The following is a 70,317-nucleotide window of genomic DNA, read 5'->3' on the forward strand; positions in this document are numbered from 1 at the left end:
ACGTATGCTCCTCAATAAATTCGGTCACTGCATAGTACGGTCTTGCAATGAGGTATTTTTTTAGCTTTCTGTGGAATGTTGTCCGTGAGTCCCTCAAAGTCTTTAGGCTGTCCGGTAGATAGTTGAAGAAATGTGAGCCTGCATAGGTAGGTATGTTCTTGAATTTGCTCAGCCTGTGTTGCGGAAGGTCAATGTTCAGCTTGCTTCTTGTGTTATGAGTGTGTTGGATATTTCTGAGATTCGGGCTTGAGTCTATGGCAAGAGTTATGGTTTCAAATATGTAGATAGAGACCACAGTAAGTAGTTTGTTTTCGACAAATAATGGTCTACAGTGCTCCAGTGCATCTCTTCTTAGGATGGTTCGTAAGGCTTTTTTTTGACTTCGTAGAACTCTGTCCATGTGCACCTGCGCTGATGCTCCCCAGGCAACAATGCCATATCGCAGCTGTGAGGCAAATAGGGCATGATACGCGATAAATGTGGTACTGACATCAGTGGTACATCTTATTCTACGAAGTACATATGTGGCTGAAGCTAATTTATTACACAGAAGATCAATATGTTCATTCCAGTTCAGGTGCTTGTCCATCATGATACCAAGAAATCTTGTACAATCCTTTGTATTTAGATTAATGTAATATAATATATAAATATAATTCAAGAACCAATCAGAGATGGCCTTTTTGATAAGACGGCTTCTCTGATTGGTTCTCGTGGAATTAATCACAATAAAACTTAGGCCTATATATAAGATTCAGAATGCATGGCCTATTAAGGCTAAAAATAAACTTTCTACTGGTGATACTTTTCAAAGTTTTTCGATTTGTATATCATCAAGCTATCAAAATGAAAAAGTTTTCTCAGGAAAATATTTTTTTCCGATCATTACTTTTTGAGATATAAGTGCCCGAAGTTTAAATTTTTGGGAAAGAACATTTCAAATTCGGTAAGAGATAAATCCATGAGATTCAGAGGCTAAATTCTTCATGATATTTTTGATGTAGTAAAATGAAAATTTTCTAAAAATATGGATTTTTGAGAAAGTTATTTTTGGTCATTTTTAGTAAATTGAATAAATTTATCAAAAATTGATATTTTCATGAAATTTTTGTTTTACTAGATTAACAATACCATGAAGAATCCATCCTCTAGATCTCATGGCTATCTCTTACCGAATTTGAACTTTAGGCGCTCATATTTAGTTATCAAATTTACCAAAAATAACTCAACTAAAAGTACCGTATTTGAAATGTTCTTTCACAAGAAATTAAACTTTAGACGCTCATATCTCAAAAAGTAATGATCGGAAAAAAATGTTTTCCTGAGAAAAACTTTTTCATTTTGATAGCATACATATCGAAAAACTTTGATAAATATAACCAGTAGAAAGTTTATTTTTAGCCTTTACACAGCCTTAATTTAAGGGGAGTGTCTATTTTTCTTTTTTTGAGATACTGCATGCGGATGACAAACAAATCTGGCAAGAGGAATAGGAACACACACTGAAGCTGTGTAAGTTACTTGCTGCTTTCCAGTGTGAGCAGCTACATGCAAGTCACAACGTGTTTCAATGGTACTACTTTCTAGATTCTATTTTTCGGCTCATATGCATGATCTGAACTTGCACATATACGCTTCCAAAGTGATCGCACCCTAAAATAGGTAACAATATACAGGATTTATTCAATATCAATCACAGTAGCGGCTTACGAAATTTATCACCACATCCCTAATTTCCAAGAAATTAATTATGCTGTAAAGGAGTTATTGTATGTATTGTTTGCTTGATGGTTTCTCAGGATTATTTTTGATTACAATACTCAACTAGTGAGGTCCATTTGCAGTGAAGAGATATATAGAAGAACAGGATTGCCTATTTTCTGCCTTGTCACTGCCTTCTATAGAAGATACCGGTATATCTGATATAACATCAACTGTTCATTATTGTATAAAATAATCAATTATAATTTACAAGTCAATAATTTTTATTCAATTATCAAGTTGAATAATAAATTTTCATAATTGAGATAAAATAATTTTGTTGGCTAATTTTATTTGTAGATTCTTAAAAAACAATCTGGCAACTTGTGGAGAATCAGAAGGATAGCGCTATTTGCTATGTCAAATAATAGACAAGGATAACAACATCAATGTGGACTTCACTATAATTTCCATCACAAGCAAAAATGATTATTTCAAAATGAGAAAACATCATATTTTTCGGCTCGTATGCATTACCAGAGAGTGAAAAACTCTTAGATTACACTAATAAGTTGATAGTTCAAGAATATAATAAGGATACTAGTTATTTTATATTTAAACATTCAAGTAGCCCTATTCAAATAGTTTTATTAGTTAATAATAATTACACAATTCATCATTTTATTATTGAAATAAGTTGTTTTAACAATGAAAAGTTTATTAATTTGTAGTACTATTTTGTACATTGTCATACATTGATGGTTAAATTATTACAATAGTTTGGGCTGCTGTTTTAATTCGGTTATGTCGAGAATTCTGGAGATGGGATAGTGGTGTTGCAGCTGCTGCTGTTGCTGCTGATGATGATTATTATGGTGCTGTTGCAAGCGACGAGGTTGTGGTTTAGGAATGTCTGTCACAATTGGTCCATTGGCTTCAGCATCGAACCGATTTTCTGAGAAAATATTTATTAAAAAATTGAGTTGTAAATTGTTATTAAAATATTGTAACTTATACGAATTACAGCGGACACAGATTTTCTCCATATTAAGGTGAAATGAATCACGTGGAACCGACAATGTGCCAATATCTTATTCATATCAGATTTATAAAACATTATTCAACTACAAGTCAAAAGAATGATCAAGAGTGATAACAAACTGAAAGTTTGTTACTTGATGTCTGATTGCAAAAACAAAAAACCTTCTACAATGAGATGCACTTCAAACTGTCAGCATTCCTTGTAAATAAGATCAATGCTAACAGTTTGAAATAAATCGTACTTTGGCACTGTTGGAACACAGACGGGCAGATGTTTTTGCATTCGATTATTAATAAGTCAATACGAATAGTACTAAAAAATGTCACAAAAAACTTGAGAAAATTAAAATGTTTTTTTTTCCTAAATCATTCTGACTACTTCTACTTTAATGAAGAACGTGCAAATCAATAGGTATAAACCTGATTTACATTCTCCATTTGTTCTTACCTCCTGCATCGAATTGCATGAATCATAATGATCAAATCAATGCTCATAACAGTGTTTAGTGGACACATCTGACTAACTATTCAACATTCCTATTCAGAGCAGGTAGGTAGCCTAGCAGATATCGTGTACCGTTATCAGACTCAAAGGTGCTACAGCTTTCTACGTTGGGATTGAAGGAGGCACTCTTAAAGCGGCCTCACAAAAGCATTAAATTTATACGCTAAATTTATTGGGAAACTCCAAGGAGCGCAAAGTGCACGATACCCGCGCGCCTTTACGAGTGTATCGTTTGTGCGCTTTTTTCAGCTAGCGACTTTTTCAGTAGCAGTGCTACAGATACAATGGATACGAATCGGAGTGTAGATTGTCAACACTCTGCCACCACTTCTTGAAAATTGCACACAGACAAATATCAATCAGCACGGAACTGAATGACTCGTCCTAATATCGCGCGGTCAATAGTGTATTCTTAGTTCAACACATCTCCTGGCTTCACGTTATCTTGCAATGTGTCATGCCGCTTTTTAATCGTGTGTGCAGCTAGATATGAACGTTTTTGCACTGAAATAACTGTTTTTGATAAAATGGAATTGTACTACTATCACTATGGTTAAGCTATAAGTTAGTTATTTGAACTCAGTGGAAGCAATTCCTGAAAAAATACCTAGATTGTACTACTATCACTATAGTTGAGCTATAAGTTAGTTATTTAAAGTCAGTGGGAGCAGCCGTTATTGCTGATTTACTTATTGCTTGGAAGCTGATATACTTATTGCTTTGGAATTTCAATTTCTAGATGCGTAGAAGAGAGTGGAGACAGATGGCAGATAACTTACAAGCTATCTACATACATACCTCTGTTGGCTGATCCAGGCTTGATTTTATATTTCTCCAGATAGCACAACGTCGCATGAGATAAATTGGTATTTCCTGGCCTCAAGTTGTCTGCCAATTCCTTTCTACTTGTACCTAGAATATAATAACACAATAAATAGGGAATTTAATACTAAAATGAGAGTTTCAACGATAATGAGATGATTGATTTTGTATTAATGATTGGCATAATATAAAGCTTAAAGTAGCACTTACTATTTTGAACCAGTTTTTAATGATACAAATTATTTTCAAGAATTAAAGAACAGAAATGGGATTCAATCAGTTGAGACAAAATCAAAAATATGATTATTATTATATAATTACCTAATCATAATTTGTTTTGTTTATAATATTATCATATTTTTGATTTTGTCTCAACTGATTGAATCCCATTTCTGTTCTTTAATCTGAAATAACATAATGTTATTTGAAAAAAATGTTCAATAATCAGATTACAAAAATCTAAAATTTCCAAATTACAAGATTATCAGAAAAATATTGCTATGAATCTATTTTGATGAATTTCGAAAAATAGCGTTATTTGGCATTACATTTATTTAATTCATTTTTGGAATCATCACAGAGAAGTACCCTAGATCGTTAAATTATCACTACATTGACATTACTTAATCTTTTGGAAATGTGAGAATTTATAAAATTTTGGTGTAGAGTATTTTTGGTTTAGGCCTGGTGCTCTCTCACAGTCATATGTATATTATGTTTTGTAATCTTATTATATTAAGCGAGCAATTTCTGTATTTTTATATTTGGTTATTTATATTTATTTATGTCCAACGGTCCTCGAAAACGGCTCCAACGATTTCCATGAAATTTGGAACATAGTAGGTTTATGATATAAAAATTCGATTGCACTAGGTCTCATCCCTGGGAAAACTCGCTGAAGGACATGAAAAGGATAATTCATCCTGGGAAAAACAGATTTTGTCGTCTGTCGATAACAGAAGAAGCGTGTGCCTGTGTGGGAGATCAGCTGTGTAATCAATCAGCTTACCGTATCTCGCGAGAAATCTAGAAATTTTAATAGACTCGAAAATAATCCGATTTGTTGACATGGAATGGTATATCATAATATTCAAAGTTAATCATTATTTTACAGTTTTAGAATAGAATAGAATGACTTTTTATTTATGTTGACGTGGAGAAGTTTGGACAATAATGTCCACTCTACCACTTAACCACGTCGTTAGCAAACAATACAATACAAAATATGCAGAGATAACAAAAAAAAGCAAGAAATGACAATAAAATATAATAAATATGAGAGATCAATATTGAATAATAAAAGTCTTTTAAAAAATAAGTGTTTTTCAATAAACTCAATCACTTCACTGCTGAAAGGTAAAGCAAAAAATAAATTAAAACGAAATAATAGACAAGCTACTGAAGAGAATTGATACTGTAAGAATTGGAATCAAAGATGAATTTGTTGATTTTATGTATAGTGGATATGGATATGAGGAAAAATAACCTGTGTAGGCCTAACAGTATTCAATACGTGGGAAAGAGAATAAAGAAAAGTGGGGAAAATCAGATAGCAAATAAGATTTTAAATAGGAAAAAATTTGGAAAGAAAGAGGATAAGATGTAGTTACCTAATCAATACATATTTTTGAGAATTGAAATAGATACAGAATTGCAATGCAATACGTTTTGCAGAATAAAATGTTTTATAGACAAATAAAAAACTGCAAAGCGAAAATAATATAAATTTAAAGGACAAGCACACACCATACATTCAACATTCACACTCGTAAGCATCCTATGAGGATACTGATAACTTTAATGACCCCGTCTACCGACTCAAACAAGCCCACCGCCACCCAATAGCCAACCAACAACTGCAGGCGCGAACCGAGCCCCACCACCCAACAACTTAATATTGTCTGGCAATGCATTGCACAATCTAACTGCCGTCACCAAAAATGATCTATTGTAAATCACTGTCCTGTGCTGTGTTGTAACCAGAGAAGTGGCATGATTCCGAGTTCTCATCGTGCTAATTTGTGCTAGGTGAACAAATTTACAAAAATATAATATGGCAGCTTGTTTTTAAGAACCTTATTTGTCAAAATTATAACATGGAAATCTCTTGAAACACTCAACCTCAAGACTGAAGCTTGATCATAAAAAGAAGAAACATGGTTTTAAGTGATTAGTGAGTGTTATTTTGTTCTTCAATTTGGTTTGTAAATAATCTAAATTAGAACTTTTATGTTTTCAAATATTTGGACTGAAAATTTGTCCTGAATTCAAGTGTATGAGACATAACCTATTTTTGGAATATTTATAGTGTATAAATCAAAATTCGGGGAAGAAACAGTTTTGGACTGTGCCTGTTTTGTGCTTCCCCAATCATTTTAAAGAATTGAGTTCTGTTTATCAATAAATAAATAACGAGCGAAGCTCGGTGCCCCGATATTTGTATTGATGAATAAAACACCATTCTTGTATCCTTTCATTGCCAAATTTCCTTCATCTATCATATTTACTCAACAATAATTACTCAGTCCAACAAATGATAATCATTCATGAATGAAAATATTTAGCAGCCAATAATACTACTGTAACTACAATGAACTACTGTAAGCAGAAGGGAAAAATTAAAATTGAATTTTACTCTTACTCTTACCTTTATGAAATTCCTTTTGCTGGAGATACATTTTAGCAAGCGCATTCAAGTGCATCACGGGATCACTGTCTTCTTTTGCAATTTCTTCCCTCGGATAAAGCTGTTGGTTGAATGTAACTCTGCAACATTAATAGAATTAAATTGATATTATAAAAAAAACTAAATGAATTTATGAAAAAATAGAATATTTGTACCAAAATTTTGTTTTAAATGATATGAAACGAGGCAAGATGCCTAGAATTGTAAACGTTCAAGAGACTATAAGATTCAGACGTCATTTCAATATATGATATCAGTCCAAAAGCTTTTCATTGTCCTATAAATCACTGATACAATTTATTATTAAATCAAGATAATAAATAATAATTGAAAATAGTACCGTAATACGACAAGTTCTGTTTTGTTATCTCATCATCCTGTATGATTGTTTGATTTGTGTCAAAATGAAACCCTGCATGTCGGTCTCATGCATTATACATGTAGAAGGTTTTCTTTCAACAACAAGTTTTGTGATGTGTTTCAAAGATTTAAGAATATTAGACACATGATACACTAAAATTTTGGATATGATTTATACACCGTTACCAACTAACTATACAATAGTTTTTATCGAATTTTAATCAGACAATTAATTGACTTTACTCCCTAAAATTCATGAAAATACTCAGAAATATGAACAATAGTAATTTATTATGAAACAATTGAGATCGAGACGGCCTATTTTTCTGTTCAATTTGAGCAGTTCAAGTTGACTTACTTTTTTGAAATCGTGTTATCCACTTCACCCAAGTTCACACCCAACAATCTCAGTTGCTCTAGAGTTGCCCTCCTGACATCCTCTGGGCTTGGAACAGCCAGCTGCTGGGGATTCTCATTAGAAGGTGGAGGATTTTGTAAGATGTTATTCACTTGCCCCTGCAATTTATTATTAAATACTTCACATTTAATACATTGAGAAAATTGAATCATTTTTCAATTATGATATACAAGAACAATAACATGAATCAAGGAAAATCTTCAGTGTCACAAAACAAATTTTTCCGGAAATTTAGGAAAAGAAAAGGAGTAAATACAAAACATACTTTTGAAACATTGATCAGACTTGAAAAACAAGGAGAATAAACATGATTATAGTTTTGAAAAATTCAGACAAAATTCGAAACAAGAGAGAACTAGAACGTTTTAATAGATTTCTTTACATAAACAGACAACATTACTTTTCAAGTGTTAATTTCGTTTAAAAGTGATCAAATACTGTGCCTTAAGTTCAAAGTAAGAATACTACTGCTAAAATTGTTTTAAAATTATATTAACTCTAATATAATAAAGGGAAGCATTGGCTTACACACGTACAGGAAATTCACGAATGACCCTTGCGGAGCACGAGTTACCTGCTAGTTATAGATAAGATTTGTTGAAAAAATATTTTTCTAATTCTAATCATTAAATAGCCCTGACCTCAGATTATACTTACCACAATGTTATTATAAAGGGTCCATCCCATCTTGACATCATCAGAGTCAGTATTAGTATCCCACGAATTGCCGTTTGCATTTCCTTCACTGAAATAAACAAGATAAGTATCAGGAAAACTAATTGATAAAAGAAATGAATTGAGGAGTAGGCCCAATTATTACAATGTAGATACAGTTATTCAGATTATACGATGACTAAAGTAGTAAGTAGATCTTATATATAATCTAATGTGACCGATTTGATGATGTTCTATATTATAACGTTCTAATTTCATTTGAAGACAAGTCAAACAAAAAAAAAATGCTTTTTGAATAAAGAACCAACATTTTTTTTAAACCAAAGCCTAATAATTAAACTTTTTGGGAACTTCTTACATTCCAAGGAGTACAGTTTTTGAAATGCCACTTTTTATTCATTAGAATAACGAGAAACTAGTATTGGTTCTTACCTTTCTTCATCTGATGAGGCTCCTGACGAAGATGAGGAGCTACTGAAATCCTCAATATCGATGTGGATGGAAGGCTCAGGAGATGGAGTTGGCTCCCGAAATACTTGCAACTCTCCCTCGTTCAAATTGAATGAATCTGACATTGCCGAGACCTCTTTTTGTTGTTTCCTTATAGAATAAATCAAAATTGTTAACCAACTACTTACTAAAAATCTAACTACAATTTTTCAATAAACAGAACATAAATTATTAGTAAATAAATTATGTATAAGTGAGTATTATTTAGTATGTCAAGACTCCACGTCGGCGTACAAGTTCTCTTTTGCCGACGTGTAGCACAATTATGTTATTTAGAAAGATTATTTGTTCCATGTATTTTTTGTGCGATCACCTATTTGATTTGATTAGTAAATGACACTGCTGAGACCTCTATTTGGTTTAAGGTGGTGTACAAGGAATAGAAAAAGTAATATAGATCAATTATTTACAAAGGATATGACATTCAGATTTCAAAAAAAAATTAAATTACTAAATAATGTATGGTCACTGGAAAAATAGTATAAATATATCAGTATTCTTACCAGTTCAACTTCAAAGTCGATTAAATATTTCATCATCCACTAAAAGAATATTATGAACAAGTGTTGAATTTATTTGCTATTAAATACAATACTATTAAGTACAATAATTGAATGAATATATTCAACTTATGTTGATATGGAATATGACAATAAATGAATAAATTGAAAATAGTTGAATAATTACTGTATTCAAATCATGAGAAAATACTTTTATTCAATCCATTTCAAGAGTCATGAGTCATCTTTCATTAAATTTATTCTGTTAACCAAGAAACAAATAATGCGTAAATTAATTTTTTCGGCTGAAAACTATATCTGAATCCTAGACTTGTGTAATTGTTCACCACTATGATATGCCCTAATCCCTAATGAGTTACGACTTACGGTTCTTTCTGCCACAGAACCGTTAAATCTATAATGAGAGATGAAAGAGCATTGAGAGGCATTACTTTGAGATGCTTTTGAAATGATACAATTGAATGTTAGACCGGTAGTTAGAAGCTTTACTTATGGACATGTGAATAAGTCATTTAAAAAAAGGCTTAGCAAACGTGTTTTTATAATCTTATCTACCTACAAATAATGAAAGATTGGTTATATCATAGGTACCTGTTCACTGTAGTGGGGCTTCTTGTTGATTCCTTCAAGTGTTTCTTATTTTTCTTCTTATCATTTTTCTTAGAACGATGTTTCGGCTGCTCGTTATCAGAATTATCATCATGATTCTCTCTACGAGTTTTCTTCTTTTGGCACACATTTTTCTGTTCAATCTGAGCTTTTTGCATAATTTCAACGCAGCTTGTCATGACTCCAATGGAGACCCCATTATGGTTCTCTACTGCTTGCAGACACTCTAATTGCGAATTTTCTTTGACCACAGACAGCTTGAAACTCTGAGCTTTATTCTTCTCCTTTTCGCAGTTACAGCCACATTTCTCCATGTTATCAACGGATTTTCTTCTATCACCGCTTCTATTGGACACTGGTAACTTATTTTGAAGCTCTAATTTGACTACTTTTTGGGCGATCACGTCAACTTTCTGTCCGATGTTTTCGACTTGCTTCTGAATCAACATGATCTGTTCGTTTTGCAGCTTCACAAATCGACATAAATCTTCAAAAGACACTGAATTTCTTTTACGCGAGTTTATACAAGAACGCTTAGGGAAACAATCCAATGATGAATCACTTTCATCGACTCCCTTTCTAAAACGTTGACTAGCATTTTTACCTTTCTTATATTTTACTAAATCACAGTGACTCTCTTCAATATCACAGTCATTCAGCTCATCACATTCAGGACAGGAACAAGGATTTCTGTTTTCTCCTTTACTTTTTAGCACAGGCGACTTCTTAGATTTCTTTACAGATCCTGAATTTTTAGAGCAACCATCTTTTTTCGATCTATGGAAATCGTCATGTGGTCGATTACGAATGCATTGCCTCAATTCCTCTTCCTCTTCAAGATGTCTTCTGCGCCTAGACAATGGATCTTCATGAACACGCGATTCATAGTCTTCATCTAGCCGATACCTCTGTTGCTTACATCTAGGAGAATCACAACATGAACCGTCATAGCCATGTCCCAATCTTTCACCATGATGGTAACCCTTCTCAAGAATAAAGTCCTCACTCTCATATCGATTCCTGTACGGAACCGGTTTGCTCTTATGATAGTCATGATATTTTGTATACTCCAGTTCCTCTGAAATACGAAATTTGGGGTCATTAGAAAAGCAAGATTCTCTGCTTGAGATGACTTGATGACGAACTGGGTTATGTGAGACACTTTTTTCACCATATTCAGCAACATCTTTACCCTCACTACAAACCCCAGTGTCATAATGCTTAGAATGAGAGGGTTGGTCTCTTTTGAAGTATTCGTAATACTTATCAAGTGTAGATTTCTTAGGGCTTTCAAAGTGATCGGTCACTGATTTGAAATCTTTCCTAACGTCATGGTTATTGATAATCATTTTATGAATAATTTTCTGTTCGGGAACATTATGCAGTGCACTTTCGGGAGTAGCGAAAAGCTCGGTATTCTTGGCGCGCCATTTTTGATACGAGTCTATGCATTCTCTATCGAAATCTGAATCATTCTGAACCGGCGATTTCTGTCTCAAGTCCCTGCTTTCAATATTACGATTATCATATACGTGTACACTAGGGGGGCTAGAATCGCCATATGTCTCAGATTGACGTGCTATCAGATCATCAAATCGTTTTTTCGACTGGAATAGTTCGTTGTCAAATATTAGATCACCTGCGTTAGATTGTTGTTGTAGTCCTTGACCAACACATCTCTTCGCGCCCTCCAATCGAGTTTCTGATCTGTGATTGGAATCTGAATGGTTTTCGCCGTTTGTATCCACCCTGACATTGCCAAGACAGTCACTGAGCATTGATATGTCAGGAACAGCACCATTTATCTGGAAATAAAATTAACTAAATTAACCGATTTGGAATAATTGATTTCAAATGTATTAAAGACATTCGATAATAATGGTGTAAAAAGTAATAATTATAATATTGAGAGACCTGGCTGACTCAGGTCTGGTGTCAGAGTTTTCAGGTCGCAACTGATCAATTTCAGGGCCTCTAACATGATCTGAAGACTGGTTTTTAGGCAGCCGGGATCGATAATTAACATGCCCGTCCGAAACACGGAAGTGGCCCAAGAAAAATATCTTGCCCAGGCTGGGATTCGAGCCCAGGCCTCTGGATTATATAGCCAGCCAATAATATTTGTAAGGGATTGGTGCCTGGGGATCGGCATCCCAGACACACCTTGACAGAGTCCTGAGAATACAAAAGTGGGCCTTGAGAACGATATTGGAGAAAAACATGATGGAGCACTGTAAACCATTATTTGTGGAGAGTAAAATACTCACAGTAGTCTCATTGTACCTGCTCGAAACAATAAATCTGGTTAAGAAGAAATGCCTTACCACAAGACAGGAAAAACACTGCTATAACCTTCGAAACAACAAGAATCTTGACTTGCCGCAACATAGACTGAAGAAATACAGCTGCTCACCAACATATGCAGGATCATACTTTTTCAATTTACTGCCGCGTGACCTGAAGGACATGGATGACGAGGCAGCATTTGCCAGAGGCCTAAAGTCATACCTTTTGGCCCGACCCTACTATGCAGTATCAGAGTATGTTGAAGAGCATACATTTCAACATATCAACATATACGACATGCTCATGGAGGAAATCATCTACCGTGAAAAAAAATAATGACGACTCCCCAGCCTTCAGACTGTCAGGAGGACAAATACAAGTAACAAGGGACTTGTTTATAGATTGCTCTACCTCGCCGTTTGTATCATGGTGTATACACCAAAGTGGTTTTACTGTTTCATGTGGGGAAGAAAAACCTTTTGGTATGTGGTAATGTATTCAATATTGCTGAAAGAAAGGAGGTGAAAGGTTATATAGTGCAGTCCACGTTATAATGACAGTATTTGATCAACTTTGGTTTTGCTATCCTTGTCTATCATTCGACAAAGCCGGTGGTACTATCCTTTTCTAGGTCCACAACAATGCCAATATTATGTTTTTGACAGTGTAGAAATATAATTAATCAATGCGGAGAATTGGCATCGCTATTCTTCTATCTTCATCCACTGCCATTACAATGTGGACCTCACTATAGGATAGTGATTAGATAAACGTTCTCTGCATTGTCTGCAAAATTTACTGTACAGATCGAAACAAAATGCATAATATAAACGTGATCGTTCATGATGGTTTATAATAATAAAATACCTACTTTATACCAAATATCTACATGCTCTCTGAAGGAATTAAAATAAGCTCCTCTTGTTTTGTGGGTAAGTTATCATAAGTTTTATGAATCAGGTTTAATTTCATGTGAGATAGTCCACTATAAACATTATTTCTCTATAGAATTCCAATTGCCTGTTAAAGATAAAGTGACAAGTCCATACATGTTTTATTATTATTCAAATGAAATATTATAAATAATACAATCCTAACATACAATGTGTAGTATTATAGCCTATCACGAAGACAATAATTCTATGACCTGATCTTGGACCTACTGCTATGAAATGTTGCTGGTAGTTTATTTTACCTATAGCTTTTATTATACACTGCTTTAATATGGTATTTCATCATTACTATGATTATAATTCATTAAAAGTCACATGTGGATCAATAAATGAATACGAAGAACATTAAAACAGGATAACCTGTTTTAGGTTGAGATGTCTGGAACAATGTATGGTAATAAATGATAGAAAATCGTTTCAAAAATATAAAATCTTGTTATTCCATGAAAAATTCCATGAAAAGTGGCATACATCATGGATTTTCTGAGATTTACATCATGGATTTTCGAGAAAATAAAAAATTTCAATTTTTCATGATTTTTTTTTTTTTTTTTTTTTTTTTTTTTTTAAGATTACATCCTAAAGACTCCAGTCATGGAGTATAAGACAAGTCATGTTATTACATAATAATTCTAATACTAAGTAGTTCAACCTAGTTTAGGTTTGAAAGGAATTCTTGTACACTATAAAAAGCTCTATCAACTAAATATTTTTTAATTTGTTTTTTGAAAATCTTCAAATCATCATTACTTTTCAAGATTTGAGGTAGCTTGTTATAAAATTTCCTACCAATATAATCTGGTTTTTGTTCAAATAACCTACTATTGTGACCCATTATATGATAATCTGCTCTGTTTCGCGTATTATACTCATGAACATCTGAATTCTGGATCACACCACTCGTTTTCACATGCATTACAACTTCATATACATACAAAGATGGCACAGTTAATAGACCAAGCTTTTTAAATAAAGACCTACAAGAGTCTAACCTATTCACTTTCTCTATACATCTGAGTGCCTTCTTTTGAATCTTAAACACCCTGTCCATATTTTGTTGAGATGAATTACCCCATACTAAAATAGCATACCTAATATGAGATAGTATAAGTCCATGGTAAGCAGTTAACAGTAGTTTTTTATCATTCAGCCTAGCAAGCTGCCGCAGGACAAATACCCCAGATGATATCTTATTACATATCCTCTCAATGTAAGGATGCCATGTTAATTTCCTGTCCAATAAAATTCCCAAGAATGCTACTTTCTCTTCTTGGTCTAATTCATTTTCCTCTACAAACACATTTATTTCTCTATCCTCTACTGAATTATATTTACTTTTGAATTGTAGGAATTGACATTTCTTACTATTTATTGTTAATTGCCTTTGCTTCAAGAATTGGACAATTGACTGTACTCCAGTAAAAGCATTTATTTCTAGACTATCTAATAAATAATTGTTAAAGAAAAGGGATTTTCCTTCTCTTGTCTATTGAAATTTTGGGTGTAATCATTTTGAATGTGTACTGTATATGAAAGGGCCAAAAATAAAATTTTGAAAGAGCATGTGGCTAAATTATACCCCTTCCTTTGTCTTGAATGAAAAAGACTAAGAAATTGTCAAAAACCCACTAATTTATTAGTCCCACTTAGTGATTTATTAACCACAGACAATTCTTAGTCTTTTCATTTAATATGAATAATTACCACAATATCAACTTCTCAACTACACAAAAAGTGAAAATAAACCTTCCTTTGTCCTTTTAAGAGTAAGTGACAATGAATCAGTCCACGTTATAATAGCAGTAGAGAAAGATAGGAGAATAAGGTTGCTGATCCTCTGTTTGTCAATGTCTTCTATAGATGGTAGCTGATACAGGTTTATATTGATGTGATATAACTGTCATTTTACGTTTAAAATAATCAATTATATTTGACCGAGCGAAGTGAGGTTAAGATTCAAGACGACGGTTTGACATTTTCTTAATGTTTAAATGTATGAATGTTATATGTTGCACATTTACGGCGAAACACGGTAATAGATTTCAATGAATTTGACAGGTATTTCCTTTTTAAATTGCATGTCGACTTATATACAGAGTTTTGGAAATTTTGCATTTCAGGATAATATAAAGGAAAAAGGAGCCTCCTTCATATGCCAATATTGAAGTAAAAATCAAACTATAGAATTATTCATAATAAATCAGCTGTTTATTGGACTATAATACTACCTGTTCAAAACATCAAAACTCCGAAAATGTATCTCTCCATGAACGTTAATAGACAGTTGACTATAATACTACCTGTTGTCAACAGTTGCAGCCAGACCTGATAACAGTGCTCACACTCACATTCCGGGATGACACATCACGGTACAATAGGACAGAAGCTCTTTGTTTATTTTGGGTTTTTCTAGACATTTTAAATTGATAAATTATTTATTAATTTTTGAGAAAACAAACACAGGTCAATGTAAACTAACTGAGCGCGAGGTCTACTATTCACAGAACTACTAGTTTATTAAGCAAGAAATGATATTTTCCAATGATTTATAATGAATTTTCATAATCGAGATGAAATATTCTGCTAATTAATTCACATTGTAAAAAGATGATTCGGCAACACGAGCAAAGGGAGGAAAGAGATAGCACTATCAGCTTTGTTGAATGATAGACAGGATAGCAATACCATTGTAATCAAACACTGCCATATAATGTGGACCTCACTATAGTGAGAATTCAAATGTTGATAAAGGCTCAGGCCCAGTTGCACAAAAGCCGGTTAAATTGATTAATTTGGGGTTGCAGAAAACTACCAGCCCTGAAAACCTGCGCAACCAAAAACAAATGGAAACAATTAGCTATAGAACTGGAACGACGACAAACTAGGTATTTTTTTCGATCAAGCTGGTCGCTTCACGCACACAAGCTTGGTTTACTCGCGGAAATCCCCACCACCGGTTAAAAAATTCTATTGAACAAACGTCGTCAAATTTCCAACACTCTTCGAAAGTGGCATCTTTCTACAGAGCTGTAAAATATGAATAAGAGTTCTATTTCAATATAATATAACATTGTATAAGTGATGAATAGTATTCCTTTATTCATCATATTCAACTTATCAATTCCGAGTAACTGGTCAAGCAGTCAATGGTTTGGCCAATAGAGTTTTTCAGTTGAGTAGAGCCAGGATGATGATCATTAATAATATTAGAACTAGGCTATAAAATGGATAGTGTAAATTGACCACCTTCTCTGATCTGATCACATAGCCTATAAATATCTTAGTTTGTTTTCAATAGAGTTAGATACTAGAAGGAGATTTGACAAAAAATTATTTTTAACATTATGGGCCAGTTTCCAAGCTCGGGATCTATAAGTTCTGGACTTACAGAGTCCAGGACTAAAATAAGCTCTCGGGTCTAAATTGACTTTCTGAGTCACAATTTTATCTTCTAAACTCCAGGGTCTATTGAGTTATTGACTTGTTTGAGTCCAGGACTTTAACACAGTAAACATGAGGGGAATTTACAATATTTCGCTGTTGTATTGTTGGCATTATAGCAGAATGGAAACAGCTGATTGCAGCAGGATAATTCGAAGAGCATGCTCTCCAAACTACTTACCTATTACCATAGGTAAGGAAAGTATTGCTTTCCGAAAAAAATTAAGGTACCACATTTGTAAATTTCTATACGTTTCAAGGTCCCTGAGTCCAAAAAATGGTTTTTGAGTATTGGTGTGTGGTGTGTGTGTGTGTGTGTGTGTGTGTGTGTGTGTGTGTTGTGTGTGTGTGTGTGTGTGTGTATGTGTATGAGTGTATGTGAGTCTGGTACACAATATCTCATCTCCAATTAAAGAATGACTTGAAATTGGAACTGAAGGTCCTTTACAATATAAGGATCCGACACGAACAATTTCGATCAAATTCAATAAGAGATGGCAGCTGAAAATGGCGAAAATATTGTCAAAAACAGGGTTTTTCATGATTTTCTTGAAAACGGCTCCAACGATTTGATCAAATTCATACATATAAAGGTGCTACAGATATACGCACCACGAACATGAGCAATTCATTTTAAACAGCTGAATATATCTGTATTTTTACAGAAAAAGGTAAGATACAGATCTTAAAAGCTTGGCATCAGCTGATTTAAAGTGAATTGCTCATGTTCACGGCAGTATATCTGTACACAACTTGATAGTCATTGATAAGCTCTATCAACTGCCTCAAGTCCCATATCTGTAAAAATATCAGGAGCTCGCCCCATCTTGCAAAGTTTGATTTTTGAGTTTATTTCGCCAATTATACATGATTACAATATTTAAAAAGGGCACAAAATGCAAGCAGCACAACGTAACAATTGTAAAATAAAACTTCATGACCTAAGGAGTAATACAATAATTATTTAAATTATAATAGTGATACATTTTATAAGAAATATAAAGGTTGATATCTATTAATAGTGTTATAAATAGAGAGCTTTAGACTATTATAGTTCATCCTTAGATCTGAGAAAATTGCACTGCAAAGCAAATCTAAACCCTAATAGTGAAATAATAATTGCCCACATAGGCCTGATGGGCCTGTTCGTGGGTCAATGAGTTCAGAACTGTATATTATTTATTATTCTACTGATAGTATTATATGTTATTTAATAATAAAGACACACACACACACACACACACACACACACACACACCACACACACACACACACACACACACACACACACCACACACACCCAGACACGTTGAATACGGAGCACATCGCAATGGCATGGGATATATCCATGAGAAAAGGTTCTACACTTGACAGTCTGTTGACAAAGAGAGAAAGGGGGAAAGAAAGTGGAAATTAGGTAGGCCAATTTAGTGTTTGTAGGCAGATTGTAGCAGCCGCTCACATTGATCTACATCCATAGTCTTCAGCCAGTTTGAGACGATTTTTTGTATTTGGATATTTTATATATGCCAGGCTGACTAATTTCATGAGGAATATTATTCATAATGGTGTGACACAGAAATGATATATTCCTGTCGCAAACTGAGCGTAAGTTACGCGGGAGACCCGAGTGATGAAATCGCGCATGCCTAGTAAAATGAGGGTGATTGGACTCTGAATTGAAGTGTATTTTATTCTTAAACATGTACAAAAGAGCTGCCTTGATGAAGAGTTGCCTAATTCTGAAAACATCAAAAGTCAGGAACAACTGATCAGATGGAAATCTTCTGCAAAGGCCAAGGCCAGCTTTTATAATTGTTTTCTGGGTGACTGATAATTCATCTAGTAAGGTTTGGGCGCACCTCCCCATAAAACATACCATAGGACAAGACAGACTGGACATATGCAAAATAAACGGTTCTCAGGTGATTTATACTTAAGATTCCCCTCAGCTGGCTGAACACATAAATCATCTTCCTCAACCTACTATTGAGATATCTAACATGAGTGCTCCATGTCAGTCGACTATCTATGCATATACCTAGGTATTTGTAATCATACACGGTTTTCTATCACATCACAGCTGCAATCGTCACACCAATCAGCACCGCATGTATGAACCCTCAGTTTAATGTTGGTAGGAGGAGCACGGCTGTCACGTAGAAAAATAGGCAAACATTTGTCTTTTTAGTGTTCATACTGAGTATATTTGTATTGAACCAACTTTTCAATTGCCTCAGCTCACTTGAAGCGATTCTGTAGACATGCTCCCAGCTGTCCCCCTCAAAATAGATTGCGGTGTCGTCAGCAAAAAGCATCATTTTCCCAGACATATTTTCCTGAATGATATTATTGATGTAAACCAGAATAGAATCGGACCAAGGGTGCTACCTTGGACCACACCATATCTAATGTCTTGTACGTTGCTTTCTACTTCTCCAATGGATACCAATTGGCGGCGGTTCGACAGAAAACTTTTGACCCAATCATGTGCTACACCAGTAATTCCTATGGCCGTTAGTTTATTTATCAGCAAATCATGATCAATAGAGTCAAATGCCTTTGCCAGGTCAATAAATAGTAATAGGATATATTTGTTATTATTTATGCCCTGTCTCAAATAATCACTGAGCTGGAAGAAACAGTTGGAAGAGTTCCGGTTAGCTAATTACCATTTAGAAATTTTTGAATTGGAATGAGTTATTTTGAGGATTAATACCCGATATCTCATTATAGTTCTCCAAATGATATGGGTTTAGTAGCGGAAGTAATTTTGCCTGTAGTATATTTTTTGTATTTTAATGATCTGTTCAAGTTTTTCTATATTATTATAGTATAATTTTAATTGCAAATTAAATGGTTGTCTGATAACAAGCTTACTCAATTTATTTCTTTTTTTAATGGAGTTAACACGAATCGGTGATCCAGGTTTTATTTTTTAGATTAACGGTTTTTGATTTGTGAGTAGTACAACTATCTTGTACTTCTTTGATTTTCTAATACAGGATTCAGTACATTGATTGACGCTTTCTATTGTGGTTATATCATCCAGTTTTGTCGTGAAAAAGACTAAGAAATTGTCAAAAACCCACTAATTTATTAGTCCCACTTAGTGATTTATAACCACAGACAATTCTTAGTCTTTTCATTTAATATGAATAATTACCACAATATCAACTTCTCAACTACACAAAAAGTGAAAATAAACCTTCCTTTGTCCTTTTAAGAGTAAGTGACAATGAATCAGTCCACGTTATAATAGCAGTAGAGAAAGATAGGAGAATAAGGTTGCTGATCCTCTGTCTTGTCAATGTCTTCTATAGATGGTAGCTGATACAGGTTTATATTGATGTGATATTAACTGTTCATTTACGTTTAAAATAATCAATTATATTTGACCGAGCGAAGTGAGGTCTAAGATTCAAGACGACGGTTTGACATTTCTCTTAATGTTTAAATGTATGAATGTTTATATGTTGCACATTTACGGCGAAACACGGTAATAGATTTCAATGAAATTTGACAGGTATGTTCCTTTTTAAATTGCATGTCGACTTATATACAGAGTTTTTGGAAATTTTGCATTTCAGGGATAATATAAAAGGAAAAAGGAGCCTCCTTCATATGCCAATATTGAAGTAAAAATCAAACTATAGAATTATTCATAATAAATCAGCTGTTTAGTGGACTATAATACTACCTGTTCAAAAACATCAAACATCTCGAAAATGTATCTCTCCATGAACGTTAAAGACAGTTGACTATAATACTACCTGTTGTCAACAGTTGCAGCCAGACCTGATAACAGTGCTCACACTACAATTCCGGGATGACACATCACGGTACAATAGGACAGAAAGCTCTTTGTTTATTTGGGTTTTTCTAGACATTTAAATTGATAAATTATTTATTAATTTTGAGAGAAAAAAACACAAGGTCAATGTAATCTAACTGAGCGCGAGGTCTACTATTCACAGAACTACTAGTTTATTAAGCAAGAAATGATATTTTCCAATGATTGTATAATGATTTTCATAATCGAGATGAAATATCTGCTAAATTTCTTTCACATTGTAAAAAGATGATTCGGCAACAGAGCAAAGGGGAAAGAGATAGCACTATCAGCTTTGTTGAATGATAGACAGGGATAGCAATACCATTGCTAATCAAACCCTGCCTATAATGTGGACCTCACTATAGTGAGAATTCAAATGTTGATAAAGGCTCAGGCCCCGTTGCACAAAAGCCGGTTAATTGATTAATTTGGGGTTGCAGAAAACTACCAGCCCTGAAAACCTGCGCAACCAAACAAAATGGGGACAAATTAAGCTATAGAACTGGAACGACGACAAACTAGGTATTTTTTTCGATCCAGAGTGTCGCTTCACGCACACAAGCTTGGTTACTCGCGGAAATCCCCCCCACCGGTTAAAAATTCTATTGAACAAACGTCGTCAATATATTCCAACACTCTTCGAAAGTGGCATCTTTCTACAGAGCTGTAAAATATGAATAAGAGTTCTATTTCAATATAATATAACATTGTATAAGTGATGAATAGTATTCCATTTATTCATCATATTCAACTATCAATTCCGAGTAACTGGTCAAGCAGTCAATGGTTTGGCCAATAGAGTTTCAGTTGAGTAGAGCCAGGATGATGATCATTAATATATTAGAATAGGCTATAAAATGGATAGTGTAAATGACCACCTTCTCTGATCGGATCACATAGCCTATAAAATCTTAGTTTTGTTTTCAATAAAGTTGGATACTAGAAGGAGATTTGACAAAAAATTATTTTTAACATTATGGGCCATCCGCTTTAACGAGGACTTTAAGCGCAGTAAACATGAGGGAATTCACAATATTTCGCTGTGTATTGTTGGCATTATAGCAAAATGGAAACAGCTGATTGCAGCGGGATAATTCAATGAGCATGCTCTCCAAACTACTTTACCTATTACCATAGGTAAGGAAATATTGCTTTCCGAAAAAAATTAAGGTACCCAAATTTGTAAATCTCCATACGTTTCAAGGTCCCCTGAGTCCAAAAAAAGTGGTTTTTGGGTATGGTGTGTGTGTGTGTGTGTGTGTGGGGGTGTGTGTGTGTGTTGTTGTGTGTGTGTGTGTGTGTGTGTGTGTGTGTGTGTGTGTGTGGTATGATTGTATGTGCATCTGTGTACACAATATCTCTTCTCCCAATTAACAGAATGACTTGAATTTGGACTGAAGGTCCTTACTATATAAGGATCCGACACGAACAATTTCAATCAAATTCAATAAGAGATGGCAGCTGAAATGGCGAAAATATTGTCAAAAAAAGGGTTTTTCGTGATTTTCTCGAAAACGGCTCCAACAATTTTGATCAAATTTATACATATAAAGGTGCGTACATATATGCACCATGAACATGAGCAATTCACTTTTAAACAGCTGAATATATCGTATTTTTACAGAAACGGTAAGATACAGATATTAAAAGCTTGGCATCAGCTGATTAAAAGTGAATTGCTCATGTTTGCGGTGCATATATCTGTACACAACTTAATAGTCATTGATAAGCTCTATCAACTGCCTCAAGTCCCATATCTGTAAAAATATCAGGAGCTCCGCCCCATCTATGCAAAGTTTGATTTTAGATTCCCAATTATCAGGCTTCAGATACCTTAATACCTTAATACCTTCAGCTTCATCCATTACCCACAATTGGGATCGATGGCATCAAAAAATCAAAACACAACAAACCATGAAAAAAAACTGTAACAGTTCAGATGGCAGTGATCCAGTGCTCATGCTCTCATAAAAATTCAAATTATCACTCATAAATTCGTTCACACTGTAGTATGCCTTTGCACACAGTAGCTTCCGGACGGTTCTCCTGAAGGCGGCCTCATCCAATTGCTTCACACTATTAGGCAGCTTGTTGTAGAATTTCAGGGCTGAAATCCTGTAACTAGCCTGTGATCGGTGGAGGCGTCTCCTGGGGATATCCAACAGCTCACTGCGCCTGGTGTTGTGGCGGTGGATGTCACTACGGGCAGCTAGAGTATGCTGTATCTTCTTGACATACACCAAGCACAGGAGGATGTAATGGCTGAAGACAGTCAGTACACCAAGGCGAGCAAAGATGGGCTTGCAGTGGGCAAGATGATCGCTGCCTGTTATAATTCTTATAGCCCTCTTTTGCAGTCTCAGCACACATCAGCAGCCCCCGCTGAATGACCCCACAGAAGCAAGCTAGGTAATGTGGCAATGGAAGAGCGCATGATACATCATTATCAGTACTTCTCAGTCACCAGGCCCCTCATCTTGAGCAGCAGAAAGCAAATGCGGGAGAGTCGACTGGTTACTTGCTGTATATGACTGTTCCAGCTGAGTTTGCTGTCCAAGACAAAACCCAGCAGCTTCACTGGATTCTGAGGGTCACGCGGCTCACGTGACAAGCTGCAGATTATCCTTTGGGTCTTGTCCTCATTCAGCTGGAATCGATTAGCCAGGAACCATGAAGTGGCAGACTGAAGATGCTCCGCAGATGCCTCCAAAACCCGCTCAAGCTCAGCACCCGATGACAGAAGAGATGCATCATCCGCGAACATCAGAGAGGAACCGTGGTCGTCGAGGTCATTTATCATGACAAGGAACAGTGTAGGCCCCAGCACCGATCCCTGAGGAACACCAAAAGTTACCGGAAGTGTCCGGGAGTCAGCACCACTGAGGGAGACAAGCTGAGTCCTTCCAGAAAGGTAAGAGCCCAAGATGGAAAGGGCAGAGTCTCTAAGACCATAAAAGCTCAGCTTTCTAAGAAGAATGCCATGGTCCACGCAGTCAAAGGCTCGGCTCAGATCACAAAGAGCAAGAGCAAGAGACTCACCATCCTCGAAGGCAGCATCAATCCGCTCAGCCACATGGTCGACTGCACCCACTGTTGATCTCCCAACTCGGAAACCAAACTGCATGTTTGAGAACAGGCCATTCTCCTCGAAAAAGGCCTCCAGCTGAGGCTTTATCACTGCTTTATACAATTTGAACAACAAATTCTAAGTGGAAAAGATTGAGCATGAAAATCTCTACAATTAATACTCAGTAACATTTTCACCTAAAATTGAAAATAAGCTGGAAATTCAAGAAAATGTGATTATTTCAATTGCAAACTGTTAGCAACTGTAGATTACAATAAGAGGGATACAGGTTCAGTGCTGCCAAACAATGATAGATGTAAAATATAGGAATAGACCCAGTTTGTCTTTCACTATTCCACTTTGGAACGTCTGTAAAACTGACCATTTCTTGGTAAATGGTGGTTTTCAGGGCTGGCTGAGCTCCGGTCCCCATTAATTCAGAAGAACTAATCAGAAAAGACCTTCACAATTTTAAAACCAATTCTAACGAGAACCAATCAGAGAAGCAATCTTAACAAAAAGCCTTCTCTGATTGGTTCTCCTAAAATTAAAATTTAACCGGCTCTTGTGCAACCGGGCCGAAGCCCTTATCAATTTTTGAATTCTCGCTAATCAATTAATCGGTATGAAATAATCGATGCTTCTATTAATCGAAGCTATCCGACATCGATTATTAATTAACCGATTATTTCTCAAAAACATAGATTATTCTGACTAATCGATACCCATCCCTATTAGTGAGGTCCACGTTATAATGACATTTTTATGGCAGTGTTTGATTAGAATATTGTATTGCTATATTCTTGTCTATCATTCAACAAAGTGGATAGTGCTATCTCTTTCTCGCTTTGATCTGTTGCCAGATCGTCTTTTAACAATGTAGAATTGATAATTAATTGACAAAATATTTCATCCTCATTATGAAACTATTGAAAACTATTGAACTATTGAACATCTAATAGCAATTATAGAATGTGTATGTGTAAAATGAAAATGGTTTTTGAAAAGTAGGCCGCTGACAAAGTGGGTCATTTTATCGACCGCATCTGTCGCCTCATGACTCATGACACGACAAGCTGGGTCTACTCAGGAATGTGATCCAGTCTGTCGCCAAACCCAAGCTTTCTTCAGCCAAGTTTGTCGTTAGTGTAAATGGGATTCGACCCAGTTTGTCGTAGACCCACTCCATTAGATTCCACATCTTTCAACGACACTAGCGCTTAATGAGAAAAATTTGAAAACTGTAAAATCGGCATTCTTGAGGTTAGGTTTCTGAGATTAAATGTGATTTCTGAATTCTGAATTATAAAAATGAGAATATTTTTGGGATCAAAAATACATATTTATCTTTAGTACTTTTACTTTAATTTAGCATATTTTAATGCTTATTCTCTAGAACTTATTACAGTTTTATAAAGTCTCACAGAAATGTTTGCAACTAGCAGAAATATTGTGAGGAGTAAAGCCTTTCTAAAATTGGATACTCTCAAGGTAAATATTTGTAATTTTCAAGACGTATTTAACATTACCTTGTTTCAAAATCACCATTGAATTCTTCAATTCAATTTATTAGTTTAAATTCATAAAATTTAATTTTTTTGTGTGTGTATTTTTAGCTTCCAAATTTTCTGAAATAACTTAATTTATTCAAAGTGCGGTGATATAAAGTGCAATATCTGACTATAATTTGGTGTTTTTATTATTCTAAATTCAAAATTTCAAGCTCATATATATTTTTGGACAGAAATTTAACTTTAACTTTCCACAGTAAGAACATAACCTATTTTTCGGACATGTTATTATTTTATCAAAATTGGGAACAGAATAGTTTTGGACTATGCCTGTTGTTCTTTCCCGATCATATTCATATGATTTGTAATTGTATCAGCAAATAAATAAATAATTTCACACACATATAAGTTTGTTACATATTTAAAAAGAATACATACCGTACTTAATACATTTTTATACTAACATCTTTGATTTTTTTATTGTTTTATTGTGATTAAATCTGCGGAGCACTTTTGAAAAATACCCGGTGTTATCTTTTGCTCCAATTCCTAAGCGACGAATGCAGCTGCACTGTTATAGGACTACAGAATTTTAAGCCCCAAATAAAGATGCGTTATACTTAGGCCCTTCCAGGCTACTATACTCGAATACAAGTAATTAAGTATACAAGTAAGCCTTTAGCATGCATGGTATTTTATGGAAAGCGTCTATAACGGTACGCTTTTGTAATTTTATAACATTGCAATATAATTTAGACAATGCGTCCGGGCAAAAAAATCATTTCGTCTAACGTTTAACTAATCTGTGCTCAATAAGGTCATCGCGCGGCTAAAATCGTAGACTCAACACTTTAGAACTGGATCTTTAAGTTATACTATAGAAAAGAACTTCACCAGAAAATCCACCAGACTGAATATAAACCATGGAATGGCTAACAAAACTTGTAAAAGAGCAAGGCTGGCTGAACATTTTAAATTAATTATAATTTGTTGTGGGTTATCCATCTTGTTTTCACTAATATTATTAGGCTACTATGTAACAAAGTGAAAACAACACTCACATTTTTTTTAGTTTCTGTTTGGCTTGAGAATGTGCAACACCAGCACAAAACTGTCGTCGCCACACTAAAGAATGTGAGTGTTTTTTTCACTTTAAAGTTAGGCTACATAAAAATACAATAGTAACAATTATAATTAATTAGAATCAATAAAAACCAAATCAATTGGGTCTATTTTCATTTTTATCTGCTTATGTTGTAATCTAAGACACGGTAGGTCTGTAGTTCAAATTTTTAACAATGAAAAACAAAATCTGGAAAGATCCATAGTAGAAACACGTTGTGACTTGTCTGTCGCTGTTTACACGGAACGCCAACAGCAAGTGCATGCGACAATCTACCACTTAGGGCCGGTTTCCGAGCTCGGTATTTAGCTAAATTCTAGACTTTAAACAGCTGGAATCAGAAAATTGGCTTTCCGAAACGGGGCATAGTCATAGTTTTTATGATAATCATTATTTTCTCGTTTCTATAATTTGAAACGTTTTTCCTTGTTGAAATGAAACATTTCTAAATAATTCAAAATTGTACACTATTTTCTCTTTATTTTATTTTGTGTTCAATTTCCTAGTTTTTCGAAATTAAATTTATATGTGAACTACGACTACACTCCGTTTCGAAAAACTAATTTTCATACTCCAGTTGTTTTAAGTCTAAAACTTAGCTAAATCCCGAGCTTGGAAACCGGCCCTAAAATATAAATAATGTTTCTATATGGCCAGTATTTGTATGGCTAGTCCGTGAACAAATAAAATGATTATTTATTTATTTATATGGCCAGATTTGTTTCTCATCTGCACGCGTAGTCAGGCATGGTCTCGCGTGTACTTGTACATTCGTGCATTCAATGTGTTTATACCCTTATCCATATCTATGTTCCCAAACCAAATTCCATAGTCAAATTCTACAATTACATTTTTATATTGACAATTCAGTCATTAATAAACTTTTAAATCATATGTTTTTTGTAGGTGGAAAGAGTAGCTTTTATTCATGTGTGCGCTTCTCGTCATTGGAGCATACTATCCAAGAAGCTTTCACCCAGCTACAGTCTATCGAACAACTTACAAAGGCTATCACATGTGAGGAACTTGAGTTCAAACGCCGTTGTAACAATCAACAGGACACTATCACTGTTTATTCACCTGGAAAGACGGGCTCCACGACAACAGCGCCTGTTGTTGATAAAGTGACCGTATCAGATGTGACTGCAATACTTCTGCAAGCACCGTAACAGAAAATGTTGCCACCTCACTACCACCTATACCTGCGGCTCCAAAGCCTCCTCTTGCTTCTCAACTGGCAAGTTTAATATTTTCACATTCAATCTTGAAACATGTAATACTTTCAAAGATATATTTAAAACATCGAATGGCTGCTTTAGACGAAACAGCGTTCAAAAAATAAGGCATTCATCAACTTTCCATACTATCTCTCAGAATAAGAGTATTCTGGATGAATATAATTTGTAAAATCAAGTAACTTGCTATGATTTGTGCAATAACTTCGTTTTAACAATTATTGTTGATTTTTCAAGAATTGTTATTTTTTTATTTACAACTAGCAGGCAACCCGTGCTCCGCAAGTGTCTAATTAAGGTCTTGACAAACTGAAAATTTGACGTACTGAAATCTTGAAGAATTTTAGACTTATATATAACCATCCTCGGTAAATTAAGAATCTATATGCAAAATTTCTAGTTAATCAGTCCAGTAGTTCACATGTAGACATGATGATGCATCATTCGTGAATTTCCTATCCCGTACGTGTATAATCCAGTTCTTCCCTTTATTATTATAGTACTAGCAGGTAACCCTTGGGTAAAATGGGTAAAATATTTGGAAATTATTATAAAAAATTATTTTCAATTAAAAAAAATATTTTCCATCGCATTCGATGTATTTTGATGAGACGAATAAGAAAAGTCCTTTGACATTTTTCGATAACTCTAATAATAACGGTATTAATGGGTAAAATATTTGGAAATTATAAAAAAATATTTTTAATTTAAAAAAAAGATATTTTCTATTGCAATCGATGTATTTTGATGAGAAGAATAAGAAATTCCTTTGAAATGTTTCGATATCTATCAGTACAGTAGTTAATTTGTTCAATAACTCTAATAATAACAGTGTTAAAGGGTAAAATATTTGAAAATTATAAAAAATTATTTTTAATTGAAAATGAAATATTTTTCTATCACAATCTATGTATTTTGATGAGACGAATAAGTAATGTCTTCTGACATTTTTCAATAACTCTAATAATAATAGTGTTAAAGGGTAAAATATTTTAAAATTATAAAAAATTATTTTTAATGAAAAAACTATTTTGTATCGCAATCGATGTAGACTTGTGGACCAGTTTGAGATTGTTTCATGGATAATGAGTATAGATTTGATGAGGTGATCGATTTGGAGTGTTTTGATACAATTGAGAGTGATGATATTTTTAGTTTTGAGCCCTATTTTCATATAGATACAACAACAGATTCTATTGAAGCTTTTAATGTAATACATATGAATATACGGAGTTTGGGAAAAATTTTTGATGAGTTTGTCTCATGTCTTTATGTCTTAGACAACTGTAAAATAAATTACGATGTAATAATTCTAACGGAAACGTGGATGACTGATGATAAGATTTTTGATTACAGTTTAGGTGGCTATAGAGTTATAAAAAAGCCGGGGCAACTAAACACTAGTAACGGATTATGCATTTTTGTGAAAAATAACATTGACGTAGATTATCTCAACTACGAAAATTCGGAGGCAGATATAATTCCGATTAGATTAAAAGCTTTCAACCACTTCATAACATTATTTGCAATTTACAGGTCTCCATCCTCTAATATCGAACTTTTTCTGAATGAACTAGATACAAGTCTGTCTGACATTCATGAAACAGAAAATATTCTTTTGATTGGAGATTTAAACATAGATATTTTGCGTAATAGTAATCTAGCAAATGAATATAGTAGCCTTATGCAGATGTATGGTCTAAGATCTCTTGTGAATAAGTCAACTAGAATTTAATGTTAAACAACAACATGTATTGATCACATATTTTGGAGAAATGTAAATTTTAAAGAAGATAATGTAATAAGCTCTATACAGAAAACCTATATTACTGATCATTTCACGTGAGAAATCCAAACACATTTTTTAAAGAAGTAAGAGAGGTCTTCACAGAAAAATTAATTATAAAAAATTGATAGAAGGGCTACAAAAAGAAAGTTGGGGAAATGAAATTTCCTTCAATGATCAAAATATAGACTTAGATGATAAGATTGATAAATTTTGTAGTAAGTTAATAAGCAATATTAAATCAGCTAGTAAACAGATAAAAATAAAAAATAAAAATAGACCACTGAAAAAATGGATAACTCCGGGGCTGATAAGATCCATTAGAGAGCGTGATAAATTGCATAAAATACTAAACAGTCAGCCATTCAATATTGAATTACAATCTAGGTACAAAACATATAGAAATTTTTTAAATAAACTTATAAGAAAAACTAAATTAGAGTATCACATAACCAGAATCTCTAATTCTAAAGGAAATAGTAAAAAAACTTGGAATTGCATAGAAGAAATTCTAGACATCTAACGTGCAAATAAACCGCCCAATATTGATCCACATATTTTAAATAGTTATTTTGCTGGAGTAGGGAGAACTTATGCTGAAAGAATCGATATTGTATAACACTCAGTGGATGCACAACGTTTACGTTGTTTGGCGGCGGACAATCCACATTCATTCTTCATGCGTCCAACGAGCTCCGATGAGATATTGGTTATCATCAGAAACTTGAAATCTGGCTCGTCCCCGGGGGTGGATGGACTGGATAATGTTTGTTTGAAGAATATTACTGATATTATAGCGAAACAATTGTCAGTGTTTTTCAACAAATGTTTTGAATTGGGTCATTTTCCTTCTCATTTCAAGATAGCAAAAATAGTTACTCTATTCAAATCAGGTGACAGAAAGGCTCCCGAAAACTATCGCCCAATCAGTTTGATAAGCAATCTATCTAAAATATTTAAAAAACTTATAAAACGACGATTGATAGAATACCTTAATTAATATTAATTTTTACCCTATTTCCAAGAGAGCAAATCAACTGAGGATGCTATGACAAATTAGTTCGGATAGTTACAGATAACTTTAAGAGCAACAAAAAAAACTTGAGCAGTATTCCTGGATTTAGCAAAAGCCTATGATACCATCCCTCACAGGCCCCTTCTGAATAAGTTGGAAAGTATAGGTTTTAAAGGAACAGTTCTAAAATTATTTGAAAGCTACTTGCAAAATAGATCTCAGGTACTCACTCTAAATGAAAAAAACAAGTTTAATGACATTGACTGGGTTTGGCCTTCCACAGGGTACAGTCCTCTCACCGATATCATTTTTGAAATACATTAATGATCTCTTAAAAATAAATGTTAATAACTGTACTACTATATCCTTTGCCTATGATACTGCCTTGGTTTTCACCGGACCAGATTGGAGGCAGGTGGAGCGATTGACGGAATCGGGTCTGGCTATTGTGAAGTCATGGCTGGATCAACATTCATTAACTCTAAATGCAAAGAAAAGCGTTTACATGGCCTTCTCACCTCAGTGAGATCAGCCCCCGGGAAGGGTCACATACGGGTATTAAAATTTACTACCCTGACTGTGGTTGCAGCTCGTTAGAAAAAGTGAATGTAATTAAATATTTAGGCGTTATGTTCGACTGTCATCTGAAGTGGAATGCTCACATTGATGGTATGTGTAGAAGATTGAGACATGTCAATTTCAATTTCAATTTTCACAACATTACATTTCAACAAGTACATATATAATAACCTCTCTAGCTATTTAGCTATTTGAGAGGTATACAGTTAGAAAATTTACAGACAATAATTATTTTATAACTCTTTGATAATTCCAATGAACACAAAGTCAACAACAGAAGTTAAAAAACAGTTCAGTACAGATTGTCGGTACACTTTTTTAGCATCCCACTTTGTCACAGTATTCTGATACACAGATATGGCATTTCCAGATCCATACAGAAAGCATTTGCTGCCAACTTGATTTTCATCGTCTCAGCCACACATACACACACACAGGTTACAACCAAGATTTATCTAGTTACTCTTGCATATAATATATAAGTTTCATAAATTGAGCGATCTCGGGGTTGCGAATATAGTGAAATTGGTGTACTCGCCATATGCTCAGTCAATTTTTCAGTATGGAATCAGGGTGTGGGGTGGTGCCTTGGATATGCACATGAACAAGATTCTCGTATTGCAAAGACATGTAATAAAAGCCGCTCTTGGCCGTCCCAGACGCTACCCAACAAATCTTCTGTTTGTTGAGTTCCCCGTGCTAACGGTAAAGCAGCTCTATATAAAAATTTTAATACTGTACCTGAATAAATGTAAAAATATATTTAAACCATACATGATGTCATACAACTTCCGAGCGCAACCGAACTATATTATAAATTTTTTTCAAATTCAAATTTTATTTATTCAAGTAAGTTACAATACATTCTGGTTCATACACGAATCTACAATAAATTACAGTACAACAGCCAATTATGCAGCAAATTTCACATATTATGAAAAATTATTAATTACAATGAAGATTGAATGCAACATTAGAATATTGATAATATAGTATTGTAATATAACTACATAAATCAGCGGTGTTTCAACAATGAATAATGATAATTTCAATGAATAAATATACACCCCACTATATATTATATTTGTTGGGGTATAAGTAATTAGTTGCTTATTGCGTGTAATAATTACTATTTACAAACTTCATTCACTGATATGGGATTAAAGTTTTTTATAATAAAATTAGTAAAAATGTATAATACAAACAAACAAAATTATGGAATTAGTAAATAAATATTAATGTTCTATTAAGGATAATAATAAGAAAGGTTATTTTTAGAAAAATGAAAAACAGTAAAGAGTGGAATGAAGAATAAATAGTTTCAATATTTACAGTCTAACTTAATTTTCACAATTTTCCACTCCAATATCAACCAACCAGGAAAATAAACTTTTCTTGAACCTGTGTCTATTGAATTCTTCCCTAATGTAACTTGGTATTGAATTATAAATTTTTGGTCCCAAATATGTGTAGTTTCTTTGCCCAAATGTAGTGTTCATCCTTGGTACTATTGAATACGTGTTTCTCTGCCTTGTTTGATGGTTATGATCTGCCAGTCTTATGTGTTCGTTGTTTCTCCTCATTCGCGTGATGATAGCCTGGATGTAGAGTTGTCTTACACTCAGTACTTTACTGTCCTTGAAAAGAATGTTCGTGGGGAATTGATTCTCCTTGAAGCCTATTATTTTTAGTATTCGTTTTTGAAGTTTATAGAGAGGTTCAACATGTGTAAAATTCGTAGCTCCCCAGATAATTATGACGTATCTAAAATTGATTGCACTAAAGAAAAATAAACAGTTTTTAATGTCTCATAGTTGAGGATTTTACGGAGTTGATAGAATTTGTAGAGAAGCTTCCTGATCCGGGTAATTGATAGATTAATGTGCTTGTCCCATTTGAATTTGTTGTCCACTATTGTTACTAAATATTTTATTTCATTGACTTGTTGAATTGAAGGGCAATCACACGGGTTGTTGGTGCTTCCACAGTGATGCAGGATTATTGAAGAATCCGGTGGTCTCGTCCGTTCTGTCAGAGAAAAATAGAACTGACTTAACTGTTTGCCGAAGACAATTCACTTACATCAGCAATAAACTTATTAACTTGGTACCTCAACACTTTCTAGTAAAACATATTACTAAGTCATCCATAAGAAATATAGTTGAATGGTTAAAATCTGTTGATGTATCTCACCTCTTTCAAAGTTGATCTCCTTGTCTTTTGCCACCTCCATATAGATTTTTAGTTTTAATTTAGGTGTTTTTTCCTATAGCCATCTCTGTAATAAAGCACTCCTTTAGTTAACTATTTATTTTTATTTTTTTTTCAATATTGATATATCGATTAAATGGTTTATTAATTTTGTAAGTTAAGATTTCGAAGATTGATACTCGTTGCAGCACACAAACCTCTGGTTTTGCTGGCAACGCCTATAAGCTAATTTTGAGAAGAACTATTATTCATTTCATGTTAATGTTTAAATTAAGTTTTTAATGGTGTTTTTGTTTTGAAAAATTGGATTGTATTATGGCAAGTAAATGAAGAAAAGATAAAGAAAAGATTCGTTTGAGCCTGAAGGCTCAAATAATAAAAATCATCATGATAAATCATTAATATGGTAGTACACCACGTTTCTGGAAACTTTTTACTGGTGACAGGAGTTATTATTGATTATAGGTAGCAGAAAAATCAAAATGATCGTGAGAAAGAAAACTGCTGATGAACGCGAATAAGACCGTCACTCCATTGTTCTATTGTCTCGGCTGCTTGGCTGAGCCTGGCTAGAGGGATCAAATAACCAACTGGATTGATGTTTCGTCTGTTCACGAGGCGGAACTACGCCGACCATTGCTGGGTGGAAGATGTTACTGCGGCCGCTCGCATTCCCAACAACTCTGCTATTATTTGCTGTCTCAGCGCCTAGTCCAATTCAGACAAGCATCCAACCTGCACTGCGGAGCTAGGTTTACTGCGGCCGCTCGCATTCCCACCAACGCTGCTATTATTTGCTGTCTCAGCGCCTAGCCCGAGTCAGACAAGCATGCAGCCTGCACTGCGGAGCTAGCTTGAACCTAACCTAGCTCCGCAGTGCAGGCTGGATGCTTGTCTGACTCGGACTAGGCGCTGAGACAGCAAATAATAGCAGCGTTGGTGGGAATGCGAGCGGCCGCAGTAACATCTTTCACCCAGCAATGGTCGGCGTAGTTCCACCTAGCGGACAGACGAAAGATCAATCCAGTTATTTGATCCCTATAGCCAGGCTCAGCCAAGCTGCCGAGACAATAGAACAATGGAGTGACGGTCTTATTCGCGTTCATCAGCAGTTTTCTTTCTCACGACTATTTGACTGGATCAACTTCTGTGAATCAGACCGGTTTCAAGAAAAACTTTTCAACTCTTGACAACATGCTTGTATTATTGGAATTGATAAGAAATTCTAAAGACTACAAATTCCCAATGGTTATATTATTTACAGATTATGAGAAAGCGTTCAATTGCGTTACAACAAAATCTGTACTAGATACACTCTTTGGACTTGGTATTAGAGGAAAATACTTAGAAATATTCAAGTTCATTTACGAGAGAATGAAAATCGAGGTTAAATTGAGAGGAAAAGAGAAAGTCGTGGAAGTAAGAAGAGGATTAAGACAAGGCGACATTCCTTCGGCAAAAATATTCAATGCTGTCTTGGAAACATGTTTCAGAAATCTCAATTGGGAAGGATATGGAATAGACATTAATGGCCAAAAATTAAATACCTTGAAATTTGCTGATGACGTAGTTCTAATAGGGAGCAGCGCAGAAGAAGTTCGTTGTATGCTAGAGGAACTAAATAGCGAAACAAGGAGGATTGGATTAAAGGTGAACTATGATAAATCCAAAGTCATGTCATTCAACTGCCAAGAAGAGGAAATATTACTGGAGGAAGGGAAAATAGAGAGAGAGGAAAACTTCATTTATTTGGGACAAAAGATTGGAAAGGACGGTCAAAGGGGAGAGATTACCAGGAGGATTGCGTTGGGCTGGTCGATGTTCAGACGTTTCAATTACCTATTCCGATCTAAAATCGACATGAGTGGCAAAAGAAAATTATTTCAAATGAGCGTTCTGCCAGTGATATTATACGGCTGTGAAACTTGGACATTGAATGAAAAATTAATAAAAAAGCTAAGAAATAGTATAAGATCAATGGAAAGAATAATGATCGGAGTGACAAGAAGAGATAGGAAAAGAAATACTTGGGTTAGGAATGAAACAAAAATCGAAGACATTGGCAAGATAATAGTAGAAAGGAAATGGAATTGGGCTGGCCATGTGGTGCGAACAAAGGACGACAGATGGACGAGAAGAATATTGGACTGGCATCCACGGAATAGGAAAAGAAGCAGAGGAAGACCTAGCTACAGATGGGATGAAGAATTCCAGCGAGTTTGTGGAGGAGTAACTTGGCAGAGAGTCGCACGGGAAAGAAAGGAATGGGAGAGGATGAAAAACGTGTACAAACAGGTCTGGCTCTACAGGGATTGAAATGTTTAAGTTGAAATTAATTTTATTTGAACTCTACTAATATGATAAGATACTCATTTTATCCTTAATAGGATACCCCAGCAGATGCTGAATTGCGAAGAATAGAATTTTATTGTAATTGCAATTATATTATGTATATTAAGTTTTAGAAGCAATAAAGGGTTATTTATTTATTTATTTAATTATTTATTTTTATTTTTGTATGTCAATAATAACTCCAGTCACCAGTAAAAAGCTTCCAGAAACGTGGTGTACTATTATATTAATGACTTTTCATGATGATTTTCAATTATTCAAAAATATTGTTGACATTCTGAGCCTTCAGGCTTAACTTGGGGTCGCTGAGAATGAATCTGCAATCAGAATTTCTCTATCACGAAAAATAACGAAAAAAACCCAGCTGTTGATCTTCCGGCAACTGTTAGCAGTCATCCTGCAATGCGGCCGAAACACTTCCAGTTCAGACACTCATCTCAAATTACAAGAACGCTAGGTCTAGCGCCGCAGTGCAGGATGGTTTCTCACAGCTTGGCGTTGTTGTCATTTGAGATGGGTGTCTGGCTTGGAAGTGTTTCGGCCGCATTGTAGGATGACTGTTAACGGTTGCCGGAAGATCAACAGCTTGGTTTTTTTCGTTATTTTTCGTGATAGAGAAATTCTGATTGCAGATTCGTTTTCAGCGACCCCAAGTTTAGCCTGAAGGCTAAAAATCATCAAGAAAAGTCTAATATATTAGTAAACCACGTTTCTGGAAACTTTTTACTGGTGACTGGAGTTATTATTTATTTTTATTATTATTGGTTTTCAGCGACCCAAGTTCAGCCTGAAGGCTAAAAATCATCATGAAAAGTCATTAATATATTAGTAAAACACGTTTCTGGAAACTTTTTACTGGTGACTGCGAGTTATTATTGATTATAGGTAACACAAAAATCAGAATAATCGTGAGAAAGAAAACGGCTGATGAACGCGAATAAGACCGTCACTCCATTGTTCTATTGTCTCGGCTGCTTGGCTGAGCCTGGCTGGAGGGATCAAATAACCGACTGGATTGATCTTTCGTGTGTCCGCTAGGCGGAACTACGCCGACCATTGCTGGGTGGAAGATGTTACTGCGGCCGCTCGCATACCCACCAACGCTGCTATTATTTGCTGTCTCAGCGCCTAGTCCGATTCAGACAAGCATCCAGCCTGCACTGCGGAGCTAGGTTAAAAGCACTGTCTTATACACATATCAGATTCCCCCCACCATACATTTGAAGAGCGTACAAGAATTTTGTCTAATAACACCATTATGTCAAAAATGTCAAAAGACTTTTCTCATCAAAATACATCGATTGTGATAGAAAATATTTTTTTTAATTAAAAATAATTTTTTATATTTCCAAATAGTTTACCCATTAACACCGTTATTATTAGAGTTATCAAAAAATGTCAAAGGATATTCTTATTCGTCTCATCAAAATACATAGATTGTGATAGAAAATATTTTTTCTTAATTAAAAATAAATGTTTATTATTTCCATATATTTTACCCTTCAACTACGTTGTTATTAGAGTTATTGAAAAAATGTCAGAAGGCATTTCTTATTTGTCTCATCAAAATACATCAATTGCGATGGAAAATATTTTTTTCATTAAAAATAATTTTTTATAGTTTCCAAATATTTTACCCACGGGTTACCTGCTAGTACTATAATAATAAAGGGAAGAACTGGATTATACACGTACGGGATAGGAAATTCACGAATGATGCATCATCATCATGTCTGAACTACTGGACTGATTAACTTGAAATTAACTGCTGTACTGATAGATATCGAAACATTTCAAAGAACATTCTTATTCGTCTCATCAAAATACATCGATTGTGATAGAAAATAATTTTTTTAATTAAATATATTTTTTTATAATTTCCAAATATTTTACCCTTTAACACCGTTATTATTAGATTTATTAAAAAATGTCAAAACACATTATTTCTTATTAGTCTCAACAAAATACATCGTTTGCGATGGAAAATATTTTTTTTTAATTACAAATATTTTTTTATAATTTTCAAATATTTTACCCATTAACACCGTATTATTAGAGTTATCGAAAAAAATTTTTTTTTCAATTAAAAATATTTTTTTATAATTTCCAAATATTTTACCCATTAACACCGTTATTATTAGAGTTATCGAAAAATGTTAAAGGACTTCTCTTATTCTGTGGTCAAGATATATAATATTTATATAATTATATTATCTAGAAATTTCAATCAACTTGATCAAAATATTTGATTTTTTGACATGACATGGTATATCACTCTAAATTAAAGTTGATCACAATTTTTAAAGTTAATCATCATTTTACATTTTTAAGTGATTAGTGAGTGTTATTTTGTTTTTCAATTTGGTTTGTAAACAATCTAAATTGGAACTTGTCTGTTTTCAAATGTTTGGAATGGAAATTGTACCTGAATTCAAGTGTATGGAACATAACCTACTTTTTTGACTATTTATAGTGTATACATTAAAATTCGGGGAAGAAATAATTTTGGGCTGTGCCTGTTAGTCCTTCCCCAAACATTTTATATAATAATTGTGTTCTGTTTATCAATAAATAATTGACGAACGAAGCTCGGTGCCCCAATATTTATAATAAAGATAATGCCTTTCACAGTATATTGGAAAAGTAGAATCATAATAATTCAAATGAGCTTCAGATTGAAATGATAATTCATACAGAAATGAGAAGATTCATAAAAGAACTAGAGAATTCACCAGTAGTATTCAAAAAATAACCAAGCACAGAAGAAATATGATGATTAAAAAATGAATAGCTATTAACAATACATATATGTTAAACAGCTCAAATAATAATGTTTCTAAAAGTTATACATCGAAGTATTTACATCAATTTGATAAAATAAATTGGGTTTTCGGATCTTGTCATCTCAGATCTTGTCATTTGTTTCACGTTAATAATTTTGAACTAGTAATTATTTGCTAGTCTTCTGAGTTCTTGTAGTGCGCTGTAAAGCCCTCTTCAACAATTTTAATTTGATTCTACCTCAGCCTCAGCCATACAAAGGATTTAAAGTATCAGTCTGCTCTTCAAATAATTGGGAATGTTATCTTACTGCTCAACATCTTCATTCAAAACTGCATCCATCTTCACTGATGTCGTAGTTTGTATAATAGTCACTAAGTACAAAATTAAGAGTCATCGTCATCAAATAAGTCATAACTGTCATCAAATAACGATTATTGTAATTTTTTTGTAGAATATCTCCAATAGTATCAGAGTAATCTTGTCAAGAAGGTGTGAAGGTTTTAAAAAACAAAATATCGCAATTGGTAACCCTGGGTCTGTGAGACAAAATCAAAAACTTTGACTGAGAATAATGAAATCTAGAGAGAGGTGATACATCTAGGCTTCTCAGGATGCACTAACTTCAAGTTATTGAGGAGTAGAGAAAATTGGGAGGAAGCAGGTTGCCACTATAAGAAAACAACAATTTCCCAATACAAAAATAGTCACTGGTTGAGGGTTAATGTTCCCCCATCATGTATCCGAACGAGTTTTCATGAATTTGATTGTTGACAGCTTGGCGAACCCCCGTTTGAGACGATTGGCTTGGGTGGCTGGTCTCCTGTGGGCCTGCTACAAAATGCCTTCGAATATATGCACATCAGTATGGATCTACCTTGGTGGCAGTGCGTAGTTCTTGGTAAGTAGCCTTCTCACTATTGAATCAATCATATTCATTCTCTCTGTAAACTAGTTTGTTTATAAAACTCTAGTTCACTAATCATTAATATACTGTTCATATAATTATAATACTTGTGTCTTATACAGTTATATTTTTACCTAAAAGAATGAAAATTTGATCAGGTTATTGCTCAAACTATATATTAAATCTTCATTATTTTAGCCTACTCATGTTTTCATATTTATCAGAAAAATGTTTAATTAAGAAAAAAGTAGGCAACATGTAGTAATCATTAATCATGATAGTCGTCATAAACTATATATACACACTATACTTTTTTGTGTCGTTGAGAAGTTGATACTGTGGTAATTATTCATATTGAATGAAAAAGACTAAGAAATTGTCAAAAAACCACAGATTTATTGATACTGGGAAAGACCAGTTTCGGTTATTACACCATTGTCAATCTCTGATAAACAGAGTATCTATAAATCTGTGTTTTTTTTTAATTTCTTAGTCTTTTTCATTCTATACACTATCCCATTAGTAATAACATCTTTTAAAAAGACATACTGGTAAATAGAAATGATTTTTTTTTAATAAAAGGTATAGATTCATTTCATTTCAATACTTAGCATATTTTGTAAGTACATTTACATGTCGGTGAATTGGTTAAAGACAAGGTTGGTGAAAGGTGTTGATCCAATTTGGCACTTATTCAAAGTGAAGTATTATAACTCTCATCATAATATTTCTTAAATATATTATCATTTAATAACAGAGTGCATTGTATAAGTCTCAATTATAAATTTCAATTTATTTTTTACTATTCAGCTATTGGTCTTATTTAATAAGTTATTCTATTGCTTTTATTAAGCAATAGGGGAATACTTTGTCAATTTACTAGTGTTTTTATAATTTATATTTCAGGTACAGTTATTGTTAGGGTGTTGTTGACACCTGTAGTCATTCTATCTCAACGAAATTCCGTGGTTATGGCCAACAATACTCCTGAAATGAAAAAAATTCAGACAAAACTTTCTGATGCGAAGGCCAGAGGAGATTTCATGGAAGGTAAAGAAATATTCCAAAAAATCTGAAAGATACATTTTTTAAAATATTAATTAGAAATAGTGGATATTCGTAATATCTGAAATTGCCATTAAAACATGGAATAGACTTTTTCAAAATGTTTTATCCTATCATGGAAATCTGTGCAGTATCGGTATTTCACAAAAATGTACAAATTAAGTTGATTTTGTGTGAGTGAGTTTAAATCAAAAATAATTTTTACCACTTATCATGAAGTATTACTGTATTAAACTATATAAAATATTGTGTATAAAAACCGTATATAAAACTCTTGAATTTGCTTTAGCCAAGCACGCTTTGTTTGTAATGAAAATCAAACAATTAATCTATTAACTAATAACATCTAGTCTATCTGTAGCTGCTCCAACAATTCTAGTTGATTCACAAAACGAGCTAAGGTAAATTGCTCATACGAGTTCAACTCTTTGGAAATCGAAAAATTGAAAATTGTACTAGGAACTGGAACAGTCTACGAAAATGTTAATTAGAAAGCTGAGTTATAATCAAATTAGTTGAATTTGTATTATTTGCTTTGAAGTACGGCAATGTTGTTTAGCTTTTATAATAATACTCAATTGTGCTTGAGAAATATGTTTCGCTAAATTAGCTAAAATATATTTTTTCAGCTGCTCAATACTCGAATGAATTATACATGTTCATGAAAGAGAAAAACCTCAATCCTATGAAAAACCTGTTGGTTCCTCTGGCTCAGGTAATCAATTACATCTAATTTCACTACTTCACTTCTATATTATATCAATTTTTTATTTCAATAATGCAATAAGTCTATTGTACTTTATTAATGTGGTCAGAAATAGAAGTCTATTTCAACTTGAGGTTTATCTTGTATTTTTTTGTTATTGTAGAATGTTTGTTAATTTTAATTATGAATTACTTACACAAAAATCTTAATTCTCTTTTGAAACGCCTAGATTCTATAAATATACCTCTAATAACTAGTTTATTCACCAGTGAAAGTTGAAATTATTTCATAAATCTATTGTGTAATTCCAGTTTTCAATTCACAAAATATTAGGTGGATCATTAAGGCATTCAAAAAGATTTTCCTATCCACTAATAAGTGGTGTGCTGAAAAAGTGATCAGACTTATTTATTACGAATCAACTTTTTTATATTTATAAAAAAGTGTATTTTGCTCTTCAGCGACCTCTTGTCTTAGTCATTCATCGGCGGTCGGCGGTATCGTTCTCGCTTTTTATTTCACTATTTCATGGCAAATGAAATGTATCAGTTAATTTAATATTGTGATATTAAACAACTACGGTATGTAATTTCAAAAACTTTTTTCCACTTTGCAGGCTCCAATATTCCTATCATTCTTCTTGAGTCTTCGTGAGATGGCTAATTTACCAGTGAAAAGTTTACACAATGGCGGATTGTACTGGTTCACTGACCTCACTGTTCCAGACCAGTATTACCTTCTGCCTGCACTGACATGTATCACTCTTTTTGCAAATATTGAGGTCAGAAACAATTTTCCCTTTCTTACATAGCCTAATACAATCCAATATTTTCAAATTCTATTTTTTGGAAGACAGAATATGCATTTAACATCCAATCTTGTTTCTTTGTCAAATAATTATGAAAATGAATGAATGAACAAGTGTGTGAAAAACAAGACTTAAGAAGATTCTAAACTCATTGAACCACCTTATTATTTGATGAAATTTCTAAGTTTATAATTTCAGAAACCTGAAAAGTATATTCGTTGTTGGTTGAATCCGCTCTTATTTTATCAAAATTGTATTAAAAATTCTTCACTTATTTTTTCTCTCTTGGAAGTGAATTGAATTGGTAAATAAGATTTACACATAGTCAATAATTGACTAATATTATTTATTAATATTGCAAATGAAATTAACAAAGTTCTGAAATAGTGAAAATGCTTGCTTTAAAAATAATTTGTTTTCAGATCGGAGCTAGTGGAAAAATTACCGGTCCAAATTCGCACTTGTTGAAGTATTTTATGAGGGGAATTCCTGTTGTTATATTTCCATTCATCATGAATTTTCCTGGGGTAAGTAATAAATACTGCCAGTAAGGGAAATTCATGGGTTTAAAAGTAAAATTTATGAGAACTCTTTTCATTTTTCTCAAAAACCCGGCCAAAGGTGGATGGAAAGGAGATAATAATTTCAAGAAATAATGTGTTTAAAACATAGCTCAGTATTTTAATAGGTGAAATACGTGTTTGCTATAAGTACTAGAGTAGGCCTACCTTACAGACAAAATAATTTTTAATAATTATTTCGCATAAGTATTCTAATTATGGAAGGTATTTCTTATCATGAACAAGATACGTCATGAAAGAGATTTATGATTTCTTTAAAAGTGCTGCCAAGAAATCCTGACTGTCGAGTTTTTGAAGACATAGTTTGTGAGACTTTATCGTGGGTAGAAATATTTTGAGAGCTTCCTCTTTCAATTGTTGGCTTCAAAAACTATGCAGATTATCTATCGTGTGTATTAAACATAATCTCATCAATTCCTGAAAAGGCGTGTTATATAATTATGCTTAAATAAGACTCATCTAATTCAATTTTAACTGTATACTTACTCATTTTTTGAATAAACAGTTCATTTTTATTTTCAGGTATTGCATTTATATTGGCTATCATCTAATACGATCTCTTTACTACAAACTTCAATGATCAGGTATGTTCCATCGGTCAAAAGGCTATGCAAAATTCCTGATACGAAAAAAATTGTGAATGTGAATGAAGAAAAGAAACCTGTAATCACCGCTGTGAAGGATTGTAAGTATTTTTGTAATAGAAGCTTAGATAAAGTTACTGTAACCTTTTATTTTTATATTCAGGACTTAATCTGCAATGGAGTTCGTTATTTAATAAGGTAAAATTGTTAGTTCTTATAAGTTATTTATTTGGAAAATATTCTTATAAAGATGGCATAAAACATACTTTTGCTGGATGATGCCTACTTAAGCCGTCCACTTGTGCATGCTAATGGTTCCAAAAACATCCAACCATGCGTTTAGTGGGATTTGAACACACGACTTTCCTGGATACAATTTATCAGACGTTGATAACGCTTTAGCTATCGGTACTCATTCTCCGCATCTACTGGATATAAGAATATTCATCTAAGGTCTGAATATTTCCCCCGAAATCCAGAATAGAGCTTATATTTTTTATGTTAATTAATTTAGGCTGAGAACAAGGATAATGTTTATTGTTTTATATGATTATTGATCGTATTTGTTGTCAATTCCACTATACATTAGTTCAATAGTAGTGGTGTTTTGAGAGAGCTGCCTATCCAATAGAAATCGAGGGGTGTGGCCTCCCCCCTCCACCCCCCCAGCCCCAGTCGGCCATTTTGGCCCCGCCCCCAGCCAATAGGAATCAAGGGGCGTGGCCACGCCCCCCTCCACCCCCCTGCCCTAGTCAGCCATTTTGGCCCCGCCCCCCTCCACCCCCCCAGCCCTAGTCAGCCATTTTGGCCCCGCCCCCAGCCAATAGGAAGCAAGGGGCATGTTCAAAATGGCGTCCCCCTTCCCTAGTGTAATTTTGTCCCCCACCACCCCAACCAATAGGAAGAGGCGACGGCCATTGTAGCAGGTGTCCATCTGTCATCTCCCACCCCCAACCAAGAGGTTCCCCTACCCAGGAAGTGCCCCCGACGGCAGTGGCGCTTTTTTTAATGTGCTTTCCCCATATTGAGAAAACTCTAATTGAATGTTGCTATAATAGGATGTAGAATAGATAGGCTTATCTATTCTACATACTACTATAGTTATTCATTACAAAGTGTTAATCAACATTAGGCCTATTGCACAACAATATAGTGCATGTTCCTTGTTTTCCTCCACCACAGGAAGAATGAAAAAAATTACATTTCATATTTGTTTGTATGAGATGTCATTTTCCCCACACTATGCTGTAAAAGGAATGGTGGCGCTTTTTTTAATGTGCTTTCCCCATATTGAGAAAACTCTAATTGAATGTTGCTATAATAGGATGTAGAATAGATAGGCTTATCTATTCTACATACTACTATAGTTATTCATTACAAAGTGTTAATCAACATTAGGCCTATTGCACAACAATATAGTGCATGTTCCTTGTTTTCCTCCACCACAGGAAGAATGAAAAAAATTACATTTCATATTTGTTTGTATGAGATGTCATTTTCCCCACACTATGCTGTAAAAGGAATGGTGGCGCTTTTTTTAATGTGCTTTCCCCATATTGAGAAAACTCTAATTGAATGTTGCTATAATAGGATGTAGAATAGATAGGCTTATCTATTCTACATACTACTATAGTTATTCATTACAAAGTGTTAATCAACATTAGGCCTATTGCACAACAATATAGTGCATGTTCCTTGTTTTCCTCCACCACAGGAAGAATGAAAAAAATTACATTTCATATTTGTTTGTATGAGATGTCATTTTCCCCACACTATGCTGTAAAAGGAATGGTGGCGCTTTTTTTAATGTGCTATCCCCATATTGAGAAAACTCTAATTGAATGTCACTTAGTTATTCAATACAAAGTATTAATCAACATTAGGCCTATTGCACAATCAATGATGGGAATGGGTTTTTTTTTTTTTATTTTATTTATTTTTTTTTATTTTTTTTTATATATTCCTTTCTTCTTCTAGAAGAACAAGAGGTGATTTACCTTCTCGTTGTACACACTTCAGATAGAGTTTTTGTTTGTTGAAATCCTCAAGTGTTTGAAGATTCAATACACTCAGAAATTTCTCAGGTAAGTAAACTTCGCAATAATAGTCACCATTGCTGTCATGATCGTATAACCTCATTATGATTCGCTGACCCTGCTGTGTTCTCACCAATCTAGCGTGTACAACACGGTACCACGAATCATGGTCAAGATCTTTGAGTGAGACCGTTGGATATTCAGTTTTCGAAATATAATTGAATGACTTCATACTAAAAAGTCTATCATTTCCAGTGTTGCTTCTCTGCAGATGGTGATCCATAATAATAATAATAAGAAAAGCTTACCACGAGCGCGATCGAGTGCAAGAATAACAAAGCAGCTATATGCTTGCGTGGGTTGTCGGTTGAAGACTGAGCAAACCTGTTAAGCCGTCAGCCCCCCACAACCCATTCCGTTTCCTGTCGACTCCTTCCACATTCCTTCTGTTGACTCGTTCTCCCCTCCGCCTCCTCACACCTTTCCTTCTGTTGACTTCCCGCCATTCACCTTTACACGCACTCTCGCTTTCTACCTTCTTCTTCTTCTTTACATGTAGTCGCATTCCTTTCTTCTCCCCTCTTCTTTACAGCAGCTAGTCGCTTCTTCTTCTTCTTTACATGTAGGCGCATTCCTTTCTTCTCCCACCTCTTCTTTACAGCTAGTCGCCGCATCTTCTTCCCCTCCTCTGTTCACCTCTAGCGATCTTAAAATTTCTTCTTCAATTCTTATTAGCTTGTTTACATTCAAACTAAAGGGTCTGTAATAAGCCAAGTAATCACTGATATCGTTAATATTAACTGTATTTAGAAATATTGCTTTCAATTGTCTAGCAATACTACTGTTTTTTGTCTCTATTGCTTTTTGACACAAATCATACCATTCAATGTAGTTTTGTAATTTAATTTCTAAACATTCTGGCGCATAAGACCAAGTTTGTGGATTCATTATAGCTCTTCAATCTGCTGCTAGCGAAGGTACACTAAATGAGTGGTACTAGAACAGTGAAATTTATTGCTTTTCGCTTCTCCCTTCCACCGCTACCTACATTTTCGCTACAGGTCAGACTGCATACTCTCGCTTTATGCGAAATCAAATCAAATCCACAATAAACACATAGTATGCTTTCCCCATCAAAATAAAAACCTTGTCAGGCATAGTTGTGTTTTCGTTGTTTAGTTAACAGCTTACAATGTTTCATACTTTCCATTCTATTATTTTTGCATGTATAATCGATATCAGCAGCAGCATTACGATTCAATGAACTCATATTTTTTGTAGGCATTGAAGCAGCAGCAGCACTATTCTCCTTTGTTTGCTTGTTACACATCAAGATTGTCAAATAATGATACGCACTGAACAGCGCACACCGGCCATTGGACGATTTGTTATGAATTTTGCATACACTAAAACACCAAGAATTTTCAAACATTGTATAGTCTGGTTTTTGAATATCCTCCGGCATAGTAAGCACATTGTCGTGTAACCTTTTCAAAAACTGTGTTTTTTCTCTTCCCTTTGTATAGATTGTGGTATAATTTTGCAAATATGAAGCAAGCAGCGCGTCAGTGTAAATTAAGTCGCCTTGGTCCCATCTAATTTTATGATAGTTATGTTCAAGCCAGCTGACATCACGGTACATTTTTCTACTCAGTAATGTTTTCGGAAATGGTGATTTAAAGTGTAGCACAATATGTCGTAGTTTGTAATCGATTATGGCTACCTCTTTAATAATGATAAAATTATCATCACTTTTGAAAAAATGAAACTCGACTACAGCAAAATCAATGTCATCATTTTTCCTGTCGCATTCTTCTTTACTCTTCTCCTCCTCCTTAATTCTTGCTGCCTCCTTCTCCAATTCTTCTTCTTCTTTATCCAAGTCGCATTGTATGCCAAAGTCTCGAAATTTTGTTGATACTTGCTCATCATCGTCCATTTTCTGTTGTCCGTCATTCTGTGTGTGCATGCACACATTCTATGTACAAATGCATCAAATTTTGCTTTTGTCAATGATGACAATGATGATGATAATGATGATAACGACGACGACGACGACGACTGAGGAATATCTATGTTATTATTCAAGCTATTAGAACACATTACAACTGAACACTGATGTAATTACTGTTCATACACGCACTTTTATATACCCCCCTCCTAGCGTCATGCATAGCTCGCTCTTGCGTCAAATTACTGTACTTCACGAACTAATGCGCTCAATGGTTTGTATTCTACTAATGTGTCACTTATCAAAATACAATATGCAGTCGTTAAATTTGGCACATTTTCTGTAAACTCCATTTCCAATTGAATGTCTGTTGACGATGTTAAATGATCAGCTTGATGTGAACAATCTAGTACAATTATTGGACAGCAATCAGTAAAAGTTTTATAATCTACAACTGTACCATAATCAGTATGAAGTCCTAAATTATAATAGCTGGGCGCAAATTCAATAAACATTTTGTACAAAAGTTGATTGTTTCCATTTATACGATCATACGGCAGATATTCACTATTCAGGAAAAGTTTAACATCGTGCAATTTGCACGTATCAAATTTCGACATTGACTTTCCCATTACATTTTTCCTGTTTGTCTGAAATGCTAATAATACAAATCGCGGTGTATCAGCTTTTGAAGCCGTCTTTATAGTCCAAATCGTGCTAACACTGTTCGGCAGCTGAGGATATTCGTGGATATCCCATTTTCTGAATGCAATTTTCAATGGCCTATCCTGATCGACAATTTTCAGAAACTTCAATCTTAAATGATCATCTACATGAATATAGGGCACTTTCCAAAGCAATTTTGTTATTTCCAACGACATTGATGTTGCTTGTGACGACTCAATACAATTAATATCTGTTGCGGACCTCAAAAGCACAAGCTCTTGTCTCATATTCAAAATTACATGTTGAAAATCTTCGAAAAATGGCAGAAGTAATTTTAACGGTACGCAATAAGCAAAAGTATTATTAGTTAGTGTTGATGCACTATCAGTGAAACCTGCTAAATTATATGTATTTTTATCGTTTAGTTGTTTCACTAAATATGATTTAATAGTAGAAGTAATACCTACTAGTCGACTCTTTGCAACGACTGTACCTGCCAACTCAAATCGTATCTCATCAAACATATGTGCTACTGCATTTGAACTGAGCGTATATACAGCCTCGACCGGCGGATCATCAGGTTTGTCTTTTGCCGGCGGTTTTGTACATGTAATTTTCCCCTCAACAATAAGAAAAGATTTTGCAACTAATGAAATAAGGTCATGAGACGATTTCGACAAACGTATTTCATCATTGTTATTAAATTTCAAATTACCATACGGCGCATGCGTATGATAATCAAATTTTGTTATATCTGAATAATAGTGTATGTCTTGTTCAACATTTAGTATGTCACTAATTGCGGCCGCCGCGTGTTTTGACGACATATTTCCAATTCACTTTAAAACCAAGCTTTTCTAAAAACCTTGCTCGATTATGTGTTATCAGTTTCACGGACTGATAAGTACTAACCGGTGTCGGTTGCTGCATGCTAAAAGCAGTCCTACCGCCACCACTCCACACCCTCCTCGCGCCTAGGTTGTTATACACAACAAAACCCATTCTGTAGCGCTTCTTGCTCTCTCGCTTGTGTTGTTTGCGTGACTAATGCTCACATCATTCTAACACATGCTTGATCCATCACCGCCTCTCTCTCTCTCTCTCTCTCTATTCCTTCTTTCTAATGTGTACTCTTATTGTTATACTATCGCCGCGGAAATCAACTAGTTTACCATTCTGATCAACTACTTGAATTACAATAGATTGAATTCTGTGCGTGTTTAATGGAAAGTAAATAATTGGCGATGGTGATTCATTTATTAGAAAACCAGGTGCAACCTTTGGTAGGAATTCGAAAATTGTATGAACCTCTTGCCCATTTCGATAACTGCCGCATGCAATATTACAAGTAACCTGGAACAATGTTATATTTGTAATGGATACTAAACGTTTAGAATAATGCCATTTATTTGCTGCAAGAATTTCTCTATCAAAACCGAGTATATCGGCTAGTGATGTGTTCATTGTTAAATCAACATCTTTATCCGCTTTCAATTCACATAGCATTGTCGTATTATTTCCTTGTATAATTAGATTTGAACTATCAACGTTCAATTTTCTCTTTATTTCATTTATTATACGATCAATTTCGTAGGAGCCTGTATCCAAATCAATCAAGCTATCACCATACTTAAAAGATGAGTTGACATTTTTAATTATATTTGGTACACTATTGTATGTCCATAAATTAATCAATCCAATTTCATATTGATAGCGTGCGTCTAGCTCTAGTACAGTGGGAAGTACTACAATTAGACAACTGCTGCTGCTGCTACGGTCTTTAGATGATAATGTTATTACAACCATTGCGTACTACTACTACTGTTTTACCACCACCTTCTTTCATACACATCTACAAGTGAACTGTCTGCTATAACGCATCTGCAAGAAATAAAAGACAAAAATGACCGCATACATTACTATTTAGTGTTTGTAATTGATCATAATTGAAATAAATTTCAACATTTGGTTGTTGTTTGAAATAGTTTATCAATTGTATGGGCGGCTGTAAATTACCAATTGGATCAAAATAATATACTTTTTGTGCATGTTTTTTGTAAGCCACCCAGTGTGTTCCACTGTTCATGATCGAGTCTAAATTTATGATCGATTTTTCATTTAAATTAATTCTTTTTGGCAATGTATCAATCATATAAATACCACACAATTTAATATCTAAAATATCAGCCCAATCTTGTAGATCATAATTTGACAGTGGTCCTTGTATATTAATCTTCATTTTCTCACTTTCTTTGGCGCTCTCCTCCTCCTCGTCCTCTTCTTCTTTGTTGTCCTTCTTCTTTGTGAAGGTGTTTCAATGATTCTACCGCCTTTATACAAGGGTGCATATGGTCTTAAATAAAAACCTTGACCAGCTATGTGCTTACTTAAATGTTTAATTGCTTTTTGTCAGCTAAATGTGCACTTCTTTGTTCTTGTAGTGATGAATTATTTTTCCAACCTTCTCTTCTATTATTCCGCCGCCGCCGCCCCCGTTGTACTCTACCCCCGCCAAAGGCAGCTTTAGCTTTGATCAAATTTGTAACTAAGTATGCGGCTGCTAAAATAATAACAAGTATCGTTTAACAGTTGGTTTGTGTGAACTTCTATTTAAAAAACAGCCTGACCAGAAACTGTACACAGAACGTGATTTAAGAAAATATCGTAATATATTGCAGCTCACCGCTGCTCATTTAGATAGATGCGGTTATGTAAAGAGAAATACAGGCTATAAATCACAAATTATTCAATCTTTATTTCCATCAAGTAGTAGTAGGAAAAGAAAAAGATCTAGGATTGATGATGCAGCGGCAGCTGTTAGTGGTATGGGTTTTATAAGAAATGAATCTACTAGTCGACAGTATGTCTACTGGGATAATCCAAATGAACTGATAGACAGATTAGATATTCTGCTTTCATCACAGCAGGCGGGAAATAGATCACATTCAGTTGAAATAGCTTCTATTATTGAAGAACTGAAAGAAAGTGGTATTATATTAGGTGGCAATGTTGCTTTTAGTTGTTAGTATGTGTTTAACACTTGACAAGAATAGAGATGTCGGGCAGTAGCGCCGCCACCACTGCAGTGAGTAGTACAATAGATCGATTTGGTAGGACACATCATGTGTTTAATACAACAGCACCATTAGTTTTAAACAGTGGTTGTGCATCATCAGCAGCAGCAGCAGAAGCAACATCATCATCATTAGTGGCAGCAAGTAGAGAATATTTAGACAGTAAACTACTTGAATTATCATCAAATATATTCAATAAACTTCAGTCTGATCCATTGTCACCGCTAGTTAACAGAGAATACTTGGACAGTAAATTGCTTGAAATATCATCAAATATATTCAATAAACTTCAGTCTGATCCATTGTCACCGCTAGTTAACAGAGAATACTTGGATAGTAAATTGCTTGAAATATCATCAAATATATTCACTAAACTACAGTCTGATCCATTGTGGTCGCCGTCGCTAGTTAACAGAGAATACTTGGATAGTAAATTAAAGGAAGTTTCAACTAGTATAATCCAAAAACTACAGTCTGATCAATCATCACCGCTAGTTAACAAAGAATACTTGGACAGTAAATTGCTTGAAATATCAACAAATATATTCACTAAATTGCAAACTGAATCATCTGATTTAGTAGATAGGAAATATTTAGACAGCAAATTACTTGCAATATCAACTAGTATATTCCAAAAACTACAGTCTGATTTAATTACTAAAAAAGTGTTTGAAAGTAAATTGCATTCAATGTCTGATATATTGAAGGAGATAGCACAACAAAAACAGTATTTCGATTCACAATTGAAAACATTGTCTAAATCAATTAGTGATGATATTGAGCTAAAGTATGTTAGTAGATCGTTGTTTGATCAGAAATCAGATGAATTGAAGACATTATGTGAACAACAAAGTAAAAACAATTGTTTAAAACATGTTGATACAGATTTGCTAGAAACTAAATTGAAAGAATTAAAAGACAATCTAATTGCACAAAATAAACTTAACTTTATTAACAGGCAAGATTATAATTTGAAAGTAGTTGATCTAGAATCAACATTCAATATTATGTTGGCTGAGGTGCAAAAGAAACTTGATGAAAAAAATTCAGCTTCTCACCAAAAGCTAAAAGATGACATTATGCAGATGATTATGAAAGGTGAAGATTTTCAGAAATATTTAAATGAACAGTTGTTCAACTTTTCATACTATTTGATTGCACAATATGTAAAAAAGAGGTACATCTTTGACATGAGTGAAGCTGTACAACATAATTTGAATTCTGATCAGGTGCAAGAGTTGTTTTTGAAAAGAATGTTCAGTGATAGGCGACCAAGTGATGCAGGAAAAAAAAGAAAAAAATATGACTGGGAAATAGATTAGTAGTAGTTTGTGAGTTTAAAGATTTTAAAGATTTTAAATGTGGGGATATTTTTAATATGCAAATTAAGCAGGTGTTAACTGGGGCAGATGTCAGAACACCTGCTACAACAAAGATGGCCGCCGCTGCCGTCGGGGGCACTTCCTGGGTAGGGGAACCTCTTGGTTGGGGGTGGGAGATGACAGATGGACACCTGCTACAATGGCCGTCGCCTCTTCCTATTGGTTGGGGTGGTGGGGGACAAAATTACACTAGGGAAGGGGGACGCCATTTTGAACACGCCCCTTGCTTCCTATTGGCTGGGGGCGGGGCCAAAATGGCCGACTAGGGCTGGGGGGTGGAGGGGGGCGGGGCCAAAATGGCTGACTAGGGCAGGGGGGTGGAGGGGGGCGTGGCCACGCCCCTTGATTCCTATTGGCTGGGGGCGGGGCCAAAATGGCCGACTGCGGCTGGGGGGGTGGAGGGGGGAGGCCACACCCCTCGATTTCTATTGGATAGGCAGCTCTCTCAAAACACCACTACTTTCAATTATGGATATATTTCATGAAACATTTCAAAGAATTTCATTTCATATCTTCCCTCAAGTACAGGTAACCAAAACGGCATTAAAAAAAATTAAGTTTATAAGTGAGAAGGGGAAAAAATTAAATTTCACGTATTAAAGCTTCAAACCATAATTCAGAATCATCAATGGCATTTATCATATTTTGAAAATTACTTCCTTCAGATGGCTTCCTCCAGCACTTCCTCACATTCCTTGAAATCTATGTTAAATCTATGAAATCTATACATCCATACATCTTGAAAACTCATTGTTTGCTGCAACTTCTCAACTGGGATATTATGGATTTCATCCCGAATTTTCTGTTTAAATTCAACTACAGTTATTGGCCGAGTTGTAAACACTTTTGTTTTGATAGCTCCAGGAAAAAATCGCAGGCTGACAAATCTGACAAAATAGGGGGCCAGGGAACGTTACACAATCTTGAGATGTCACGGTTTCCAGCCACACGATTAAACAGGCGTTGCATTATTGAAACGCCTTATTGCCCGACTGAGTAGGACAAGAGAATCATTTCCTACTGTGGTTCTAAAATTAACAAGCTGCCTAGACAGTCAACGGCCTTGCATACCCAGGCATAAAGTTAAAGTGTTGGCTTAAAAAAAAACTTTCTATTAGTTTCATGAGCTCTTCAAATCTGAATGCCATGCCATCTTTAAAACTCAAGTTTAAAGTCATGATTCAACTTTTAGAAAATTCTTCATTCTAAGTTCTCTTTAGTCTTGAAGCTAAGTTTATTTTATTTTTTGACACAACCTTTCCTGCTCCGCGTGTCTAGGCGAAGAATAAGTTTATTAAACAATACTCGCACAGCTTCCATTGATTGCCGTGCAGTGTGTGATGTCGCCAATTGTATAAGAAATGAATAATACAGAGAATTCGGAATGAAATCCACAATAACCCAATTAATATGTTGCAGCATTCAATGAGGAATATCCACACATATTTCAAGATATTATTATTATATTCAAGAATCTATTCGTGCAGGAGGAAACCATAAAGGAAGAAATTTCCAAAACTCTTTCTTGTTCGTGGGACCCATATTTTTCAATAATTTGCCTGACAATATTAGAACTTGCCAATCGTATTTTTTGTACAGTAGATTGATCAAGGAGTGGCTTTTTGGTCTCCTTCCAGAGGCGCTTGAAGCTATGTTTTTGGTTGTTCAGTGATTGCCTAAATTCTGAATTAACCAAGTTCAGTTCACATTTCTAAATTCTAAAAGTTATTTTATTTTAATATTTCTTTCGTAGAGAGCATCAACTTGTTCATTATTTATTGTATTGTTTTTTATATCTCAAACCCTTATAATTTTTCTCTTAGTTGTAATTACTTGATAAATTATTAGTAGGCTATGCTAGGTATTCGATGATTGATTTTTTCACTATAAGAGAGTTTCTTGGTCTGCAGCAACTCCTCCATGCGTACAGGGAAGCTTCCCTTGCATGCGAGTATTTATTGTCATAAAGATGTATATTATAATAAAATGTATATAATAATAAACATACGTATAATCATACGTTTTATTAATTATTATTATATTAGCTTAGACACTAGATTATTAATTTTTAATTATTCTTCTTTTTATTATTCTTCTTTTTTATTTTTATTTTTTTTTTTTTTAGTTTTTATTACTCTTTATTATTTAAATTATAAAAGAAAATTAATTGCTCTTGAGATGTGTACAGACTCGAGCGACACGAACATTTCACTTTTCATCAGCGGATTATACCAGTATTTGTGCAGAAACAGTAAGGTACAGATATACTCGTATTAAGAGCAATGTTATAATTCGGCTATTTTCCAACCGATAATCATGAAAATGGTACCAAATTGTTCAGAAAGATTTGAACAACTGGCGCCGTACCGCCAAATTCCAATTTTCCAACTATAAAATGACTTTAAAATTCGATGAATTTGGAGAAAATTTGGCAAAGTTTGACGTTCAATAGGAAAAATTGATAAGTGATATCAAAATTTGGCGGTACGGCGCCAGATGTCCAAATCTTTCTGAACAATTTGGTACCATTTTCATGATTATTGGTTGGAAAATAGCGTCCGAAACACGCTAGAACGAAGTACCTGCAAAGTACTCTCAATCGAGAAAGCTTCAATTCCCTAGCCTTTCGAAAAAGTGTGGTCGAACTCACCAACACAGTCCCAACTGCTATGATTGTGAGTACAAACACTCACACCTGAGAACTGGAAAACTGGTTTTCAGTCGTCGAAACAATTGATTGTTTTTGTTCAATGAGATATTACCCGTCTTCTTGTCTGCGCTATTGTGTTTTATTTTATATACTATATTCATATAATATGCTCTATTATTCTATATGCTTATACAGTAGTTTGACATCCATATTATTATTTATTCCCATTTCATTTCAATATCACATGAAATCTGTACTACATTCTATTTGTACAGCTATTTTGGAGACATGGTTCATTCCAGTAGCGGCTCGTGATCTTTTAGCTTGGGGGTTCAACCTCATGATCTATTGGGGAGAAATGTCAAGAGGAAATAGCTTAGAGTATTGAGCATAATCTAGTGTAAAGGTGATCAATAATAATTTTAAAGAATTACCCCCCAAAGATTAAGCATATTTTCTACAAATATAGATTTTTTGTCCTGTTCATATTTTTCTTGTTTGATTTTTACTTTGGGAGTAAATCTACCATCATGTTTTATTTTACACCTATCCTCAATATTAATAATGTTTGTCTTAACAAATACTGAACCTTATCCATATTCCTTCATCAAAATGCTGTTACGGTACCTAACACTCTATAAATTATATTCACACTCTCACTAAAACAAAATGGACATACTAGAATTTTCCTCACGAATACACGAAACACACTAGAAATTACAAGTCTATATTCTTCAACACGCAAAACAAATTTATATAACAAAAAATGCTGTGAAATCTATCACAACTGTATACAGTATATATTATACCCGAAACCGTACCGTATAACCTCAAAACTGTCACGCTTTCTACTTCTTGTTTACCGCTTTTTTACTGTTTACTGCCACCAAATTTGAATTTATTGGTTACTGTATGTTCAAGATGGCACTGCTACTGAATCTGTATCACGAATACTCACGATTCATTCCGAGGTTTACCGAATGCTTCATTTGCCTCGGCTAGGTTCGGCTACTCTCGGATGAACTCGTGGAAACATGGTTCAGACAGGATTGTGAACCAAATCCGTGCTAGCAAACCGATTCCCCTCCTCTGTTCCACTACCTCACCCAGCCATGTTTTTGGGTTCACATCGGGGAATGAACACTGCTTTCCACCACCACCCGTCCCGTCATGCCATTCGGTGCTGTTTCAAGCAAGCCACTCCGGCACCGGCCGCAAAACAACGACGTTAAGTTTACATAGATGAAAAATTTTGTGATGTAATTTCATGAGTATGAAATAAAAATATAATTATATGAGTAGAATTCATCATTCTATAGGAGTTGGTTCAATTCTGGGGGTTCAATGAACCATTGAACACATAGGACGAGCCGCCACTGGTTCATTCTTCTCTCATCGAATTCTTTATTATCCATGTTCGGCCATGCATGGCAATTCAAATTCAACCCAAGAAATTTACATGATACTACCCGGGAAAAATTTAGTTTTGGAGAGATCAAGATTAGTTTTACATGTTTTTTTCTTATACTGTAATTAGAAAACAACCAATCATTCGTAAATTCTCGATAAAAAGTAAGTTATTGGATAATATGAATGAATAATAGCTGATAAGTTCATGCTTCAACAAAAATTTCTGCAATAAAAAAATACTTTTAGTATACTGCAAGATTTCCAAGACAAGCCAATTCTCTGTTCACTTTTTTTTTCATTTACATTTACTTTCTTTGAAGTGGTAATAGGGTACAAGTATTCAATTGGAAGAAAGGTGAAATGCAAAAACTAATGTACAGTATGACACTGTACATTGTCATTGTCCAGGAGTGGTAATGTTGGGGGGGGGGGGAGAGATTGCGCAGACTGCGTCCTTGTCATTGTAGTGAGGAGGGGTTTCCAATAGGGTCAATATTGAAACGACTGACGATCTTCTTGTTTGGAATGTTTTCTGAATCGTGCAGAATCACAAATACTTTGCTTCTGAATAAAATTATGCTTAGATTCATATAACTTTTGTTGGGTTTAGGCGCCTGCTGGCGCCTGCGCGGTAGATTCTATTAAATTCATAATTGACCAGAAATGAATTCGATTGTTTGTAAAATAGAAAAATAGACAGTTATCAACTGTCCATTGTTCAGTTGTTTACAGGCCGTTGTACATGGTGATCTGCACTTGTTTTGGTGAATCAGGAATTAGGTACTTCTCCTAATATTTGCTACCGTATATTAGCTCAGTTCTGAATCGTGCTAATACAGTCACAAGTACTTTGCTTCTGAATAAAACTATGCTTATGAGTCATTGTAGCGTTATAATATTTAGCGTTGTTGTGTAATTTGAATTTTTGTGCCCTGTTAATTATTTATTTATTTATTAGATTAGCACAAACAATATAATGATCGGGAAAGAAAAAAACAGGTTATTGCCCAAAACTTTTTCAATTTCCTAATTCAGTTTCAAATTGTGCAAATATTATACATAGGTTATGTCCATTTCAATTTTCTACACCAAATCACAATCTGAGAGTATAGATTAGAATAAAACAAACAATTTTAAATTTTGATAGACTGATATTAAAACTTTTGTAAAAACATGAAAAAAACGTTAAATTCACAAAATAAAGAATAAAACCACTTAAATTTTGAGCTCGTAAATATAACGTTCACCTTAGCTATATAACAGCTGTTTCATGTTATCATGGATAATAAAAACCAATTTGATTTGATTTATTATCTTATTATTGGAATCATTTTACTTTCCTTGCCCTATTACCATAGGTAAGGAAAGTATTGCTTTCCGAAAAAAATTAAGGTACCCAAATTTGTAAATTTCTATACGTTTCAAGGTCCCCTGAGTCCAAAAAAGTGGTTTTTGGGTATTGGTCTGTATGTGTGTGTGTGTGTGTATGATTGTATGTGCGTCTGTGTACACGATATCTTATCCCCCAATTAACGGAGTGACTTGAAATTTGGAACTTAAGGTCCTTACACTATAAGGATCCGACACGAACAATTTCGATCAAATGCGATTCAAGATGGTGGCTAAAATGGCGAAAATGTTGTCAAAAACAGGGTTTTTCGCGATTTTCTTGATAATGGCTCCAACGATTTTGATTCATTTGTTCATACATGGAATAGTCATTAATGAGCTCTATCAACTACCACAAGTCTCATATCTGTAAAAATTTCAGGAGCTCCGCCCCATCTATGCAAAGTTTGATTTTATATTCTCAATTATCAGGCTTCAGGCACAATTTAAACAAAAAAAAAATTGAGTGTAAAAGATTGAGCATAAAAATCTCTCCAATTAATGTTCAGTAACATTTTCACCTAAAATTGAAAATAAACTCGAAATTCCAGAAAATGTGATTATCCAATTGCAAACTGTTGGCAACTGTTGATTCTATCAAATGATTCACTATGAAGAGATAGCAGACCTCGTAAGTCTCCAGCGTTATTGTCCTGTCACTAGCTGGCTAAGATCTTTGTTTATAAGTAGACTTGAGATGCGCGAGAACACTGGCGTCAGGTGATCAATTTTCATAACGGCAAGGAAAGTTGTGTGAGTGCGCCACATCAGATTTTTTTGTTTGTGATTTTCCCTGATAATATACATAAATACATTGAAATTAATATTTGATTCTGTACTACAATCAATATTATTACTGGAAAAATTAATTCCTATCTAGAATCAAAATAAATATATTTAAATCTCAAGAATGAAGAATCAAGAATGAAAATTTTTATTTGTCTATGCATGAACCATTTTATTAACAGCCTTCAGCACTTACTGTATCTATATAATACTAGTCGTCAGGCTCGCTTCGCTCGCCATATCCGTTTAGCGGATAGTCTGTACCCCCGACTGGATCGTCCTAACATATGATAAAAATGCAGGCGAGCGAAGAGAGCCTGCTGATCTCATTCTTGAACAATCCAGTCGGGGGTCCAGGGGGCGGAGCCTACTGGCTAGACAGATATGGCGAGCGAAGCGAGTCTGACGGCTAGTAGTAATATAATATTCCCAGGAATAGCTCTGATTGAACTAGCAGTACCCAATCAATTTTTCCGCGATAAATCAGGACCTCCTAAATAGGTATTTAGGAGGTACTGGATAAATTGGTATTTAGGAGGTCCTGGATAAATGCATTTCAATCTTCAACTTGGTGTCAACCTAACAAAGTCAACTCAACTTAATGCCAATCTGACAAAATTTTTAATTTAGTTACCAGAACAACTGTTTCGAAGAGGTACTCTCTCTAGATTATAGTTCTATATTAACATATGGTATGGACATTTCAATTATAATTTAAGATATTGGAATAAGAAGAATATACATATGCTAAAAGACGAACTTTAAACCCTTAAAAACCACCCTTAGAGTTAAAATATCGCCAAAAGATTTCTTAGTGCGCCTCTAAAAGGCCAACTGAACATACCTACCAAATTTGAACGTTTTTGGTCCGGTAGATTTTTAGTTCTGCGAGTGAGTGAGTAAGTAAGTCAGTCAGTGAGTGAGTGTCATTTCGCTTTTATATATATAGATAGCACTCATATATTAATGAACTTGTATGTCGATTTAGAAGAATTAGTCAAATGAAGTGTTCTTTGATAACACTGTTGAAGCAATAGAATACCATCTATAGCCAGGCTACTCAAAAGCAGATCAGTCATGTTAGAACAGCCGCAGAATGAGTGGACAATGCAGTGTATAATAATAATAATAATAATGGGCTTTTCTAGGAAGAGAAGACTGATGTGAGAGTGAGTGCGCGTGTCAATTGTGATAGTGGTGCTACTGAAGTAATGAACTTCTTTCTCTAGAAAGAGAAGACTGATGTGTGAAAGAGCGCATCGATTGAGAGAGAGTAGAGCTATGAAGACCGATGTTTGTGAGCCAGCATGCTTTTTTACTCCGTTCCCCATCTCATCAGTTAAATTTACCTAGTACTACACTTTGAACAGCCTTCCTAGAGATGCCACTTAAGCGTAGCATCAGCTGATGAAGAGAGAAATGCGCGTGTTCGTGGCACTCAAATCTGTACGCAGCTTGCAATGGCCAGTTTTAAAGTTTCAATTATTATAAATGAAATATTTTTCCCTTCCCAGTTTTATTTTTTGATTTTTTTTTTAAATTCCAGTTATTTCGGGTCACTTTGTATAAATACTTATCCATAGGAATTAAAGATTGAGATTTGTCATTTTCAAAATAACAATTAAAATGTGTAGATATTTTATGAATTACATGTTGCCTTTTACATTAACTATATCTGATAAGTTGTGTAAGTGTTCATGTATGTTCGATACTAACATGAGTTTATTATTTACAAGAAGTTTATTCTACCAGATAAATGGTTGGGCACTGCTAGATTTATTAGAATTGCCCTTGATCCTTGATATTTCTATACGTCGAGACAAATTAAATTTGGAGGACCAGGGATTGAACACAATTCACTTCAACATTTTCGAATAATCATGAATAAATTTATTTTCATAATAATTACAAAATGCAACCCCAGATAACACAATACAATAAAAACTGTTCAATGATAAGTATCACATACAACAAACAAGTTACGTCTTGCCAGTTCAAGGCCTCGTATTTGAAAATGTTAAGTCAATAAATATTCTATTCTGTTCTATGATACTGTAGTGAATATTACATTGTACTTTATACATCACTGCTTAATTATCTATATTGTTTGTGAAGGATAATTCCATACATTAGGTAATAAAGCACCGATTCTAAAGTGATCTAGACAACTTTTAAGAAGCAGAACAGGGGTACTAGAGTTGAGTGGAAAAATATAATCTCAATCTCTTATGAAAATAAAACTTTCCTTATGAAATATGAAGATGTTGTTTATAACAAAACATCCAATACTATAGTTTAACTTCAGGAAATAAATAATGTGGAAGATTATAATTCAGATTGTTCTAAAATCTCGGCCATCATATGGCAACATAAAAATTGTGAAGACGTTCCTTCAATGTGTAATGGGCATACGATATAATGTTTGCCAAAACAATCAATCAACTGTTCATCAAATGAGAATGTCTCTTGAAAACAAAACTATGATGAGTTTGAAACATGCCATCGTTACTAATGATAACAATAATAATAATATTATGTAAACTGAGAATAATCCTAAATTCAATTGAAGAATTAAAACTAATGTTTTTAACATGAAAAATTACATTAAAATCTATTTGCTGAATACAGATTTACAATAAAACCCGATAAATTAATATTTTAGTCAACCCAACAGGATTAATCTTCAGTTGGAAAAAATTAGTTATTTTCCAGTTGCAAGTACATCATTTGTATAAGTTTTTTTAGTATATTATAATGCTCTGATGTCCATTAAAGCTCATGAATTGTATGTGATTAACAAATAACTTGAGTGAGGTGAACAAAAATTGCTGGTGGTCTGGGAATCGAACCCATGACAGCTAACCAAGGTTCTTAACGCCGGTTCGCCAAATTGATCCATATCACAATATATTATTTTTATGAATGCAGTGGCTATTACTAAGTTACTAACAATATAAGTTCAAAAATAATAGATTAGACAAAGAAAACTATGCGTTCTAAGAGTTGACTAACTGGGGATAATAGGTACAGTCAGTCACGAATGCGTTTTTAAAACGGTGAGTAAAATTATCTGGGTTGAAACAAGACTCGAATAATAATAATAATTACCTATAAAAACTGTATGTGACTAACTTGATTACGAGGCTAAGCTCACCTGTTATGATCAATATTTTGAATGAAAATCTCAATGCATAGAATATCATTTGCTACAATTTGATCATGAATGTACTTGAATCGTGGTGGCTTTGAAAAAATAATCTCAAATATGGCGATGCTTTCAGATTAATTCCCATTGAATTCAAAAATAACCTATCCTTTGCTAGCCTTTTTTCAGGATTTCAACTCGATCCCTGGTGACTTCCAATTCCAAACTGTATCTGATAAATCATAAATCTTGAATTTCCAACTAATCTGATCAGCTATTCTCGCCATCTTGTTAGTCACATTCATTAAAATCATCAAATGCTTACTGACTACATCAGATATACATCTTAAATATTACATAATTCTTATACACAGAGAATATCACAACCTCTAAAGAAACAGGTAGTACTAAGTGAAAAAGCGAAAGTGAATTTATTGAATTACGACGAAGAAGTAAGTTTTTCATGCAATTGATAATGACAAATAGAACGAATTTGTCCATTATTGATCGAATCCCCTTGAATGCCAAGATCAGAAGACTTTTTCAGTGCTGACAGAATGTTGTGAACAATACAATTTATCGAATGATCACGTATTTTGTTCTGTTATCACATTTTGGCACCAAAAAATCTTCAAACCAATAACAGCGTTTCAGAGAATTCAAAAAACGATATTTGTAAGAATTGGATTGTTGTAGGCATGGAGTTTACAAAATTTTCTTACTCTAAGAATTACAAAATGAAGGAAGCATGATGCGATATGTGAACAATACTTGCAATAATTTATACGTCACATAAGTTATAACTGATAGTATGCCAAATTTCTTTTGTGGATTTTTTATGCAGGAATCTTATGTAAAATAGTTGCAATATAGCAAACGGTAGCTATTATAAGAGATAGTTTGGAAAATCATGTGTGTGATATTTTACAAATCACAGTAAAATTGACAACAATAGTTGCAATACATTTTCTTAGCAGATAGTTTTTAAATTTTCTTTTGGTGAGAATTTTTAGAGAAATTCAGGAAAGTTAAGAACATTTTCTGCAATATTTATCTATTGTAATTAACAGTTATAAAATTTACCTTTTGAGGAATATTAAAAAAATTGAAGGGAAGCAAGTTACAAACAATAGTTTCATTCTTCTGTTGCAGCTTTTAGTTTGTAGAACTCGAGTTTTAGAATATTCTACAAATTGAAGAGAGGATTCAAACAATATAACCATTCCTCTATTTTTGTTTACAGTTAGTAGAGTTCCTGTTTTAGAATATTTTACAGATTGTGGAGAAGGTACAAACTATAGTTGTAATACATCAGTTGTAGCTGAGAGTGTAATTTTGTTTCAAGAATATCGTACTTTACAAATAGGAAGGAAGTTGAGAAGCTGCTGTAGTAGCTGCTGCGAATTGTACAGTTATCCTGAGTTTGACTTTTATGTCGCTTTGTTTTGCAATGTGATCACTGGGAGTCACCGTCCTCCACATCTCCATCCTGGGGCCCGTCAGGCATATTTACATTGGCCAGAAGATCTCGCATGGCGTCTAGCAGTGACGTCACACTCCGCCGGAAGTCCCCTGCGCCGTCCTGAAGTTCCTCTAGTCTACAAGAAAATAAAAGTGACAACAGTTTACTTCAATACCGTATATAAATTTATTTCATATCGTTGCTGAGATTTGCTGAAAAAATAACTTTTAGCCTTGAATCGCTACTATCTTATATTCGCTATGAGTACGTATGTGGAGAGGATTTCAAAGACGTCGGAAGCGTCCCTGGCGGAATGTTTCATCATTTAATTCGTCGATTAGACCACAATTTAACACAGGGAGGATAGGGATGTTGCATTAATAACTCAAAATAGTATTTATTGTAAAAAGAACAGTAATATATCAGTAAGGGCTTTCTTCTATCAATTTCCAAAAATTAATTGGTTTGATGAAGAAAATAGATTATGGCTTTCAATTTAAATCGGAGATTATATGCATAACCGTTATATACATTCACTACAATCTGTCAGCTTTACCCATCAATTCTTCTAATTCAACTAAATTTTTTTATTTATTCTTTTTTACAATGAAGCACAGATCGGGAGAGAAAAACTAAGAATACCTCGTACTAATCCTCTCCCAAATTTAGGTAACATTGAAAGTCCAACTGAACTTATGTCTTCTAGATTTCCACAAAATTTTCTGTCAAAAATATTTATACCAACCATTCTTTTGAATTTGGATGTTCCAAATTCTAAAATAATAATTTATAACACTTGGTTATTTTTAAAATAGAGAATATTCACTTATTTTTAGGTAAAATTTTTAAACACGAACCGAAAAACATTATAACGTGGACCTCACTACATGGACGTTTTTCACTGTAATAGTCCAGTCAAGGATAGGTTATAGAGGGAAAAGTTTGCAAGACAATTTTTGACCCCGCAATTCTGTTTAGGGTAGTAAGGAGGTAAACATATCAAAAGTTCTCACCCCTACCTCCAGTGTTAAGGGGGTGGGGGTGGTTCGAAGGTACCATTTTTTGGTTTCTCGCATATAACTCGAAAACAATGTATTTTACGGACATAACTGTTATATACAACATTGAAAATTACATAATTTCCTACAATATTCATCATTCTATACAATAACAACTCTCTCTATAAATTGTAATGTAGCCGATTATTTGGCATGCATTTTCACAATCCGAGAGTACCCATTGTTTAAAAATTGAAACTGGCGACGACGTTGATAATTCATGACAAGTAAAATTGAACTGAAAAATGTATTCCTCTGGGCAGTCGGTTACGAGGACGGGAACTGGAACTATCTACAGCAGATAAACGAGCCCGGCTCTACCCTCTGTTTCCAGACACAATTCTCCAGGACTGGTTCAGTGAATTACTATATTATATATTATTCATCGATCTTGTTGAACACAAATTCTGAAATTATTTTATTATTTACTGTTTTTTTTCAATTTATGGAAAGAATGCCTTGAATTTTGAATATTATCGACTAATATTTATTTATTTATAATATTAAGTTGTACCAACCAGAATCAAATAACTCTAATCAGCTGATCATACTTATCATATGTTGCTGAAATTAATATAACTTGGTGTAGCCCAACAATAGTTATTTGTATATCTAGAGTGAAAAGTGCTGTTTTTCTCCCTGAGGGAAAAGTTTGAAGCCCGAGGCAAAGCTGAGGGCAACAATTTTCCTGAGGGAGGGAGAAAAAACATTTTTCACTCATGATATACACAACATTTTTCCCCCACCTACATTTTTATAAAAACTTCAAATAAAATAATTTTTAAAAACGTACGTGACCAAAAAATGTGTTACAACATAATCTAAAAAGTAAACAGAAACAGCTGGCTTGTAATCACAGTTCAAGGTCTATAAATACAGGTCATGACACTCATGTTACTTATTAAGCGGCAATTTTATGAGGTCTTTATGGCGGTACATTTGAATATCCAATCTAATTCAATTTGCTCGTAACAAAATTGTGCATTTTAAAAACAATATTCTAGTTCAGATAATATGTGAATTCAGGTTTTCAATTTTTTAATAATCAAATTTAAATAATAAATGCTTCAATTATCCATTTATTTATTATTAAAAATTGATCTTATTCTTGTAACTCAAGGATTATGATTCAAAAGGCATTGGGACAAGACAGAAATATGCGAGGGCATATTCAAAAAGAGTTTCAAGTTCCCGATCAATTAAATCTAAAAATCAACAATTCAGTTCCTAGTTTGAATCTAATTAGTATTATATTCGGTCGGAACAATTTATTTTACAATTCAAAGCCAAGTAATATCACTTGAACAATATTACAAAAATAACACATCATGTTGTTCAATCCATAATGATAACACCTGATAAATTTAAAAATTGGTGAACTGGGACCCCATAAAATGGCGATTTTGCAATGCATCACGGGATTGTGTCATGACCTGTATTTATAGACCTTGTCACAGTTCTCTGCCGAGACAGCGCTATCTGTCGGCAAAAGTTGTAACAACAATGGCGGCCACAACTACAGCTTGTTTGTTTTTAAAGCTTCCCAGAGACTCTAAACAGAGTATAGGAATTGTCAAAAATTTATAATACATACAGTATCACAAAAAAAGAAGAAAAAAATCACACAAAGGAACCCTCTCTACACACTAACTCTTCTGTGGTATAGAATACTCCAAGCATCAAAAAACTTTTTAACTCCTTCTCAAAAACATCGACATTTTCACAATTTTTCAAGTGAGTAGGAAGCTTTCTAATAAATTTAAGGCCCATATATGTAGGTTTTTTCTCAAAAAGAGCTGTTCTGTGATACAATGAAACATAGTCTCCTCTATTTCTAGTATTGTATCCATGCGAATCAGCATTTATAGTCATTGTCTTTCTTCTAACATGCATAATAACCTCATATATATAAATAGAGGGAACGGTTAGTATGCCTAATTCTTTAAAGTGGTTCCTACAGGACTCTAAAGGCATAATACCTTTGATCGCTCTAACAGCTTTTTTTGGATCTTGAACACCCACTCCAGATTCTGGCACGACCCACCCCACACAATAATGGCATAGCGGATGTGTGACATTATGAGTGAGTGGTAGACTGCCATTGTGAGTTTGGTATCATTCAATCTTCTTATTTGTCGGAGTGCAAAGACTCCAGATGCAATCCTCCCACAGAGCTGATCAGTATAGCAATCCCAAGAGAGATGCTGATCCAGAGCAACCCCTAGGAATTTCACGAAATGAGGCTGGTAAACATTTTTTCATTTATCTGTACATTAATAAGTTGATTTATCCTATGATGAAGTTCCCGTTTCAAATTTGATTAGTTAATGAGGAATATTCGTTGGCTGGTATTTTGAATAGCATGGAATAAAAAAAATTTATACATTTTTTTTAGTATAGTGATATGAAGTTTGTAATAATCTTAGCATACAAACATAAATGTAATATATTGATCAAATGTCTGGTTGAGGTATTGAATTTAGTTGGTTTGATGACTACTCAATATGCTTTCTCATCTGAGCTTAGACCTTCTAACCTATTTCAAATGTACGTTTTTAAAATAGAGATGCTTCCCATGTTATTTAAATGGAGTTACTTTTACGCTCTAGGGAGTTTTCCTGTTTTTTCCTCCCGAGAGCAAAAAGTGACACTTTAGTATTATGTTTCAGGGAGTAACGTAAGCACTTTAGACAGGAGATGTAGGAAAAAAGTTTTAAATTATCTAGCAAGTTAACTGATAAGTCACTCGATTAATTATTTTTAAAAAGTCTACAGAAGAGCAAATAATTTTAATGCGCTTATTGTGTTAAATAGAGACATTAACACAAAAAACTGTAAATCAACATATTTAGATAGAATATAGAATTTATTGGCAATAATTTCTACAGATTGACATGTCAATAAATTTAATCCAAGCAGTTTCAGTAATTTATTATGTTATTTGATATTGCCCAGAGTCATAAAAGTAACACGTTAGATCTCTATATTTATTTTCTCCATTCATAATTTTTTTAAATCTAAAAAATAAAAGCAATTATCGACGTGATAATCAACCAGATTGGTAAAATTAAAGAGCCTATAGTCCAGTTAACTATCCACAGTGCTAAAAACAGCTCTAATACAAAGAATGCCACTTGTATCAAAGCATCTTTAGCACCGTTTTGAACTGATATCGACAGAAATCCATCCACAACAAACCGCATTGCACAAAATATTATTGCGAAAGATTGAGCAACAATTGATTTCAAAGCACAAAACATATCGCCGTGCACTAGTTGACAAATGGATTTGAGAATTAGAAAAACGTTAGTAAAGTAATCAATTATAAAATCGAAAAACCCATATTTTTCTGGTGAGATTCTGTACTCGTGACATTGGAAGTTTGCAAATTCGTTCCTAGCCGCCCAGATGACCGCCATTAAAGTCCACTTGCCAACATGGCCTCCTTGGTGGGCGAATTGCGGAGTGTTGTCGGCTGTGAGTTTGGCAGGAACTATCTCACTACTAGTGGTGGTTGTCGTCCAAGATGCGACCAACTGCGGGTAATACGTAGTCTTTTCAATCTGTTCTGGTTCTCCATCTCCCACCCCTCCACACGGTCTGCATCCTCTAGGTTTTCTTTTGAATCTTCTTAAAGCGCTTATTTCATTACAAATTGAAGTGGAATTTGGATTATTAAGGTCCCATTGGTTTTGCTTAAGCCACATCAGTGTAGTAACAAAAAACTGGCCAAGCACCTCGTAGAATAGATATACTGTATCTAAAAAATTGCAACTTTAAATAATTTCTAAGGAAAAATTAAAATCTACTTGTAAAACATTATACCACTAATCAATAACCTATTTAATTTTTCAATAGATAAGTTGATAACACATGATCAATTTATTCACAGCTGAGTAACGTAGTCTATTCATATGCTTTATGTCACACCAGCTTCTCAATTAATCGTGAAATAATAATAACTTCTTGTTCAGAAAAAAAGCTCCGGTTCAGATATCAGATGATAATGCTTGTTCTTTTCAAAACTCTTGTTTATTTCAAAATAATAACCTGCCAGTCTACGGTCAGCACATGCATAGCTCGCTGCTGCTCTTACAGACTGGGAGAGATTTACACTTACTGGGTGAGGGGTCCGCTGCACCATCACAATACCAGGAGTCACCTGCCCTACTCTAAACTGTCGAAAGCACATGAATGCTATCCCTTATGAACGCTAAAGTTTTTCAACAGACTGCCGCTTTGTGCTCGTGAGTTGGAGTATAGGAAGTTTAATTAATAGGCTGGCACGGGAGAAACTTATCAACTAACCTTTGTACTCCTGAGAGGATGAAATCAGATAGTGGACTTTTGAATCAATTTGAGACTGTTCCTTAGTTTGAAGTGGCATGGCAGTCCATCTGCAGCTATTTCAAGTTATTTGTGTAAATTAAATTGCTTTAAACTTTGACGAGATCTGTCTGGCGACTGCCGGTCATGGACGGAATATAATGTTTTACTGATTCTAGACAACACTAGTATTTTACTTACTTTAGTACATAACAGAACACACCCAAAAAAGTAATCAAGCATGATGAATTGTTGTATTTTGGGTGTATTCTGTGTGCAGAATGTAACAAACAAGAACAATGTAAATTGTCATTCAAAAAAGTGAGTATATTGAAATATAATAAAAATAGCATTCAGTACCCTTTTATATTTAATTAGTGCATAACATTTTCCATCCCATGGATTGGTACATGTAATGCAGCTATTAAAAAATATAAAAGGGTATTGGATTATATGTTTATTATATTTCAAAAATACTCGTAGCCCTATACAGAGAAAAGTGTAGTGAGTACCGTATCATTCATGTAACAGACAAGTATAATATTTCTTGAACAATTCTAATATTTTATAAACAATTATAATATTTCTGATAATTTCAAATGTTAGATAATGGGAGTAAACATGGAGTAAACATTTATTAGCGGGTTTTTAATAACATGCAGATGTGATAAAACTTACGCGAGCTCGTCAGCGTTGACCATCTGGTTGGGATTGAAGGTGGGCATGAGCGAACGGAAGAACATGCTGAGCATGCCGAGGTTGCCATGTGCGCGCCTGCGCTGTGGTCGGTTGTACAGGTTGATCGAGTCGAGAGGTGGCAGCGGGTCGAAGCTCAGCACTGGGCTCTGCGACTCCTGTCAATACAAAAGCAAACTATTGTGAGCTACACGTTATAATGCCAGTATTCCATTAGAAATTGTGTTGCTATCCTTGTCTATCATTCGACAAAGCAGATAGCTATCCTTTTCTAGCACCACAACGTTACCAGATCGTTTTCAACAATGAAGAAATTGGATAATAAATAAGCAAAATATTTAATATCAGTTATGAAAATTGATTGATTTAGCATTAAAAAATATAAGTAAATATATAGGCTAAGTTTAAAATGTATGGCTATTTTTTCTTTCAACAATAACATTGTTTGTGTCTTGAATGGAATGAAACTTTTATTATATTATTCTGTTATTTTATTATAATGTATAATTTGACGTTTCCGATAGCATTGTTTGTATGCACTAAAGGAATAAATAAGCATTAGATATGCTGATGACACAGTCATTTTTGCGGAGAGTTTAGATGACTTACAGATGCTGATGGACAGAGTGACAGAAAGTAGTGAGAGACATGGATTGAATATCAATACTGTACAGATAATGATAAAGACAAAGTTAATGGTCATCAGCAAGAAAAATGTCCCCAGATGTCATCTTACAATTAAAGGAAAACCAGTTGAACAAGTTAATAAATACATTTACCTGGGTGCCACTCTGAATGACCAGTGGGATCACTCACAAGAAATCAAGATCCGCATTGAAAAGGCCACAGCTGTGTTTTTAAAAATGAGTACCATGTTCAAAAGTCACGATTTGACAGTCAATTCGAAAATGATATTTCTTCAATGTTATGTTTTCTCCGTTCTTCTATATGGTGAAGAGTCATGAACATTGACAGCTGCAACTGAGCGCAAACTAGAGGTATTTGAATTGTGGCTTTACCGGAGGATGCTGAGGGTGTCATGGGTGAACCATGTCACTAATGAAGAAATTTTAAGAAGAATGGGAAAGGGAAAAGAAATTCTCAATACTGTAAAAGCGAGGAAGCTCCAATATCTCGGACATATAATGAGAAACGGAAGCAGATACGAGCTACTCCAACTTGTATTGCAAGGCAAGGTAGAAAGTAAAAGAGGTCCTGGAAGGAGGAGAATATCGTGGCTTAGGAACCTGACGACATGGTATGGAATGAGCACAGCACAGCTGTTCAGGGCGGCAGTCAACAGGGTCATCATAGCCAGAATGGTTGCCAACACCCGGAACGGATAGGAACCAAAAGAAGAAGAAGAAGAAGAAGAAGAAAGGAATAAAAATCATTCTCATTCTTATTCTTTTTTGTTAAATTTAGCATTAGGATAGACTCCCACCAGAGAGAAAGTTGTACTTTTGCTGGTGGTGATTTTCATTTCTAATATAGAAAATGTTCATGTTTATTATTTAATATCATGTTGTTTATATTTATGGAAATGGAACAATAAAATTTGAGTTGATTTTTAATATGTTCTTGACGAATAGAATATAATCGATCATTTTAA

General features: G+C 34.2%; 2 protein-coding genes across 3 annotated transcripts; one reads left to right on the plus strand and one right to left on the minus strand.

Annotated features, from left to right (window-relative positions):
- Nucleotides 1-2,329: 2,329 nt before the first annotated feature.
- On the minus strand, nucleotides 2,330-11,673 carry LOC111052774. 2 transcript variants are annotated; one of them, XR_005571565.1, is made up of 7 exons: nucleotides 9,831-11,673; nucleotides 8,641-8,808; nucleotides 8,191-8,278; nucleotides 7,470-7,631; nucleotides 6,717-6,835; nucleotides 4,046-4,159; nucleotides 2,330-2,656 (listed from the first exon to the last, which is right to left on the minus strand). XR_005571565.1 is itself a non-coding variant. In XM_039430356.1 (7 exons), the coding sequence occupies exons 1-7, from the start codon at nucleotides 11,624-11,626 to the stop codon at nucleotides 2,472-2,474; spliced, it is 2,628 nt and encodes an 875-aa protein (XP_039286290.1). In that variant the 5' UTR covers nucleotides 11,627-11,672; the 3' UTR covers nucleotides 2,330-2,471. The 2 variants fall into 2 exon arrangements, 1 of the variants encoding a protein (XP_039286290.1); XM_039430356.1 differs by having other exon boundaries at nucleotides 7,474-7,631; nucleotides 9,831-11,672.
- Nucleotides 11,674-24,423: 12,750 nt separating this feature from the next.
- LOC111052903 (mitochondrial inner membrane protein OXA1L) lies at nucleotides 24,424-42,891 on the plus strand. Its single transcript, XM_039431383.1, has 8 exons — nucleotides 24,424-24,437; nucleotides 27,202-27,301; nucleotides 38,801-38,924; nucleotides 39,837-39,980; nucleotides 40,625-40,710; nucleotides 41,318-41,482; nucleotides 41,932-42,036; nucleotides 42,613-42,891. Exons 1-8 carry the CDS (start codon nucleotides 24,424-24,426, stop codon nucleotides 42,874-42,876), a joined length of 1,002 nt encoding a protein of 333 aa, XP_039287317.1. The 3' UTR covers nucleotides 42,877-42,891.
- The last annotated feature ends 27,426 nt before the right edge of the window (nucleotides 42,892-70,317 follow it).

The sequence above is a fragment of the Nilaparvata lugens genome, chromosome 6 (assembly GCF_014356525.2).
Source record: "Nilaparvata lugens isolate BPH chromosome 6, ASM1435652v1, whole genome shotgun sequence".
Classification (NCBI taxonomy): domain Eukaryota; kingdom Metazoa; phylum Arthropoda; class Insecta; order Hemiptera; family Delphacidae; genus Nilaparvata; species Nilaparvata lugens.

Excerpts from the sequence above, each read along its gene's own strand:
- LOC111052774 (XM_039430356.1), bottom strand. The coding sequence starts at position 11,626 with ATGCTCAGTGACTGTCTTGGCAATGTCAGGGTGGATACAAACGGCGAA. Across the intron at positions 8,809-9,830 it reads AGCCCCACTACAGTGAACAG|GAAACAACAAAAAGAGGTCT; the intron begins GTACCTATGATA and ends TTATTCTATAAG. Across the intron at positions 2,657-4,045 it reads GCCTGGATCAGCCAACAGAG|AAAATCGGTTCGATGCTGAA; the intron begins GTATGTATGTAG and ends ATATTTTCTCAG.
- LOC111052903 (XM_039431383.1), top strand. Across the intron at positions 39,981-40,624 it reads CAGAGGAGATTTCATGGAAG|CTGCTCAATACTCGAATGAA; the intron begins GTAAAGAAATAT and ends ATATTTTTTCAG. Across the intron at positions 41,483-41,931 it reads CTCTTTTTGCAAATATTGAG|ATCGGAGCTAGTGGAAAAAT; the intron begins GTCAGAAACAAT and ends ATTTGTTTTCAG.